Consider the following 71,318-nt stretch of genomic DNA (forward strand, 5'->3'; position numbering starts at 1 on the left):
CTCATCTTGTTTTATTTTTCCAGTCTCCTCCACCTATCTGTGACTTTATTGAATAGCTCGACATTGAGCAAAATGAAGACCAGAAGCGATGGGTTGATATGACCATGCGGTGGAGGAGGGAAGCTTATGCACGCCGGGAGTATGAGCAACAGCAAGAAGAACTACGCCTGAAGCGACAGGAAGAAGAGCGCATGAGAAAGGCAACGCATGACCATACTGCGACTCAGGCCTGCAAAGCTGAAAGGGCAAGGAAGCGGGAGAGGGCCCGTCGCGCTAAGGCGGCAGGTCCCCATGCCCTGCGAAAAGGCAAATATTCTAGGTGCACTCAATAAAAAGCATATAATATAACCCAGTATGTTTGCACTCCCTAAGACATGTTATGATTAGAAGCGACGCACTGTTAAGTAGGTCTTTATACGAACCGTACATGCCATATTTTTTTCGTCGTGTCTTCGTGGTTACAGTCCCATGTAATATTTTTCACCGTATGTATAATCTTATATTTGTCGTCGTTTGTAATCTCATTGCCGTGTAATATGCTGCGAGTGCTTCACATCTATAATTTGTTCAAAAAATTGATTTTGTATCCTCTCAACAATACGTAAACTAATCCAAAATATCAACATATGTACAACTATCCATATTTTCCAAAATATCGCTTCCCCATTATGCCGTATTGGCCACTTTTTACCATTTTAATTTCAAATTTTACAACATATCAATTTCAAATATTGAGCAATACAAATGTACAATTAAAAAAAAAACAAAGCTGAGCCTACCCGCCCGGTGGGAGGACGGTTGGCACCTACCCGCCCTCTGAGAGGGCGGTTAGCCCCACCCGCCCTTTTAGAGGGCGGCAGGCTGTTATTTTTGTAAATGTTGTCTCGAGGAGTCTATTTATTTAAATTTTTAATCGAAAAAGTATAAAAATAAAAAACTTCTCAATTCATCATACAAGCCCACAGTTGCTCAGCAGCTCACGTAAGAATTGGGTAACAACCAACAGAAAGAAGTTCATTTTATTTTCTTTGCTCATGGTGAACTCACCAGGAAAAAAAAGATTTTTTTGCTTACTCCCGCAACAAAACTAGATTTGAAAATACATATTAGAGTATGAAATGAAAGGAAGATTTTTTTTTTAAAAAAAAGTCCTAAAATTGTTTAGTTAAACACGAAAATGTAGGGCCAGCAATACTACAAATCCTTGTTTGTATTGCATTGTAGCGGGTCTGCAAGTGTGTGTATATGAAATTCATATGTACGCGTTCCCGTACACTTGAAACGAACAATAGCTAACACGTTAGTATTACGGGTAACCGGAACACATTTAGAAAACCCCGAATAACAGCACCTTAGTTTACAAGAGGGCGGGAGAGCTAACTAGACACCTTTGCACCTAGAAAATACACAGGTTCATACTTGAGCACTTGAGATCAAAGTTCAAATGATCAAGCATCAGTTTCCTGCTTCTTAGAATGTAAATTGAAGCACATGCACTTATCGATGAGAGCCTCAGACTCGTTACCGTATTCTTTGAACCTGTACTCCTCCAATTTGAAAGCTGATGGCACCTTCCCTTCACTATAGCACCGGTTACACAAGCTGAATGAGTGTTTTGTCTCCTTGAACCGAGATCCGATGATAGGATACCGGCAGATAGAGCAGGTGTGGCGGCCGTGGCGAATGTGATCACTCTCTTCAAGCTTCATCAATGTGCTCAGGATCCCAAATCCCCAATCTGGATCATTGAACATTTCAAGGAACTCCGTGTATGATACCATGGTAGGGTCAGACTCCCCATGCATTTCCAGCATGTCACTAGCCCCAGGGGTGGGTATATAAACAGCACGAAGAAGCTTGATATAAGTTAGCGCATCACTCCTCCGAATCTGGCCATTGCTGCCTTCGCTAGCAGGACGCCAAAGAAGAGCATCAAAGGCGACAAGCTTGCGCCTATCCATAGGACCAGAGCAGATGGGAGCAATGATAGCAAAAAACATTCCAAGATCAACGCGACCAGAGCCAGGGGCATCAAGGACCGAGAGAATTCTTTCGTTGATTGCCTTGATAGCACCCTGGAAAGTATCTGGCTTGAGAAAAGATAGGAGCCTACGGAGAATAACCTCAAGAGCCGCTTTCCGTATTGACTTCTCGGGAATGCCAGTGCCCGAGTAAGATACAGGGACATCAGTCTCATTCATCTCTTTCCTAAGAAGTTCCACATCACAGCGGCCTAGCTTTGTCATTCTCTCAAAGGCCCTTATATCAAGGGCATTGGCCAAATCCTGCCGCAAAGTGGTCTTCCTGCCAACCCTCTTGAACTTGGATGCCTCCACAACAACATATGCCTGCTCCCCTTGGTCATCATTTTTTCCTTTAGAAGGCTTTGGCTTCTTCTTTTGCAGTGCCTTCAGATGTGAGATGGCATCATACACTTCCACCCTTTGTGTCATCTTAAAAGCCTCCTTGAGCGCCTTCTTGGCCTCCTCAGACTCCCCCTGCCCAAGCAAAGCCACCGCCTTATTCAGCTGTGCCCGCCAATGGTTTGGCCGGATGCTCAGCACACGAGTGTACATCTCCGCAGCCCGTACGAAGCGGCCTGCATCCATGTTCAATCCACCAAGATTGTATAAGGCATCAACATGCCCAGGTTTGAGATCAATTGCCTTCTGGAACTCCTGAATCGCTTGGTCATCATCCCCTACTGCATGCAGGGCTGACCCAAGGTCACAGTGAGCATCAGCATAGTCTGGCTTCAAGAAGATGGCCTCCTCCAGTGCCTTCTCAGCTGCACGGTACTCCCCAACGCCAAAGAGAGCGCTCCCCAGGAGCTTGAGCGCCCGGGCATGGGATGGCCACAGTATAGCAGCCTCTCGGTAGTGCTCACAGGCACCAAGTACCATCCCCTCGGCCTCCATGGCAATACCAAGGTTGACATGGATCTGTGGGAGGATGTCCGCGGACTGGGAACCGCCCGCCTCTGCGGCCTCAAGGGCCAGTAGGTACTCCTCCTTGGCCTCTGCGTGGCGGCCGAGGGCGTACAGGCAGTTCCCCGCGCGGAAATGGGGACGAACGTCAGTGGGCTGCAGCTCACAGGCGCGGCGGAAGCTGGCCAGCGCGTCCCGAAAGAGGCGGTGCTCGGAGAGTGCCCGGCCGATGACCATGTGGTTGTCGAAGGCCTCCTCGCGCGTGCGGGAGGCGTCCGCTCGCGTGCGGAGCACGGCGAGCTCCTTGATGAAAGTAAGGTAGTCGCGGCTCGTCTCGTCCCACGGCGCCGCACCCGAGGATGCAGAATCCGCCGCGCCCGAGATCTCCCTGGACCACCCGGCCTCAGATAAGGAGTCGATGTTGCTGTTGCCGACGCTGCCGTCGACGGAGCCCTTCCGCAGCTGCTTGGAGCGGAGGCGCTTGACGAGTATCTCCAGGTCGTCGAGGCGCGCCCACGAGGAGTCGAAGGCGATGCCGTGGTTGGGCGAGGTCGCCCACGCCGGCGCGGACACCGCGGCGCGGGAGCTGACCGACGGCGGGGCACCTCCGGCGCCAAGCGGCTTGAGATGGTCGTCGAGCAGCGACGCGGCGCCGGTGGGCGGGGAGGACCCGGAGTCGGCAGCCGGGGCGTCCCCCGGGGCGATCTCCGGCGAGGACGCATCGGAGTCGACGGCGGGCATGGAGAGCGCGAGGAAGTCGCGGTCGACGTCCCCGGCGCCGTCGTCGTAGGTGCGGAGCAGGCCGGGCAGGGAGAGGCCCCTGCCCCCCGGGAGTATGAACTCGGCGTAGGTGCGGAACACCTCGTCGAGGATGGCGGAGATCTGGTCCTCGCTGAATTTGACCCGCGGGTTGACGGCCACGACGAGCGCGGCCATCTCGTCCCGGTCCAGCCCCCCGTCCCCGTTGGCGTCGAAGCGCTCGAAGATCCTGCGCACCTTCTCCGCCCGCGAGCCCCGCCCGGCCGACGCCGCCGACGCTGACAGCGCCATTTCGCCCCCCAGCGCACGGGAAAAATCAGCCGGATTTCGGCGAAATTGGGCACGCGGGGCAGGCGCAGGCACGGCGCGAGTTGGGGATTTGATGGGGCGAGTTCAGGAAAGCCGGGTGGACCCAGCCAGGATGGAGGGGAGGGAGGGAGGGCGGAGCGGAGGGGGCGGCAGTTCTGGGCTGGCTAGTGGCTAACGAGGAGGAGACGATGGCGATGATGACGGTGGCACGAGGGGTGGGGCCGTGGGGGAGGTGGCTGGCTGGCGTGGGGATCGATCGAATCGACCCGGGGTGCCAAGGCTGGCTTGCAACGGTCGCTCTCTCGCTCGCTCTCACACGGATAGGCCGCTCCGCCCCCGTGCGCCGCTCGCCTCACCCCGTTCGCCACTAGTCAACATCGCGCGGCTTGGGTTGGAGCCACACCACATGAGATACGCAGATTGCCGCCGGGCAGGACGTCTCGCTCGCGTCGCTGTGGACTGGTGGCACAGCTGCGGCGACAGCGGCGAGCTAGCTGGTTGGTAAATCTGGCGTGGTCCGGCTCCGGCTCCGGCAGCTTTGTTGGGACCGTTAGATTTGGATTCTGGAGGCGTCAAAACATAACTGAAGTACTGGACAATGTGGGGGAAGTATAACTGTACGATTATGGTGCACAGAGAAGATTGTTGATTTGTTTCTAGGCTTTTTGAAACATCGATTTCTCTGGAACTACCTTTTTCTTAGGACTGGACTAGGAATTGAACTCTTCATTTCTCCTGAATAAAGCAAAGCGACATTCGCTTTTTTAATTACTCATTTGTTACCTGTTCTACATGCATAAGGACGATCCATAATTATCACTTTATTAAAGTAGCAACTGAGCAATTATCCCACCGGCAACGACAACATCTGAAGAATAGTACTAATTGATTTGCTGGGCTTCAAAGACAAGGTTATTGGCGCTTTGTGCTAACTAACGGATCATAATTGCCCTAATCCGCCGGAAGATAGGTTATCAAGTGGCGTAGCCAATGCGTGTACGGCAACCAAATTTGATATAAATATATGATTGCTCCAAACAATGGCTTGTACTTCCATGCTCATTCTATCGAAAAGAAAACGCAAACAACCTGAAAGAAGTCGCAGCTACAAGGGACTTCATTTTAAAAGAGATCGATCAATTCAATATCCAAATTACTAGCAATTCAATCGAAGCTGCTTTGCATTTCACGCAGTATTTTTATTCCTTATTTTACAGATATTTAGAGATCGTTAAATCCTTAAGGCAGTATACACCTTCGGTTAGAAATTAGTACAACTCTTGAGTGATAATTAATACTTTTGAATTGTATTTTACGAATAAAAAATGAAGGACATCTGCCCTTTGAAAAGGTGAAAAGGACAACGCATTGATGCATTTGTTCTTTGACCGATATACAGATGTAGCGATGGAAATGCATAGGTGCCAACAATCTGTCGCACAAAATAAACTCTACCAAGTCTACTCCAAACTTAAACTTCTAATAGAAATTTGCTGCAGTGAATCTACCATGACCGGTAGTCTTTTCGATACAGTGGCATGTCATAGTGGAACATAGGTTCTACAGGTTGGAAATAGATTGATGTATTAACATAGCGGTATCTCGAAAGATACTCAAGCAGAACATAAATTATATTCTACATATATATCTCCATGCCAAGTATCTTCGAGGACTGGCATAGGGGGCAGAAGCTCAGCTTGCTCTCGCACTCTTTGCACAGGCAAAGATGCCGACAAGGCAGCAAGAGCATGCATGCCTCACTTGATTTACAGACCCTGCAGGCCGTCAAATCCTTCGGTTGTCTGTTCTCCTTCGGCATCAGTTGCAAATTGACGGCCCCACCGTTGCAACAGGATGCCGTGTCATCTACCTCGCTATCACCACAACCTTCCTTGAAATCCTTGCTCTGATGGGCACATACCTGTTCCAGGTTGTACTTGAGTGCATTGATCATGCTTTCATTGTACTTGGCCCTTTGCTGCCAAGCACCAACTTCCACTGCCAACTGCTTAATCTGGTCCTCAAGTTCAGAGTTCCTTTTGTTAATGGTCTCCACTTCTGCCTCTTTATCCCTTATTTTTCGGAGTATCTTGTCCTCAACTGAGGCCAGTGCCTCAAATTGCTTTGCCTGAACTTTCTCCAATATAGACTGCCTCAGCCGTTCACTCTGTGAATTGAAGAAAGATAGTTAGAGCTCTAAAGATAGTTAGAACTCTAAAACAAGTGTCAAATATTGAACAAGCTTTTTTTAACAGTAATAATCGAGACCCAGTAAGATTTGGCATACGATTGAGACATCTAAATAAGTGTTCAACCCAGACCAACTGATACATACTACTGGGGAACAAACCTCAGTGCTAGGACCTAACGTAATAATATTGGGGAACGAACTGCAGTGCTAGGGCCGAACATATTGACACATATAGCAGTGCATAACTGATTCATCAAGGCTAGAAAATCTTATATAGTTTCATAAAAACAAGATAGTTCATGCATACAGTACTCCAGCAATTGATAGTAAAGTTCAGACAAAAGAATGAATCAAATACTGTATCGATAAAGGTATAACTAAATAATGAAACTGGAATGGCAGGTACTGTAAATGAGAAAAAAATGTGGTCGGTGAATGTTTATTAGCATTTGCAATACTTGCTCCTCTGCCAAGTGTTTGTTTTCTTTCAGTGTTTCGCAAACTCCCTTCCATCTTTCTATAATTTATTTAAAGGATTTGGAGCACTTTCATATTGGCAATATCATTCTCATGACACAGACAAGCATTGTTTAATTCACTAGGCTCGTTTTGACTTGTGTGCCTACTGGCCTGAGAAACTCTCTTGCCAGTTGTCACGTAGACACAAGCTCTGACTGTGTTGCTGCCAGATAGAAAGTTAACACCTCAACTTAAGCACATGCAACAAAGCTTCTCACTTTTCCTGGTTTACATACAATATTGCCCCTACTCTCCTTTTCTTTCTCCCCTCCACTTTGATTATTAAACTCTGAGCTGTGGTTAACTGGTTATAAAATAAAAGCAAGCCTCATATTTCCGTCACCAAACAATATTTCCATTGCTAGACTAATTCTGCAAACTGGGGGGAGGTATAGTGTTTCAGCTATAGAAAAAAAAAACACGCAAAAGTAAGGTCCACCGGCCAATGTACAAGCCCATACACACACCTGCATCCGCAGATCTGCTAAAAGATTCAGTATTCTGCCATTAACAAGAATTGACTGGATTCATGTCGCATACACCAGTTCATACGCCCAACCAGGCCCAATGCAATTCAGCAGTGGAATTACAGGCAAAGGCCAGCAACATGAGAAAATAAATATGGAAATGTTTTTTAATCATCCTTTAGTCAACATTATTAGGATTAAGGAGGCTATAAAATAATCCATAATATTAAACAAAGACTACTAGATCATCAATCACAAGCATTCATGATATAATGTTGGCTTGCTTGTTCTAAGGGTGAGGACCAAATCAACATGACCTACTGCCCATAAGCTATCATCTGAAAAGTGAAGCCCAGACACCACCACTGTGGTAAAAACAACGATTTTTTTCCCAAAAAAAAAACAACAATTTTTTTCCCACCGAGCAGCATTCAAAAGATATAACTGCTAAGTCAGGAAAAGCATGTCTCCCCAGGAGCATGTGCAGCCCTAATCTACACCATTGAGGATGCATCAGGATGTGTGCTCGCACATATTTCAACGCGTCCTCAATGGTGCAGATTAGGGGTGTGTGCACCCCTAGAAGCAAATAATCTGTACTCAAGAGAGACATACAAAGGAGTTTGTTTGGTGGTTGCTTAGCTGGATATAATTGCTACTAAGCTACAAGGAGTTTATACAGTGGCTGCTTACCTGGAATAAAAATTTCAGGAGGTAATCCGGGAATGTGGCAAGGAACAATTGGTAGCAGACTAGAACAAATTGTCAACCAGGTACAGTAATAATATGCAATAACCAATATGCAGACATTTTATAAGAAAACTGCAGTTCCTCAATCATAAAAAGGGTGACAGGGTCGCAGTTACAGTGAACCACAGTAAAATGAGCTACAACTACAGGTCACAACAGATGTCATTCTTTTTAAACTAACAAGAACTTTCGATATGAAGATGTTAAATACTATCCGGGAGAATTACAATATGGAACAAGGATGATGACCATTTCACAACAATATGACTTATTTTGAACACTAGGAAGTCACACACCAAAATGAACGACTCAGGTACCAAACCATAGTTGAAGAGCATTAACAAAATTGATGAAGATACGCTACAATGGCCTCATCTAACTATGTCAGCCCAAAAAAATAGTCATATCCCATTAATTGCATCAATTAGCTTAATAATAATGTGATTAGATATGAGCTAAGAAATCCAAAGCACATGAAAGAATGTTGTCATACATTAATAAAATATCAGTTAACAATATAACCAAGATCATCGGACCATATCTTTGTTTGAAGGCTAATCCATAACTTGAAAATCCAAATTATCGGAGCAAATCAAGAATAATCAAATAGAAGTTGACCTGTCAACTGGGGGGAAAAGGCATAAGGTCCAAAAATATAGCATGGCACTAAGACTTTTGTTCTATATTTATTTGGTCAGTGCAAATATTTTGACTTTTGCGCTTTGATCAGGGAGGGGTCCTGGACTTATGTAGCATACATGTCAGCTAAACTACGGGGAGAGCAATGTTCAGTTTCATTTCTACTGGAAATTCTCTTTTTGAGCTTCATTATGCTTGATGTGTTACTGTCTATAATTGAGACCCGAAGTGTACATCCAAGTACTTCATTCATAGATATTAGTCTTATCAAATTATGTGTCTACTCTAGTGGCATCAACTTCAACCTGATAGTAGTTATGATGGTCAACAAAGACTAAACCTAAGCTCCAAAACACGCAAGTTAGCAATTAGGGGAAGTGGAGGCTAGATCAGACATAAAATTGAGGAAAGTGTGTCAATACTCCACCCAAAGAAAAGTGGAAGAGATCTAGAGACTATATATGTGCACCATTGGCAACATTACTAGAGGACTATCGATGTGCACCCTTCACCTGCACAAACTAGTAAACTACATGGCCTGCAAACACTAGCACTTTGATAATTTCCCCAACATGCTCAGGCCTACATCAATTGATAGAGCAGACCCACATAAAGCACTGTATTCCTAATGTTACAGTATTAGCAAATCTCAGAAAGGTGAGTGGATGACCTGGGCTTTGATGAACCGGTCCATATCAGCGTCAAGCCGCTGGACTTCGCGAGAGATGTCATCGTCCAGCATCGGCAGCAGGAGCAGCGGCGAATCTCCCGAGGAGTTCCCAGCCCCGCCACCGCCGCCGTGGCGCCGGTCCTCCAGAGACAGCGCCAGCCCCGTCGACACAGCCGAGCCCGTCTGCAAGAAATCGATGGACGACATCTGGGAGTTCTCCCCCGGCAGCTCCTGCTCCCTCGGCTGCCTCCACCCGAGCCCCGCGGCCGCCGTCAGCCCCACCGCGTCCACCACTAACCAGAACAGAGCGAAACACCTCCCAAATCAGCGTCAATTTAAGCGGAATTCCAAGAGGGGGATAGAGGATTCGCGGAAAAAGCTTACGCGGTGCCTGCGCGGGCTGCTCCGGGAAGGCGGGCGGAGGGTTGAAGAAGGCGAGCGGCACCGGGATCTGGCCATCTACCGGCACCGGCAGCGCGCTCCTGCCCAAAATTGCGGCATCCAAAAACGAATTTCAGCGCGATTCTCACCTTACAGGAGTTTTAGAGAGAAGGGGTGAAAACGGAATTGAGGTCGAGAACGCACCTGAAGGAAGGAGGCACCGGCTGCTGCTGCTGCGGCGGCGGCTGGGGGTGCGTCTGCTGGAGATGGTGGTGGGAGAAGAACGCCATGGGGAGGTGAGGAGGGAGGGAGGAGAGGGGAAAGGGGGCTTCGGTCGGAGAAAGGTGAGAGAAGGCGAAATGGGGCTTCTGCTGTACTGTAGAGGTGGCAAATGGCAAAATGGAGAACTAGAGATACAGAGATTGGGCTTACTGGAGTGTGGATGTGTCATTGACACATGGGGTCATATATTTGGACCCCACAAGTCATTAGCGCAATGTTTATTTCTCGTAATCACTAGGTTCTTCGAGGGAGATTTTTGCTAACACCCCTATACTTCGTCAAAATCTGCTAAATTACTATATACTCGCTCGGTTCAACGATGTGAGGCGTATTTTATTTTGAAACTGTCAACTATGTAAGTTTTGATTAATAATCAGTTAAATTATATATATGCTTACAAAATTTGTTTTAATAAATTTGTATTTCAAAGTATTTTTAATATGATATTAATTGATTTTATAGCAATTGATAATATATTTTAAGAGAAAATAACAGTCAAAAATTATTTTAAATGGCTTTTTAAAAATAAAATATGTCTTGCATTCTTGAATGGATGGAGTACTGTATCAGAAATTTAACATGAACAGTCCATTAGTCCATCTATTCCTTTAGTGCCTATTCACATGAATTATTCAGAAATTCCATTAGAATCAGTTCAATTCCTGTATAAATCAGTCCCGCCAACACAGGGCTTTAAAACTAAGTGAAGGAATGACCACCGATATTATATTAAACGATATATGCAACAACCCCTTAGCATTTTTCACAAGTTACAAGTGGTAATAGAGGCTGGTTGTAATATATGGCAGTAATCATACTCTCGTTTTCATCAATGTATACTGTTTTCAAATAGTGTTTTTGCGATATCTGAGAGAAATGGCAAGTACTGTGAAATGGAGAAGGTAATACAGAAAATTCCCATGAATTTTGATAGAAGGTTTAGCTTCTACGTTATAGTAGAGAGGCTTCTACATTCAAACGGGCCATCAGGATGTAATGTCGCAAATGGCTTGCAATGGGGGGGGGGGGGGGGGCGTGCTTTCTGCTGTTCGAAAATCACGAGCCATTGTTCACTCTATCATTCACGAGAAGTTCGTTTCAAACGAACTAGTAAACACATTCCACTTCATGCTATCAGTTCACATATATATATCGACTGCCAGACTGGGATCAACTGCAAGTCTGCAACCGATGAACCAAATACAGCAATCCTGATTCATCACTCCAATACTCCATGCATCTTCATGGAAGAACGCATCAGGCAAATCATTAAGCTCGGTACAATTTGCATCAGACATCATTACACGGTAAACCACGAATGCACTAAATCATGCCAGAGTCAGGCTACAGAGTATAGACGGTTTACAACGTCACAATGATTTTATTCGGATGACAGTGAAATAAGTAACGAGAATTATGATGTCCTTCAGGACATATAGGAGCATTTGTATTCATCTGTTAAGCGGTCATCACACAGAATTGCAGTGCGCTTATTACCCGCAGCAGGATCCACAAGCAGGGAGAGAACCTGAAATTAGAACTGCTGGTTAGAAAACTTAGGCCCATCGTGCTGAACTAGGTCACTGCAATTTGGATTTTGAGTACATACTGTGGTCATTTGATCGGATGTCAGATAGTGTGCGAGGACCACGGGAACCACCTCCCCCACCGCCGCCTCCATATGGACCCCGCCCAAAACCACCACCAGGACCTCCACCACCGGGTCCACCATCCCATTTCTTACCGGCACCATATCCTTTCTTGTAGCTGTCTGTTTTTTCCACCTAAAAGGTCAAAGTACAAGAATTAGATCATGTCTTCTCCTATTTTGGAAGAACATCCAACAGAAGTCAAAGTTAGCTGTCACAAAAAAATGGGTAATTTAATTCTGATTACTTACTGAGAACATTGTAAGAAAGAACACTCTGATGAAGTTCACAACAGCCCGAAAGAAATCGGAGATTATGCTCAGTCGCCATATTGTCCGCTTGTCTTTCACAACACCTGCAAAGTACGTCCAGATTAAAATGAGCTATGCTTCAATTGTTGAACAATATATACACCCTAAGCGAACGAAAAGGCAATCCATAACTGCACCAAAAAGGAAAACTAAAATGGAATCCTAACAATTACAAGAACCCTTGAATTCTTCAAAAGTGAATGCAATAACTTCATGCTACATCCTCCAAGTTGAAGTACCTCTCTGCCAACCTTGCCAAAAGTTTTTCAAGTGTGAATCGACCACTATACAAACTTAGAACGATCATTTAAATTTGATGCAACTATCCGATGTGGTTTATCCAAATAACTGCATGTTGCAAAAAAATTACATGCAGCCTTCTTGTACTTTGATGCTTACACTACCTGAGTACCAACATGTCTAATATATCAGGGAACCATGGACGATTATGAGCACAAAGTGATCAGATCAGTGCAAGAGAAATCTAATTTAATACACTACTAAGCACCAACATCAAATGGGTACTGAATAGTAAACTACTATATTATAAACCCATGTACGGAATATGCCTCCATCCTTATGCAGGGAGAAACATTTCAGTTCTTTAAAAAAACGAACCCATCAAGATTTCAAAACAGGGAAAATTCCAGAAGATCTTGTCCATTATTTAATTCAAATTTGAATTCTTCTGAAGGAAGAAAATTGAACCCAGTACCATCTACCATTCCCACCAAAGGCAGCAGCTTTACGACCAGCATGCATGCAATATCTTATTCTATTTTAGATATGAACGCAAATTCCTTTTATACTTGCATGAAAAATATGTGAACCTGATATCGTTTGCTGTGTTCCACTTTCTACAAGCCCTGCTCGTAAGGCCAGTATGGCGGTGGTATGTCAGATAACATCCTAACAGCTTCAGACCTCAAAACTCAAACTTATCAAATTTGCAAGGCACTTCGACCTATATTCATTGTCAAACTATTTAGCAAGCAAAAACAATGCAGTTTCATAAAAAAAAGGAACATATACAGAAATCTCGATAACATATTACTTGGCTCAACACTTCATTGGACGATATTGGAATCTTTTGCGCTCATCTCCAATATATAAAAGAAAGAACTCACTCAGCATGGTACTGGTAGCCAATAAACCAAACAAACAATTGGATTTTTGCTCAAAATATCAAGTATATTATAAGATTCCTGCAACCCTAATAGCTAAATTTCTCTTCATTCCAAAAACATCAGTGATACCGGTACCTACATACGACCAAAAAGATACGAGTAGAGAGGACTCAACGTCTCTCTCCAAGAAGGGTCCCGTCTCCAGCGAGTTCAGCTGTAAAATTGGGGAATTTTGCGGCCACTCTTGTCTACATGAAGAGGTTCATGAAATTAAGTATGAATGATTACTGTCAGTGTTACCTGGACACGGACATAGGTGTCGGAATCCGACTCGGATTCCAGTGTCCGATTCGGCAAAAAAATTTGGACACTGATGACTGCACAAACATTGAGTCACACACTTCTGTCCCAGTCATTCATCATGTTTTTGCTTATCAGCATCTCCTTCACACAACTATTATCCATGATGCCTCAACTAAATATATGGTGACAGCACCAAACTATGCTATCCAGTCAATTCTAAAGTTGTGCTCAATGATGCAATCGGTGATGTCTACCAGTCTAAGGCTAAGATACTTTATTGGCTACAGTTCAACACTAAGGGCCTGGTTGGAAAGGGGAATTCGGATTCCCCCTCATCCAAACACACACTAACTGGAATTTCTGACACAAATTTCATTTGATTTCCAGAGATTGAAGGGAATAGTCACTAGTTAAAAATCTCCTCTTGCTGAGCAGGAAAGCATGAACAATCATTCATTCTATATCGAGGACTTTGCCCTTGCATCGTGAAATCTGATGTACAAGAGGAAGATATTAGCAAGATCAGCGATGACAGCTCGCTATATTCGCTCCTCTAGCACCTGAACCTACAGGATCACATGCTCACCCCACACGACAACTAACTGCGATAAGACCATAAGAACCATCAGGATTGGATAAATCGACAGATCGTACAGACAAGCGAACCCAGCAATACAAATCGTAGATTAGGAATTCCACGAACATATACTAGGGATTGGACTATTCCTTCGGAAATCGGAGTACCTCTTTCGACGTAAGCCATGGTCGCCTGGATCGCCCTCCGCGATGGAAATTAAGGCTGATATGTTTTGGTTCGGCGAGGAAGTAAAAGGAGGAGAGACCGAAGGGAGAAGGGGAATTCGCGAACCTTCGTCGTAGGTCTTACGTCACTTTTAATCAAATACTCACAATTAACAAAGTTATTATGTGTTTCTACCTATGCTCATATATGCCTATGCTTATATATAATTCACCGGTATACTTAGATTTGGACGATCTCAATTGTTCATTCAAATTAATTAAATAATTATTATGCAAAGTTATACCATATTTTTATTTTCAAAAATATATTTAACCTTCTATTATTTGACTTTCATACCTATACATTCAATATTTGTTTTTTATATATTTAAAAATGCATTCAATCTTATATTATTCATCTTTCATTTTTTTTCAAATTACTATATATTAGATTAAGTCCACGTGTGTAACACATATACGAATACTGGTTAAATTAGTTTGCCTCTCTAACCACCCATGATGACCAATCCACGAAGAGTTGACTCTTATAAATATAGCAAATACTAGACGAGAGTAGGGTTTATAGCAATGCCTTTTTCTTAGGATACTATAATGTCAAACAAAAAAATATGTTGCAACTTTTAAAAGTACAAATGAAAAAGAACAGAGGTAGTAAAGAAGAAAAAGGAAACGTAAAAGAAAAGAAAAAAGAAACTATGAAATCTCACGCACTCTCTGAAACGATGAAGGTTAAGTGTCGAAATTATGAAATATTTAATTATTTTCATGAGAGTTTTTTTTTAATGGGGCTGGAATTATAATTAAATTGGAAGAGATATACAACTATATTACATCTAGGTCTTGGAGAAATAAAGAAATTACATAGATAATACAACCTTGTCCTCTTCTTCATCTTTAGTAACCTTCGACGTTCTTCACCTCTCCCTGTAGTAGCTGAGCGAGGTAGAACACCGAAATCAAAGTTGAAACATTGTATCAACATCGATCAGGAATACGCACACCTCTACTGTAGTGTTTCATAGGTAAGTGGTAACCATCCAAAAGTTTGGAACTAGAATAGTAAGTTTAGATTTTTTCTAGTTATTTACTTATATATCTCCATAGCAAAATATCAATCTCTTTTATTCTTAAGAATACTCTAGAACAATTAAGTATGCATTGCAATCATAAAAGCATGCTATGTTACTATATTGGTTTTAAAAAAATTGAGACTTCCCACTAGATTTCAACTTGTCAGAAAAGTCTAGGTTCATAGTTTTCCTGGCTAAGTTTGTAGTTTCAGCAAAAGTGTAGTTGATCAAGAGAAATTCTTGGAACTTTTTAGTGAATGCATTGTTTTGCTTATTTTGGGAATTAACAAATTATTAATGTGTTTTCTATTGATTCTTCCAAATTTGTATAATATGAAATGTCTTTTGAGTAACTTCTCCTACGCAAGCACTATCAAAATTATGACTGTTAAGTCCTATATCATCGTTCATAAAATATTTTATCCTCATGATCTCTAGAGACGTAATTAACCATGACAAACTAGAATAATGTAAATCTAGTACATTTTAACATATTTAACCTCGGTTATTAAAAAAATAGAGAGAATCAAGTGCATTGATTGAACAAACATACAATAAACAAATGTTATTTAATATGATAGCAATCAAATATATCGATTCAACCCGCTGGATCAAGTGCAATGAATCATGCTATGATACTTACATTACTAGGTACGGAGGCGCACTTTGCCTCGCCTGTTGTGGGTGAACATTTTTCTTTTGGTTTCCTTAAACCCTAATAGAGTTGTAGAAAAGAAATTATAGGAGCAATGTAAGCTACATCCTGACCATTTATTTATTATTGCTATTGATCTCAGATGAGACTATAGACAAACACTGCACATTCTGCAGGATGAAAAGAAAAATAACTTTGGTGTTCCTTTGTTAGAGCCTGACATGTTTTAAAATTGTTTCCTTTGTTTACCATTTCTAAAAATTATGGATATATTAATTATTTATAAATAAAATTAACTTGTTTTGGACTTTTTTATAATAATTAATATAGCCTAACATGTAGAATTTGGCTTCCAATTTGAGTTGTTATATGCTTTTATTGGACTATTACACAATCAAACATTAGCAAAGCAAGGTCATGACCAACATTTATTCAACCGACAATATCTTTAAAGCACGAAACAGAGTTGCTCTCAAGTTTTTCAGAATTGCTAGGGTATTTTTAGAATAGCAGCAAAGGTGTTTATGTTTCTAATTTTCAAACTTGGAAAAGAGCTTGTGAGCTAAATCTTTAGATTAATCAAGGTAAAACATGTCATATGACTATTATCCTAAGGGAGATTTTAATCTGTCACTCGCATCAGTGCCTGAGCGGGTAGGTAAATAAACTAATATTGTTCACACTTTTTGACCAATTCACTCGCATCATGGAGGGTTGTAGGCCAAAAGGAAACCTTGCCTAAAGGCCTTTCCGATCAAAGTTCATAAGGAAGTACGAGCTCCATAAATCCGTTCATAGATTTTATCGAGTAATCTCATACTCTGTGTCTAAGAGATACTCTTCATCAAGACTTTGCTATCTCTTTTCCTGTAGAGGGTACCAATGAATAGAGTATACATTCTAGAGTTTTGGGTAATTCTTTCTAAATTAGCATCATCATCAATTATGACTCGATCCTGAAGGTATCCATAGATGGTATTCATCCACGTTTCTTCGTACTTGAGCGGTGCAACCACGCTTTGCGTTACCCCGAGTGAGATGATGGCTCTTTGCAATATTTCAGGTGAAGTATTGACTCTTTGAGGTACCTCGAGCATTATGTCCTTATTAGGGACAACCACTCCCTCCTCTGTTTTGACTCTTTACGATACATATGGTGTCAACGATTGGTAAAGTCAATTATATAAGTACTTGTACAAAGTAGGGATATTTGGTCCAGATCTCATCTTAAGGATCTCGATGAGTTCTCTCATGTTCTAAATCTTGAAGCCCTAGTCAGATGAATCTTGTCGTGGTATGACTTTGTTGTGGATCTCAATAGATTATCTCTACTCCAATCCAACTAGGCTTGCTCTATATTACTTATCCGACTCCTTTTGGAATTTCGATCCGGCTCGAGATTTCTAGCTTGGGATCTCTTGCATATTTGATCTCTCCCCTTGTACTCTAGGTCTAGATCTCTCCTGACATATCCCCTCCCCCACCTTATATAGTGGGGGTAGAGGAGACGTAGCATACTCAGAAACTCTGAGTGTAACATTTCTAAATTATACTATTTCTGAATATATGGATGACTTCTTCCTAATCTAAGGATGATTTTTTAATAGAACATAATGAACTGCATAGAATATCGGTATATGCCTTACTTACCCCATGACAGTTATGAAACCTATCGTCGGGTTAAGAACATATGTACGGTAGATACCCATTCTTAGGATATACCGTATTTCTGTTATATATATACTATTTATTTCTCGTGAGAGGCCCATTAGGAATTTAATCCTCATGGATCGTTATTTGTGTAGGCCATGTACAGATCCAATCCTAATTAGCATTCTAACCCGTTTAAGTGTGTGTCCCGTTAGGTTCATGTGTAAACAGCCGTGACTCGAAAGCTCTTTATGTTCCACAAGTTAAAAGCGGTATCTAGTAGGACATATTGACTTTTAAATACATACAAAGATCATATTGGTTGAATCTTATACATATACAATAATCCATTTACCTCACGATATCAGTCAAGCTTAAGGCAAGATGTGTGTTATCCTTGTGATAGCTCAAACATTAACTTCGATCTTGTAGTAGATTACTAACTCATGAATAATTGTTTAATCATATTTGCATAACCATGCATGTAACATACTGAGTTTTAGCATATTAATTAATTATAAATTTTGCTCCAAATTAAAGCTTTTTGTGATTAATTAGCCTAACTAAAATCAAAGAATTATGTATATGAATATATATATATATATATATATATAATTGTATGTATATATTCATTTTATGTTAGTTTGTCTAAGTATTCCAAAATGCACTACAATAATTTCTAAACTTCTCCGTATATTAAATTGATTCATGTGAATTGGTTTATTATTTTTATAGTTATTTGTGTGGAGATTCAAAATTGAATGTCTCTAAATTTCAAATCTATTATTAGATTCTATTAAGCTCAAATGCAATTCGAATCATTCGAAACATATTCAATTCAAGTACAAATGAATTATCCTAATCCGATCCAGTTCAATTCATTCATTGAATCATCAATACAAGTTCAATTTTGAATCTCATAACTCAAATGCCTTTATTCAAATTGAATCTTTACACACCCAATTTACAATTCAAATACATCAATTCAATTATCGCACAAATATCTCTTTCAAGATCTTTCACTCTTTCTCTCACATCTCTTCACTGATCTCTCTCTCACTCATCCCTAATCTTTTGCTCAGACTGCAAAACTCCTCTCTCAGCTCTCACCGGCCATCACTGCTCTCCCTCTCTTTCTGTTCATCTGCACCGGCCAAATTGCCCCTTGCCTCTCCATGATCTTTCCACGAGCAGGCAACTTGCCCTTCTCCTCCTCCATAGCTTCACCTGCAAGCCATCCGGCCATATACATATACACAAGCACATGGCACCAGCCCCTCACAAACAAGGCAGCAGCACTCCCCTCTACTCCACTCTCCTCTCCCAACACCGGGCAACCACAACCATACACATACATGCATACTGTTGGAGGGTGAACTCCTATCGCAGGGATCCCGAGAGACCCCTTTTTAGAGATTCGGCCGGGGGATGATCCTAAATGAGTTCGTCGGAGAAATAAATGGAAGTAGAAATAAATGCAACGGCCGGTGGTGGGGGATGATCGACCTAGTGCAGGGATAAATAAATGCACCGGAGTTTAGACAGGTTCGGGCCGCACGGGGGCATAATACCCTACTCCTGTGTGGATGCAATATCCTTCCCTGAGGGGGATCCCTCAGGGATATGTCTGGTTACAAGAATATATCGTCTAACTAAGAGCTCGAGGCTCCCTTGTTCTAGCTCTGCTCAAGCTTGCTTGCGGTGTTCTTTGTCTAAGTGTGGCATGGTCGATTGCTCCGAGTCAATCCAGTGTCTTCATCTTTCTCTGTGATGTTTTCCGATCGATCTCTTCTTTCTGTATGCCCATCCTTTTATGCACTCGCCGGCCACGACATACCCCAAACGGGAAAGAAGAGGCACATGTTCCAAGGCGCCACGACTGAGAAAGGCGTCATCATTTCCTCTGGGCGAAGTGACAGGGGCGGTGGAAAAACGCGGCGCGCGTCCGACCACCCGTCACTGTGGACGCCCTGGCGCCGAGCGCCGTTGGGAGGGCCCACCGGGCAGCCACAGAGGCACCCGACGCGCCCACCCTGTCTTATTCCTCTACCAGGGCAAGGTGGCAGGCGGAACGTATTGATCCTGGAAACGTTATCCTGAGATACACCGGAGGATACGGGACGGGACCCGTGCAATTAATGGCCCCACGCCCATCTGCCAAAGCTTGGCAGGGACTGACACTGCGGCGGGAGCAGTTGGGGGATGTCAGGACGTCAGGATGTCAGGCCGCGCATGCCCATTAAATGTGGCCTTGGACCTCTGGCTGGTTGACACCTCGCCGGCGGGCCCCTTGGGGGCCCTTCTGGGTCGTCGGGGTATCGGGTGCTCTCGCGCGAACCTTCGGGGAACTGAGTGCTCGGGGGCCGCCACGTGCAGCCCTGAGCACTTTCTCTCGAGCACTTTTGCACGAACCTTCGGGGAACCGAGTGCTCGGGGGCTGCCACGTGCAGTCCTGAGCACCCTCTCCCGAGCACTTTTGTAGAACCTTCGGGGAACCGAGTGCTCAGGGGCTGCCACGTGCAGCCCCGAGCACTTAGCTCTTCTGACCATCGGGGGACTAGTGTACTCGGGGGCGAGCGGGCACCTCCCCGAGCACTTTCTTCCCGGTGCTTGGACTCTGCGGGTCATCGGGGAACTGGGGTGCTCGGGGACCAGAGACTGTGGCCCCGGGCACCTTCTCCCGGAACTTAGATTTTCCTCATCCTGCAGGAGGGACCTCGTAGGATGGTGACACGTGGTGAACGGCTGGCCTGGCCTCGGGACTCAGGGACCCCCGATTCCTGATACACCGACACATACACACATGCATACAACACACAGAGCACACACACGGCACAAGCAGTAGCAACACCGTCCCCGTCTTCCACTCCTCTCCGCTCCGGCCCTTCCCCATGGAGCTACTGCACGCGTCGTCACCGTGCATGGCAGTGCATGCTGTCGTCGTGTTGCCGTTGACCTCCAAGCGTTGCCACGCTGCTGCTAACCCGCACCGCATTGCCACCTATCACGCGCGCGGTGTCGCTGTGCCGCCTCGGTGAGCCTCCCTCTTCTTCCTTTGCCCTTCTCTGCTCCTTCGCACGCGTTGTCGCGCCACACCTCTGTCCTCCCGCTTCCAAGGCCCGAAACCAAGCCATGGCCACCGAGCTCCGAGCCCCGGCCCGTCTTCCTCCTTTGCTAGACCGAATCGCTGTCGTCCTGAGCGCGCTGCTGTTCCACTGTGCTGTCGCATCCACGCACTCCTTTGCATCGCGCTGCCCACGCATGTGTTGTTCCACATGAGCCGTCCCTAGCCAGCTTGCGCTGCCGCCCGTCCGCCCCTTCGCGCCAACGCCGTGCATGTCGCTGCTCGTCAGCGCACAGCCGTTGCACGTGTCGTCGCCGCCCAGCCATCTCTCCACGCCACACCTCCGTTGCCCAGCCTCGAGCCAAACCTCCACCATTACCCCATGCCCTCCTCCTCTCGCGCCGTGTCGTCCCTCGCCGTCCTGCACATGCACGAAGAAATCCGCCACCGATGAGGTAGCCCCCCTCTAGCCTTCTCTCTCTCCTCCCATCACCACCTTCTCCTTCTACTCCGATCGACCACCCATCCCCTCTGGACACCTCCCTTCCTACTCCGGTGCCACCCCCTTTTTCCTGGCGTCGCCTTCTCTCCGGCCTCCTGCTCCCCGGCTGACCACCTCTCCTCTTCCCCATCGGCGCCTCTCTCCTTTGCTCCTCTCCGAGCCGCTCAGGAAAAGCACCTAGCCAACCTTATCCCTTGGCCCTCCTCACCGCCATGTGGGCCCATGGTCGGGCTGGCCCTTGAGCTAGCCGATCCACGGTGGACTGCTCCCTACTCCCATCCTCGGTCCACCAAACTCCAGACAAAGTTCACCAAATCTGGTGCACCGTGAACCCCACCTCACAGCTCCCTCAGTTCATAAAATCCCATAGACGAAGTCTACGGAATAGTAACCTTTTTCTTTTTCTAGGATTTCTTTTCTGGCAAATATTCCGAGTGCCATATCTTCTCTGTTTCAACTCCGATTTCGAGGATTCTTTTGTCAAAATTCATCTAAATTCAAGATCTACCTGTCTATTGCAGTGTGATATCCTTTAGGGCTCACTTGGTTTTTATTTGGTGTTAATTTCTTCTTCTCTAGTAGTCCGTTATTGATTGTAGTCGCGTTTGCAAAACCAAAATACTTCCCGGAGAACCCGAAAGATCCAGACTTCGACCAAGGCTTAAAGGAAGATTTCGAAGAAGGCAAATCCTATTTTCTTTGATCATATTGAATCTATGTTTTCAAATAATCTACATGATCAACTAAAACTGTACTTATTATCGCATGTGCTATGTATTGTGTTTTCTTTCAAACTACTTGTAGTAGTTAATCCTATCAACACTGCCATACCTTACATGTCATAATCTAGAATATATATCACCCTAGGAGTACTTGTTGTTAAATATATTAATGATGGACGACGACTTGATATCTAGCATACTTACGATGGAATACACCTCATTAGAGATGTCGCTTTTAAAATACGTCTCTTCGAAGATATCAATTTATTGTTATCAATGATAACCCATATATCATGAATCTTTGATGGTTGTGAATTCTGTGATGGTTGTGAAATCCTTGATGTCGTGTGGGATATGACGGGAGATGTGTAAAAATAAGTGAAAACTGTTTTGGCGGGGGCAAGCGGAATAGTCCTTAGAGTTGGAGGCTATCTCATACGTTGGGGGCTTGGGGTGATACTTATTGCTAACGCTGAAGATGCATGCCCCAGTCGCTTAAGCACCGAGTTTTGAGCCGTCATGCTAAGCCACCCTAGTACAAGCATGCGTCCTGAACGATCAAGACTTGACTCTTCTTTCACCGGACTGGGTTGGGCATAATACAAGGAGGCCTCGGAGGCAACGTTGAGCCAAGTGTCTTTAGGTTTTGTGTGAAGGAGTTTCCGCCCCAGTCAAATCGGGGGTCTGCCCTCTATACGAGACCTGAAGCACTGGATAGATCACGTAGAAAAGCCCGTTAGAAAAAGTGATTATAGTGTCTCGGTATGATTCGCTCCTCCGCCTGCAATGGATGGATGCAGAGCATACCATATGAGTACAGTGTATAACCTCTGTAGAGTGTAAACATATTTGAATAGCTGTGTCCACGATCATGGACTCACGAAGCATTGACCTCACTTGATTAGTCTAAGAGATACGTGTGTCTTGATGAGTGAATGTGTGGACTAGATGTTCGTGTGACGAGGTTCCTGGCTCGATCCACTAGAATTTGTGTGGTACTAGAGGTACACTAGATGTGATAATAGGGATTACAGAGTGAGGTGCAGCCCCAGGACCAAAAAAACCTTAGACATACTTGCTGCTTAGTTTTGAATGATTTAAACTGTTTTAAAGGTTGACAATAGAGAATACAATGGAATGCTTACATAAAACTAATTTATGCTTAAAACTAAACCGTAAAGCCTCGTCATTGTTTCATCCCTTATGCATCTATTAAACACTTTGAAGTAGTATAGGACTTTCTGAGTAGCTTCCGTACTCACTCTTGCTGTTTTTCAGATGAAGAAACTGATGCCGACTTCACCGTAAAGGCGGTGATGAAGAGTAGAGTTAGAAATCACATGCACACCATACCTACTTGTGGCTTTGGGTAGTCACTGTTTTCTGATGTGTTTTGTTGACAGTCCGACCAGGTTTGTAATTTATAGTATAGTTTGTAAATCTTTTGTACTCTGAACAATAATACTTCTGTACAAAATTTTGACTATGATACTACTACTGTTATACTATACGTACCAGCTACTTAATCCAGGGACTGACACAGGAGGTACAAGAGATTCCGGGTTCGAGGTCTTACAATGCACTTTCTTAATTCAACCACATTGGGGACTAGATACATTCTTCCTGTTATCTAGGAATGACAAATTCTATCTTGATCATTTACATCCTATAGCATGTTTTATAGTATACCCAAAAACTAATTTTATAACTACCCATTTATAGAGTAGAGTAGTGTTTAGCGACCCTTTAAGTGTGCTACTACACATTATATGCATCAATGACAATCTTGAGTTTAATGATCCTGCATGTATACCATCTGAGAGTACAATTAATGTCACATTACATAACAATCCAACAATGTCTCGAAGTGGGTTAATCCAACACTTTGTTCCTTGGCATGTGTCTGTATTATTGATTTGATATCTCCATAGCTATGATTTGTGAAACGTGCCCATTATCATCACTATGATATGAGATCAAGAATTATTTAGAATAACATCGTAATATAAATAAAGAGTTTAATGAACAAGCCATGTACTTGCTTATCAATGTAAATAATAATTATCCGTGAAATATAATAGCACATTTTTCAAAAACACATAAATATAAATGTGGTACAATCATGATTACTTCTAAGACATATCACCAACATATTCATCGTTCATAAATAATCATATTTAAAACTATAAATTACATAAGTTTTCAAACACATGCTAAACAACAAAGAAACCAAACTAGTTCCTCATAGCAGACACATGTATGACCAGAAAATCCCTAAGTAGAACCAATCACCACCACCACAAACTTATTTTTTAAGTAGTAATAATCATGATTATGTTCAGAGCCGGTGAAAATATGGCTCTCTTCTTCCACTAACACATGTCACCCCACCATAGACACCACAGTAAGAAATGAACTTAATAAAATGGATAAAGCATTTGTTTTAGTTCTCCACCAAAGTTTTCCATACGTTTTTGTGATGTTGCATCTGCATCGTTTGTTGATTGCTGAAACAACTTATATGCTAAAACGAGTTATATTTTTAACCTCATCAAAATTCTTGCATGTTTTTGAATAGCGGTATAATTAGGAACTATGTCATGAACTTATGAAAGAACAGAAGAACTAAATTGTTACAAAAAATTGAGAACTTCTAGATAGAGTTAGAAATTCTAATGAATATAGACTCCTTGGGACATGAGAACGTATCCAGTGCGCTACCTTGCTATGAACTACCAAAAGTTAATTCAAGTGAACATATTAATTTTGAAAAATCTAGTTAGATATTGCATTATATAATAGAAAAAGAGGCGTTTAGTGAAGAGTAGTTTTTATCTTTTTCTCCCGGTTATTTTCATATTTCCTTTTCGGTAGATTGTCTTTTTTCTCTTTCAATGTGTAGTACAAGTTGAGACTTGAAATTTTGTGGCATACCAGATTGATTTTGCTCCAATGTTTTCAGTTTGTTTGGAAAAAAAATATGACAATTGAAATTGATTTTTTTGCCAAACAGTACATCTCTAGTCCCAAAAACTTGTCGTTTTGAACAAGGTTCTGGTCAAACTTTTGAAAATTTGACAATCAATATCTTTTAAATATTTAATTTGAAAACATAAAAATCATATTTGTAGATGTGTCTTGAATTTTTTTTTTATCTCATAGAAAGTATTAGTCAAAACTATAAATTAAAGACTATATTAATTTATGTGTGGATAGAGTAGCGCGGTGACCAGAGGGGCGGAGACAAGGGGAGGCACACAGGGGCCTGGTTCCTCTTAACCAATAAGAGAGCCCCTATTAATTTCCATGCTAATTAAATACTTAATTGAGTATGCCTCATGTGTTGTATTTCCAAGTCCAATAAGAAAATTAGTCCAATCAACCAAGGTTTTTGTCCATTTTTAGCAATTTATATTCATACCGCACCGCATGCTCGACTTCCTCCATTTCTTTGCGTCGCTACTACCCGTAGATCGCTCGCGTATGTGCTCCGCTCACTACTGGTCACTGCTTCAGTATTAGGGTTGTGAAGCCACCAACTCGAGAAAGGTACACCTTGTGCTCCCTCACAACCATCCTAATCTCCAATTGGTGTATGGAACTTTGTTTTAGGATTATATTAATCAGATATGTGCAGAGTTAATTATAGTATGTATTCTTTAGTTGTGATGATGAACTGACAATGATAGAAAAAATTAATTCCCTATTTTTTCTTCCAAATTTAATATGCTTTGATAGCTTTTACATGTTGACTTGTTTAGCTATAATGAAGAGCCTAAGAACTATTGTTTCAAGTTTTGGTTGTGCTAAAAATCCTAATACGATCATTAATCAAACTATTGAACCAGTTAATATACAAAATAATTTTGCACCATCATAAGATCAATAAGCAAGAATTATAACTATAACATTTGAGAGGGACTTAGGTAAACGCCTTCAAATTTGAGATACTTGTTAACTAATTAGTAATTGACTTTCTTTTGTATCACAAACTATATGTTGCTATACTTGTTATTAATGTTCCAATTGAATCAGTAAACTATCATATCATATTTATTATTAGATGATTATTATCAACATTTGCAACTTGACCCCTCAATTGTTCAATCCTGACTCCACCCCTGGTGACCTGGGTGCCTTTGGTTGGGTACTGTTGTTAGGATTAATTTGTTCTCCTCGTGACACGATACAGTTTCTTTGTGTGTGCGGCGCCCGGGGTTCTAACTTGGCGGGTGTACGTGTCGCTGAGATTGGCAACGATAGGTTCGGTACCCTGTTGTGGCATCTCGCATGGCAGACACGCTTGTTGAACCGTTCGTCTTGCACCATCGTGCAAGCAACGAAATCATGTAACTGTGAGAATGATAAAGTGCTACATTCCTTTGCTATTCTGAACCAAAAGGACACCTACTCCCAAACAATCCATCTTACTCATGCAACTTCCATGCAAGTTGAAGTACATATACACGTTTCCTGAACAAATCCATTAAGATCACAGCCTCCCCTCTGCATGCAAACGGAAACCTGGTCCCGTTCTCCATGGAAGGGAAGAAGCTGCAGAGACGGCGAGGGCGCGATGGCATCGTGCAGTACCCGCACCTCTTCTTCGCGGCGTTGGCGTTGGCCCTGGTCGTCACGGACCCGTTCCGCCTGAGCCCGCTGGCCGGGATCGACTACCGGCCGGTGAAGCACGAGCTCGCGCCGTACAGGGAGGTCATGGGCAGCTGGCCCAGGGACAACGCCAGCCGGCTCGGGCGCGGCAGGCTGGAGTTCGTCGGCGAAGTGTTCGGGCCGGAGTCCATCGAGTTCGACGGCGAGGGACGCGGGCCGTACGCCGGCCTCGCTGACGGCCGCGTCGTGCGGTGGATGGGCGAGAAGGCCGGGTGGGAGACGTTTGCCGTCATGAATCCTGATTGGTAAGTACACTCTTTATTTTTTCTAGAAATCCGAAGAGATTTGATTTTGATCCAATGCCATAGTTCACCTCGGCATGTATTGATGCAATGTACAATTGTTCTTTCTTGGCAAAGGTCAGAGAAAGTTTGTGCAAATGGAGTGAACTCAACAACGAGAAAGCAGCACGACAAGGAGCACTTCTGCGGCCGCCCGCTCGGGCTGAGGTTCCACAGGGAGACCGGCGAGCTCTACGTCGCCGACGCGTACTACGGGCTCATGGTCATCGGCCAGAGCGGCGGCGTGGCGACCTCCCTCGCGAGGGACGAAGCCTTCGGGGACCCGATCCGATTCGCGAACGACCTCGACATCCACAGGAACGGCTCCGTGTTCTTCACCGACACGAGCATGAGATACAGCAGAAAGTGAGCAAATCAGAAAGTGTCTCCGTATTAGGGTGAAGAGTAGTTAACTCGAGCTGATTTTGCAGGGATCATTTGAACATCCTGCTAGAAGGAGAAGGCACCGGGAGGCTGCTCCGATATGACCCAGAAACAAGTGATGCTCATGTCGTGCTCAGGGGGCTCGTCTTCCCAAACGGCGTGCAGATCTCAGAGGACCAACAGTTTCTTCTCTTCTCCGAGACAACAAACTGCAGGTAAAAATAAAAATGTAAATTTATGTGATGCTCATGATCCTACTAGAGGATTATAACCAGCTAATGACTCACATTGACATGATCAAATCACACATTTCTCATGGTTAGGATAATGAGGTACTGGCTGGAAGGCCCAAGAACAGGGGAGCTAGAGGTCTTCGCGGACCTACCGGGCTTCCCGGACAACGTGCGCTCGAACGGCAAGGGGCAGTTCTGGGTGGCGATCGACTGCTGCCGGACGCCGGCGCAGGAGGTGTTCGCCAAGCGGCCGTGGCTCCGGACCGTGTACTTCAAGCTCCCGATGACGCTGACGATGCTCACGAAGCGGGCCGTCACGAGGATGCACACCGTCCTCGCGCTCCTCGACGGCGAGGGCAACGTCGTGGAGGTGCTCGAGGACCGGGGCCGCGAGGTGATGAAGCTGGTGAGCGAGGTGCGGGAGGTGGGGCGGAAGCTGTGGATCGGGACCGTGGCGCACAACCACATCGCCACGATCCCCTACCCCTTGGACTAGCCAGAGCGTGCGATGTGATGTCTCTTGGTTTCACTGGCTTCGTTCCGTCGGAGCTCCGTGTGTTCATCGTCACGTTTATTGGAGAGTGGCCTGTACGGGTTGTAGTCATGTTTGTGTTTGGCATAATGGACAAATTCAGATGCAATAAGATTAAATCATTAGTCGTGTACTAGCAGCATACATAGCTCAAGTCTTGAACTGAATTGATCCATGCAAATGTCACAACAATTTGACGCGCTTAAATTTGGCTCTTATCCAATTCTCCACTTGCTACGATTTTCTGCAATTTGGTGACAAATCTCTGTCAAATCCAGAATACAAATTTAAAGAGCAAAATCGCAAATCATATGTATGCACACAATATATGTTTGGTCCGAGTTACTCAAGGACCTGTAACTATCGAGAAGGCTTGTATAATTAGTAGAGGTGGTGTTATCCCTATCTATCATGGATCAAACGTTATAGTTGTGGAATTTTTTTATAGTAGGCGATACTCATCAACAACGAGGTGCTTATGATAACTTCGTAAATATTTAAGTTTAGTATATTTGATCTTCAGTAGATATTAGGTGAATAGGTACGTATGATGATGTGAGTATGTATATCTACTAGTTGTATTGATGTTTCTCTTATACTCTATCGGTTCAGAAATAATATGCGTATTTATTTTAGACTCGGTTTTTGAAGTTAGATTTTGACTATAATTTTCTTACAAAATATATCATTTATAGCTACAAAATCTATACATTATGAAATCATTTTGAATTGTGAATCTAGGTGTATAATTTTTATACGCTAAATATTCTTATAATTTGATTAAATATTAGTCAAAGTATATAAAATTTGATTTTTTTTTAAAAAAATGTTGTTATTTCTAGACGGAGGGAATAGAGTTGTAGCTACCGGGCCGGTGAGTTGGACTCGGCCTAATAAGCGATAAAAGCCGGTATATCTAGTCTTCAATAAAAATTATATAAGAACGTACGTATAAAATTATATAAGTACATCTATAAATTATATTGATGTCCCTAAATAGAATTTTAGCTACCGGACCGGTGGGGTCCGCTCGGCCTGACGCCACATGGATCGCGAGGACGAGGCTCGAAGCTCGGCAGCAGCGGCGCCGCCTCCGCCCAGAACGAGGCCATCGACCGGCGGGAGCGCCACCGCCGCCTGGCCCTCGAGACCATCGACCTCGCAAAGGATCCCTACTTTATGCGCAACCACCTCGGCAGGTACCCGCCTAAAACCCTAGCTCCTTCTCCGAACTCGCGCCCCTTTCGATTTGCTTCGATCTATACGCTGATTCCGCTGGGTTTCGTGCCTGCGTAGGTACGAGTGTAAGCTGTGCCTGACACTGCACAACAACGAGGGGAACTACCTTGCGCACACGCAGGGGAAGCGGCACCAGACCAACCTCGCCAAGCGCGCCGCCCGCGAGGCCAAGGACGCGCCCGCTCAGCCCAACAAGCGCAAGCTCGCGCCCCGCAAGTCTGGTACATGAAAAAAACAACCTCCACTCTCCTTTTCCCCCAATTCAGCTTATCTGGATTTGAGCTGAAAATAATATGCAGTTGTTGTGGCTCTGTTTAGTTCTACCAACCAGGACTCGCTATTTACGTTCTTCAGCTGCTTGGACTACATTTGGTTTTGCTGTTGCGCTAGGCTTGTTTGGAGTGTTTAGAGAGTGAAGCAACAACCTGGGGTCTTTCTTTTGGTTATTATGGATTTTCACGCTTCAAACAGATAATTAATATGTGTGAGGATTCCATGATGTTTAAAGTTTCCTCTTGGTGTAAACCCAAAATCCATGATTCCCTTTGGATATTCAATGATATGGTTGGGGGTATATACTGCACCTAATATGGATGCATAGCATAGTGGTTCTGGAGGCTAGTTCAACTTCAAATTTTCCCTGCCAACTATTATGCCGTACTTTCTGTGTTTCTCCTGATAATTTCACAAGAACAAAATAAAAAGGAACGTTTTTTGTTTGAACGACGAGAAAATATACAAAATAGTTGGTGAACATTATCTCCATATCATTCGCCGTCTGTTGTTTAGATATGCCGTAACTACTTTTTTATCCTTAGGAAATAAGACAATTGGCAATCACATGCTACTTTATTTACCTTATTAACACAGAACTAGTTAAGGTATTTGGTGCTAATGACATTCACTGACCTAGATCATGCTGCATCTTTTTCTGAAGTTTCTTGCTGAAGTTTTACTGCCTTTCCTGGATAAGCTGTGGACACTGACAACATGGTGTTCAGTGTCCACTGTTAGGGGTAATGCTGGCACATTAATTAAATAATTAGGCAACAAAGAAAGGCAGATATCCATTCAAATAACCGAAGGCCTCCTAAATGAGCTGAAGGGAGCCGAAACCCTTTCTAAAATGAAAATCCATCTTAGATGATATTGCCTGGGCTATGGCCAAACATGGATAAGAAGAGAATGCACTTATAACAGCCTTGAAAGCTCATTTGGAGCTTGGACAATTTGGATATAAGCTTATGCTGTTCAGGCTTACATTTACTGTACCAATTTTGGAGCCTAATCATGCATGTTTGGGTTACTTCTGAAAACTCTCTGTATTGTAGAAGTTTTCTGATCCCAAATGCATGTTCCTTAAGACAGAAAATTTATAGGAGTTGATGGTTGTTAAGGCTTACTTATGAAAACTCCCTGTATTGTAGAAGTTTTCTGATCCCAAATCCATGTTCCTTAAGACAGAAAATTTATAGGAGTTGAGGATTGTTAAGGCTTACTCTTCTGTGAAGATTTCTTGGAATGCTGTTTGATAAACTATTTAGGGCCTTCTATTTTGTTGTTACCTTTTGGTAGTACAGTACGCTTATTTTAACATAAGTTCTCTCATTCTCTGCACCCAATTGTATTTTCTTGGCAGCTGTTCTCATAACTATCTTTCCTCCCTTTGCAGTTAAGATTGGCAGACCAGGATATACAGTGACCAAACAATATGATCCCATCACGAAGCAAACACTCATTTCTTTTTGAGGTTAGTATTAATTGTGTTCGCATTATTTGGCACATGGATTATGTCCACACAGGACTCTGCATGTGAATTGTAACCCAGATAAATTTAGTTTTATTTCCAATCTGCCCATATCTACAGTCCCCCCCCCCCCCCCCCCGGCCCGCGGGTGTTTCTCTTTTCCTGTCATGTAATGTAGGGTACCTAAGTTACATTTTCAAGGATCTTATAGTGATACCGGTTAAGTTAGTTCCCATTTCCATCTTTATGTTTATTGCATATACTAGTCCATTGTTTATAAGGATTGCTTATGGGCTGTTTGGTTGCTTGCATCAGGGCTGTCCTAGCCCCACGCGTGCAGGGAACCGTTGTTTGGTCGCCTGGGCGCTCAAATGGGCCTGTCTTGAGCGATGCAAAATCGACGCGCGAGCCTAGCCCCGCGGAAACGGATTTCGACTTCATTTCCCCCGGGCCAGGCTCGCTCAGTGCAGCGCGTGCTCAGCTAATGATTTTAGCGCATGATTAGTGAGTATTAACTCATATAAGTACATTTGAAATTGGATTAAGGCTTAACATGATAAATTAAATACTATAGATTGTATTTATGCAAAATAAACATCATGTTAACACTTGCTTTTTTATTTCAATCTAATGCAACATGTATTCATGCGGGCAATCAAACATAATCTTTTCTTAGCCAGGCTGAGCACATGCACATGCAACCAACCAAACAAGTGGCACTGCATGTACACAACCTGGCTCACTAATACCAGCCAGGCTAGGACCATGCGAGCAACCAAATGGACCACTAAGCTGAAATTTGTGAGCTAATGCTTATTTGAAAATTTCATCTTTTGATAAAGGAGACTTATTGAAAAACTAGCATATTCGAAATACTGATTCTCCAGATTAGCATATCCAAAGTAGTGGTTTATATTTTATCAACTCTGTTTTTCAATTTTTCTTGACTGTTCTTCCTGTCCTGAAACTATTCAGTTTTTTCTATTAAAAGTAATTTATTTCATTCATTTGACTGAAATAATAGAATACAATACACAATCTTTGTGGATACTTCATACCATACTAGTCATCGACAGATTTCAGAAGATGCAAATTTTCCCTTACCCATTATTATTTTATTTTGGTTTGAACAATTTAAATAATGCTGTACACTGGAGCAATAACTTTTGACATTTTCTTTTTAGATTGGTTACCCTGAAATCGAAGAAAATAGCAAGCCAAGACACCGTTTCATGTCATCATATGAACAGGTAAAGCTAATTTCTGAGCATGATGAGGGCTGACACGGTTGTTTGAATTATAGTATGCTGCTTTGATGTAGTTTCTACTGTCCCATGTACTAACATATACTCTTCTTCTTTTTTTTTTTGGTACAGAAAGTCCAAACTTGGGATAAGCGATATCAATGCTTACTTTTGCAGCGGAGCCCTACGAAACCATTGGCTTCAAGGTGACCCCTTGCAAAACTTTGCTCTTAGGATATCAGACCCACTGTTCGATGGATATTATTAATGCTATTCGTTGTTGCAGATACCAAGCACAGAGATTGACAAATCAGTAGATAAATTCTTCTCTTACTGGGATCCTGACAAGGAGTACATGGCGAGTTTTCTTTTAAACAAAGTTTTTACCTTGAATTTAGCTGGCTTTCAAGCAATCTTGGTTTCACAGCTATACTTGGTGCTTTTGATAACAGCTTCAGCTCTACCTCAAGCCAAGACCGTCGGAAGCTAATAAACCACAAGGTCCATCATCAGCTCCTGGGCCTTTGCCTAAGACCAACTCCAGCATACAGTACTCCGCAAAGTACTGTATCACTGAAAAATGCACTCCAGTGTTGCTGGGAGAGAGCTGGGGCCTGTATTTTTTCGGACTACTGTAAAAGCGCGTATCACTGTAGCAATACTGTAGCAACACTGCTCACAGGGACTGTCAGTGGGACCGGCGACAGAAAAACGCGTCGGGTACTGTAGCAGTACTGTTAGGACACTGTTCACAGAGGCTGACAGACGGGTCCAGAGAGAGAGAAAAAGAGGAGTAGAAGATAGGAAATGGAGTAGCTGCTTGAGATGAAAAAATAAGGGACGCTGTAATAGTGATAGAGGATGCTGTAATAGTATTTTTGAAGATTAAAATTTGAGGTAGCTGTTGGAGATGGTCTAATAGGACTGGAGGTCCGGTGTTCCGCTAAGGCCATCGGACAAGTTCGATGACCCCGCCACAAGCTCCGCCCCCAGCATAGGCACCTCCTGCACCTATGGGTAGGGCTGGATAACGAGTCAATTCGGCTCGTTATGATTTTTGTACTGTAATATCTTTTGTGAACTTCTCTAATCAATGAATTGCAGCATATAAACAGTATTGTGTTGCAATGGGTGTGTGTTTATGTAAGTTTGCTGTGGATATACCAGTAAGATGAAACTCTAATTTCTTAATGCTCAAAAATATTATACCATATAAGAGTATATTTGGTGTGTTTATTTATACACGTTATCATTAACATGGTGTTAAATTTTACTCACGAAAGCGTATTAGTATGTTGCTGAAAGGATACTAGAGTTTTTTGAATTTTTTTATGATTCAACTGTGAGTTTATCATGAGTTTATTATTTAATATCTTGTTTAGTAGTGTATAATATTATTGAAATTGCTACTTATTTAAATAACTATAAAAATAATAATCTTCTAAGATATTGTGGATTTCCTATGAAATCTAAAATTTTGAAGTATTGAAAAGAAATTTCTTTGTTGTATTATTTTGCCTTTATTTTAGATCTTAGAGCTAAAATTATAGTTTTATGTAGAGTTCTCGTAATTCTAGGTGATGCTCCTGGTCACGATTATTCTAATTATTATACTAATGTTCGTTCTAAGTTATTCGAAGCTTATAGTAAATATGAAATAAAGTATGGTGGAGTCCGTATGCACCGATCTTCACTAACACTCACAATAAGTAAGAAGACGATAACGTGGTAGAAAATATTTGGTGCAGGTTTTTCATCAAGAAGTTTACACTCTTCGTCACGATCGTCTACAAGTGTCGAAATTTCATTATCTGGAGGAGAGCTAACTATCTTCATCGATAGTGACGATGTTAGCTATGAACAAGAAAATTTCAACATACTGCAATGATGGTATGAGCACAAGATGATTTTTTTTTTATTTTTTTTGAAAACGATCCCTACGGTTTCACCCACTTTTTGTTTTGGTCTATAAATACCATCTCAAACTTCCTGTGATCTCATCGTCCACCTATCTTTCTTTTCCTAGTTGCTAGCCAGTAGCCTCTTGCCCACATCAAGAAATTAATTTCATATTTCAATTCATGGATCAAGACGTCGAGAACTCGCGTACATGGTCACGAGTGTGGCAATATTTTGAAAAAATCTTTAGAAAAATTAACGCGAAACATGTAAGATTTGCTAAGTGTAATATATGCCGCAATGAATTATGTACCAGATCTCTAAGTGGAACTTGATACTTTTGGAAGCATATTAAATATTGCAAGCAAAATTCTAGTGAAATCATGTAATTTTTGAAGTATAGTCATAGGTTGTACTTTTTTTTCTTTCTAGTGGAAAGGTTTTTAACGAGGCAACCAATCAATATAGTTCTTTTTATTTATTTTCTATAATTATTTTGGAATTTTGTAGCTATTATTTTTTTATTTATTTTTTCTATTTTTGGAGTGCTGCCGGGCCGAGAGTGCCTCCACCGTGAGGGCCGGGTCTGTCGTGCCGATTGTGCCATGGGCTGAGGACGCGGCACGCGGGCTGGCATGGCACGGCCTGTTATAGTAGTCAGGCCTATCAGGTCGTGTCGTAGCTGAGTCATATCGAGCTGGACCCCTGTCGGGCTGATCTGAGTGACCCATTTGATCATCTGTGCCTACACCTAGCTGCAGATTTTAAAAACTAAGAACCAAGAAATAGAGTACACATGTGTTTGCTATTGCTAGACAACAAGTACTTTTTTTGCTAGTGTATCAAAATTTTCAACAAACTGACATATCAGAGATGACCAAATGAGTCACTCGGGCTGGCCCGGCACGGGTCCAGCTTGGCATGGCCCGACTACGACACGACCCGACTATTATAACGGGCCGTGCCGGCTCGTGTGCCACATCCTCGGCCCATGGCACGGCCTATCTTCCATCGTGCCGTGCCGGGTCGGCCTACGGCACGATTGGCACGACGGGCCCGGTCGGCATGACAGGCCTGATCGGCATGACGGGCCCGGTCGGCACGGTGGAGTCACACTTGGTCCGGTAGCACTCCGATAATATAAAAAAATCAAAAATAATATCTATAAAATTGAAAAAAAATCAAAAAATTATAGAAAATAAATAAAAAAGAGTTTTATTGATTGGTTGTCTCGTTAAAAACCTTTCACTAAAAGTAAAAAAGAGTACATATTATGACTATGCTTCTAAAATTACATGGTTTCATTAGAAATTCTAGAATTTTGCTTGCAATATTTAATATGCTTCCTTAAGTGTCACGTTCTATTTGGAGATCTGGCATATAATTCATTGTTGCATATATTACACTTAACAAATCTTATTTATTTCCTGTTAATTTCTCTAAAAATCTTTTCAAAATGTTGCCACACCCATGACCAATTGAAATATAAAATTGATTTCTTGATGTGGGCAAGTGGCTATTGGCTAGCAACTAGTAAAAGAGAGATATGTGGACGATGGGATCACAGGGAGTTTGAGATGGTATTTATAGGCGAAGACGAGAGGTGGGTGGGGCCGTGGGGGTTATTTTTGAAAATAAATAAAGAAAAATCATTGATAAAATAAAAACTTAAAAATAATAGAGACATATAATTAATTCTAAAAATGAGCTTTATTGATAGTTTGTCTCATTAAAAACCTTTGTAGCAAAGTAAAAAAAGAGTACAACCTAGCTTAGAAAATCCAAAATTACATGTTCTCATCAACATCTAGGTGCAAATTTTGTAATGATTTTTAAAGCTCAGTGTTCTTTGCAGTGTGTTGCATTCGTGATTCAGCTTGTTCTTAATCTTGTACTATGTTGAGTTTTTCAGCCATATCACTTGATATATTTGTTCTTCTCTCTTGGATTATCTTTCCAGTAAGACTGAAGGCAGCCTCAGAAGAAACTGTAGATACATGAACTGTTAACAAATCTTGCGTTAACAGTGAAAGCACATGATAATTCGTCTTGTGCTTATGCCACTATTGCAGTATGTTGAAGTTTTCTCGTTCATGGCTGACAATGTCATTGTCGATGAAGGTCGTTAGCTCCCCTCCGGATGTTAGAATTCTGGCGCTCGTAGACGATCTTGACGAAGAGTGTGAACTTCTTGATGAACAACCTGCATCAAATATTTTCTCCACGTTATCGTCTTCTTACTTATTGTGGGTGCTAGTGGAGTTTGTTGCAGGCGGACTCTGTCATACTTTATTTTATATTTACTATAAACTTCGAATAACTTAGAACGAATATTAGTATAATAATTAGAATAATCGTAGCTAAGAGCATCACCTAGAATTGCGAGAACTCTACAGAAAGATGTAATTTTAGCTCTAGGATATAAAATAAAGGCAAAGATGTATAATAAAGGAATTTCTTTCCAATACTTTAAAAATTTAGATTTCATAGAAATTACACAATCTTTTAAAAGATTGTCATTTTCATAGTTGTTTAAATGAGTAGCAATTTCAACAATATTATGCACTACTAAACAAGATGTTGGATAATAAACTTCTGATAAACTCACAGTTGAATCATAAAAAATTTCAAGAAACTCTAGTATCCTTTCGGCAACATACCAATGCGTTTTCGTGAGTAAAGTTTGAGTCCATGCTGATGATAACGTATATGAATAAACACATCAAATATGCTCTTATATGGTATAATATTTTTGAGCATTAAGAAAGTAGAGTTTCATCTTACCGGCATGTCCACAGCAAACTTACGTGAACGCACACCCATTGCAACATAGTACTGTTTATATGCTGCAATTTGTTGGTTAGAGGAGTTCAAAAAAAATTGGAGTACGAAAATCGTATAGGTATTGCGACAACCTTTTCAAACCGAATTTTACTATAAGATTGACAATATGACAAATACAACATTGATGTATCAAGAAAAATTTAACATAAATACTAAACAACGGAGTTAGAATATTTATTGCTTTAGAATTTGCACCGGTTATCTAAAGTGATAGAAAATATTTATTCATGAGACCAAAGTATTCAACTATTTGAGATTTTTTTCAGTAATATTTTCACGGGTACGCGCGTTGTCAATCAACCAAAAATCTATTATTCTCTTTTCTAATTTTCAGTCATTATTAACAAAATAAACAACCACACTAAGATAATTCTCTCTAACCCTACCTGCTCATATGTCTGAGGTCAAAGCAACTGAAAATGTATATGTTTGCAACAGTTTTTTAAGTTTTCTACGACACGCATTGTAGTAGTTTACCTTATCCCTACTAGTTGTCTGTCTAGAAACATGTATGAACCTAGGATTATGAGCTTGTTTAATGTAATCTTCAAATGCAGCAGACTCATCGATATTGAGTGGTAGATTCGCTCTTGCAATGAAGCGATATAACTTTTTTTAAAAATTGACGGAGTCGTACTCCCAATAACGAACAAAGCCGTTGGGGCTGCTTCATGGCTGCTCCACTCTTTCGTTTGCAACTTGTGACATGCTTCTTCAAGTGTCCCGTTCCACTTGAGGGCTTTGTAGATAATTCATATTTGCAAATATAACACCTAGCATATCTGACACTTACCTCATCTTCCTTTTTGTAGTACTTTTTGAAGTCTTGCTAAACTTCGGAAGTACCGACCCTTGATCTTTTACAGCCGGTGCTTGCTAATGTGTGCGCACTTGTAAAGCCTGACGATGGAGGTGTTGTTGCATCACCTGCATGTGAATCAACCAGAGGTTCACCGTTGGGTCAATCATCACCTGCAGCATTGGTATCAAATGGGTCGTAGTTCCCTGTGAGTCCTTGGAGAAAAAATTCATAATCAATGGATGTATCATGATCACCGGCATTCATGATCAATGTTGAATGACAATTAAACAAAATACAAATATTTAAAGTTAGAAATAATCAAATAATAAAACTAATAATAAAATAAGCCTGAACAACGATGAAAAAAATCATTAAGATTTCTTCAACTTTAAGACACCAGGTCAGCAGGATGACGGTTTTGGAATTGCTCGAATTTTTTGTAATAATTCAAATTAATTTTGTCAAATTATCATTAATTCTCAAGAACTTTGAGACAAGAATGAGAGGAGGAAACAAGAGAGAAAATTATGTTGTTGGTGTGGAATAGGTAAAAAATGATGATTTTTGCATTTTTTTTTTAATTTTTTTGAAGCTCAAACTGTCACAAAACGGCTATAAAATTCAAAAATATCGGGTTAACCCGTGTGCCGGCCGTGCCCGCAACGGCTAATGCCGGCCCAGGTGTGCCTATCGCTGGGCTGTGCCGTCGCGCGTCGGTCACGTCGTGCCGTGCCGGGTCGTGTCGTGCCCATGCTGGCCCGAAAGATCCAAACCGGACCGTGCCAACCCGGCCCATCTAGGCTCGGATCGGGCTGTGTTTGAGCTGTACCAACAGTATCGTGCCTCGGATTGGCTCATGTAGCACAAGCTATTTGGACATCTTTAGGCGTTGGCTAGGCTGCTCGCATAAAAAATGCTCTTGCTCACGTACCTGTAAATAGTAAGCCTCAAACTAGTCTGTCCGGTATTTTCTTCTTTCATCAGTAAATGTAAACAAGTAGAATTGAACACCAAAATCCTCGAACTGAGCCTAACTAAAATCAACAATAATCACGAATTATCATGGGCACAAGATAAATAATTACATGATCCATGCTTTGAATTCTTCTTTCTTCAAACCATGTAGATCGCCAGGTTGCACGAGCAGAAGTTTTGACCCTGACAAATTGAGAGAGGACACTAGATTGTAGGACAGGCTAATAGTGTCGAAAAATGAAGCGTCATTCGAACAACAGACCAGTGTCATCCATTACAGTATTCTGTTATTCAAGGGGTAACAACAAAAGCCCATTGCTAGTGTAATGCTCTACCGGCTAAAACTTAAACATAGCATTAACACTTCATCCTCCTATATTCAAGCTCTTGCGAAAATCAGAGCAATAGCAATACATCTACTTCGGCTATGGATAGTTCAGTACAAGACCACCTCGGTGCGGTCAGCTCTGCTTTTCGTGATCCACCTGGTGCAAAGCAGCAGCAGCAGCACCACTAGGGTTCACTCCACCGGATGTTGGCCTGCACAATTAATCAATAAGATAATTTGATATCACAGCACAAACTGTCAGCGATGACCACATGCATGAAATATGCAACAGGGTAGACTTACAATCCAACGAAGACTTTAAATGCATCGTACGTTGCCCATTGCGCTCCTGTGAGAGTACCGACCATAATAATACGAAGAGGAAGGCCCCGTGTGAATAAACCCCACATTCCAAGGGTTCTTACAGCCTGAAGTATGATGCATTGGTCAGAAGCCAAAGGTTAAGAAATTGTTCAACGGAATTATTAACATTGAACCTTGTTTTTCTTAGATAGGACTAGCAGCTTACATCCGCCACAGTGGCTCCCTGTGCATTGTTTAGGAAAGACACCAGGTTGTCTGCAGGATGAGATATAGCAGCACAGAAGACTCCAGCAATATATCCCCCTGCAAAGCTCACTGCTAGCTGGAGTTGCTTACTGCATTGATCTTTCGGCTTTGGTACTGCATGCTTGTAGACCATCTCAACAATGGTCTCAAAGCAAGCAAATTTCATCATAGTGTCTGCAAGGTAATAAATGAAGTAATTAAGGTGCACAAGCAAGCATATGTCATTAAAAGAAAAGTAACAGGAAGGCTGTGCGAACTATGCCTACATGACTATGTTTTCTGTAAAGTACCTTATAGGTGAGTGGGCATTACATAGTCATGTTGCACAATCAAGTTATTCAAGTTATCCATGAACACCGTACTCAAAGATTATTTCACACATAGGTTTAAGCTCTAGTCATCATTGAGTGTTTTGACAACTGTGGCTAGCCTAGATTTCGACTGCAGAGTGCAATGAATTACATGGATCATACAAAATTGTTACTGAGATAATTCATCTACTTAAAAATTATGTTTCAGCACCAGCCACAGGGATCAAGCAGGCTCATTCGTACCCGAGCAAGTGCTGCAAAGAGGAAATTACTTTAGTATGGTATTGATCAAAATTCTAAACTACTTGATCTATAAAAAAATCAGGAGTGAAGAAACCTTAACATGCAACTACAGCAGCAAAAGATAACTGTTAACAAGACATTTGACTTACAGGGAACTTGGCGGCCCCAAAGAGGAAGCAGTCCTTTGTAAAGCCTGAAATTTGCACACAGCGTTAAAGAGTGTTCTCCAAAACCTTGAACAAGACTAGTTATCACACAAAGTATACAAGACATGCAGTATCTATACCCAATGGCACCTTCAGATTGGACAATCTTCGGAAGCCCATCGGTCAGGCACCGAGCAAATCCCGGCTGTGTCTGGACTCGAACCTTGACAGCCTCCATGGGGCATAGAGCTACATCTGCAATCACCTCAGCCGACGCCGACGCTGCAAGGTAAATCAAAGTCTTCAACTTTTCAGCATGCTCGGGGCCAGCAATGTCCGAGTAGCACTTCTTGAAGAACTCGTAGAACCCAAACTTGCAGGCCCCCTGGCAGCTGTATCCAACCAGCGTGGGCATCCAGCCTTTGAAGAATCCACCAAGGCCTTGTTCTTGGAGAAGGACACCAAAGCCAGATGAAATGTCCCTGTACTTGCTAGGATCCACCTGAGAGAAGGAACATTGAAGCGAGCAACACCTCCGTTAGCCATTGAGCCATCAGGGAAATGAAGCAAGGAACCTCTCGCTCACGGACCTGCATGTTGCACTTGACGAGGTCGAGAGGCGTGACCGCGAGGTGGGTGAGGCCGGTGCTGAGCATCCCGCCGAGGGCGCAGGTGGCGTAGAACAGCGGCGTGTGCATTGCTATAAACTCCCATTTCCACTCCGTCTTCCCGCCACCCGCTCGGGCTCCCTTCCCGCACCGGTCGCGGACGGCGGCCTCCCACTGCCTCCCGAGCCACTCGGCGTTGCCGGCGAGCGCGGCCAGGACGCAGTCGAGGGGCAGCGCGGCCGGGGAGCACCCGACCTTGTCGCGACTCGCCATATAGGAGGCACGGGAGATGGGGGTCCGACGGGAGAGCGTAGGCGAGGGCGTCGCGCATGGTAGGGGGGAAGAAGGGGAGGGGTTTCGGCGAAGGCCGCGGCCTCCCTTAGCTTAGCTCGGGAGCAATTGGGATTCCGGCTCCCCTCCACGCCCTCCACGCCGCGCGCGCCGGTGGATGTTCGTGAAAGTGGCGTGCCGCCCGCCCGGTGTGCTCCGCCCACGCTCGGCGGCTGCGCTCTTATGGGCCGCCGACCCGAGATTTGTGGAGTTTTATATTTTTTATATTTTTTATCATTAATATTTAAATAAATAGTTTCTATGTTAATATTTATATAAATAAACATCTATCACCCTTTAAAAATACTACAATCCTTCAGAGGATGGTAAGGATATTATGGTGGCAATATCACCTTTTACTACCCTCTCAGAGGATAGGTAGGACCCACTCCCAAGCACCGCCGTGCAGCATCCCTTGCCGCCCTTCTAGCGGCGGTTAGCCCTATCATTTGAAAAATTGATTTTTTTAATTTAACTTTTGTATATGTCAATTTGAAAAATAGTGCACATTCATTCGATGAAAAATGATAGTTATATAAAAAGTGGTCAAAACGACATTATAGAGTAGTTACTTTTTGAAAATTTTGGATCATGTAAATTTGTCAATATTTATTTATTTATTTGGTGTAAAATTGTATGAGTAACTTTTTTTAGTGACGTAATGTTGGGAAGATTAAAAAATTAATTTTTCGAACAATTATAGTTATGAAGCATTATTAGCATAATACCCGGTATGGAGGTTATATACGCTAACAAATATTACATAGGACATGAGATTTGTCGTTGCTGCGCGAATGGATCCTAACTATAAAGACATAACGACACCAAACGTTGATATGTATAATACGCCTAAAGACTAATCTAATAGCATGCCGCTGCTAATCCTAACATGCCTTAATGAGTAAAAGTATGTCGGGTTATAGTAGATGCTCTCTATTAAGTGTACCTAAGATATTTGCCCTTTCTCAGGGTATCGGGGCCACCCATCTTAGCGCGATGGGCCCTCTCTCGCTTCCTTGCCTTCTCCGCTTCGTGTGCTTGAGCCGTGGCGAGCTCCTCCACTGCCTTCCTCATGTGCTCTTCCTGCTGCTTCAGCCGTAGTTCCTTCTATTGATGCTCGTACTCCAACGTTCGTATGCTTCCCTCCTCCATTGCATGCCCATATCGACTCACCGCTTTTGGTCTTCATTTTGCTCTATATCGAGCTATTTCATAAAGTCACATATAGGTGGAGGAGACTGGACAAATAAAACAAGATGTGAGATTAGTAAAATAGTGCATGAAATCGTATGGAAAGTGTCACATGAGTGATCTACGTTGCTATACCGGTGGTACTCATACGGTTGAAGGATCAGTGACGTCCTAAGGGGGGTTGAATTAGGACACTTAAAATATATTCGACTCCAAAAACTACATAAGATGAACCTATATCAATTTCTATCTAAATATGCTCTATGTTTATCTAGTGTGTCTACTCTGCTGATCAAAGCACTTGCAACCTATCTCAGAAGGTAAATTGCAAAAATATAAATATAGAAACGTAAATAAGGTAGAAAGAGCAAAATCAACACAAGAGATTTTTATCTCGTGGTATCGATGGCATGAATGGCATATCTAGTCCACATTGGTGCTCCACAAAGGATATACTCCTGGTCGACACCCAATCACGACTCTTGAGCCACCAAGTCACAAAGACAAGACCTCCACCCGAATGTGCCACCAAGCCACCAAGGCAAGGTCTCACCACTAGCCTTTCTTCTAGTTTCTTACCGTCGTGATCACTTCAGAGCTTGAGCCACCAAGGCAAGGGTATCCGCTTCCCCGTACACGCTTCTCATCGCAGCTCCACACCAAGTTAGAGGGTCAACAACATTTTCGACGAGTTACCAAGACTCCAAGGTACCAGCGTAACACTTGTTACAAGGTTGGATCACTCTTTGATCCACTCTCTAGGCAGCAATCACCTACAACACTCTCTCTAGGCCTATAAGCACTAATCGCTCATTAATCTTGTGCTTAATCACCTTGGATAATCACTTTAAGTACTTTGATGGCTTGTATATTTTCTCAAGTGTGTATGAGCTTCCTCTAGACTTCAGCAGCATACCACACCTTCAAATGACTGAGTGGAGGGATATTTATAGCCTCAAACTCGTGCACTAGCTGTTAACCCAACGGCTCAGAAAAGTTGTTAATACCAGATAATTCGGTGAGAACAATAGTACTAACACCGGATCATTCGGTGAGTACACTCTCACAAACTAGCCGTTAGAACCCACTCAAGCTTCTGTGAACACCAGACACTCTGGTGTATACTTCATCTCCATCACCGAACTATTCAGTGAGTTATCCTGACCTATCAAAGTCTTTCCTTCTTTTCTGTATAAATTGCTCCGGGCCCATTGAATAGAATAATAAAGATTAAGCGAGGTGAGCCTTTCAGGCCTTTCAACCATCAATACGACCTCGTATGGCAGCTTATCTTTGGGCTTCTATTGAATCGAGAAATTGGATTGTACATCTTTTTGATTTTGATATTGATTTTGCTCCCGTCTCCACTAGATCTCTTCCTGAGGGTACCCCCAAAAGGAACCTTCTTCTCCTCAGCCATTTCATTTCAGGTTAAGAAGATGGGAAAGCGCCTTTCTCTCTATAAGAACAGTGCATTCTGAGGTGTGAAGTGGGAGAGAGGGTGAAAGCATCCGATGCACATCACTTCATCATCGGACTATCCGATGCCTTGAACTTCGCTCTGCCTCTTTACATTATTCATTGTTCGGTAGCACCGGACCTTCCAGTGAGATCTTCAGGCCTCTCTCCCACTTTGTCAAATACGTTGTGATGAGTTCAACACATCGAGCACCGGATCATCCGGTGAGACAAATCTTCCTGGGACTTCTTCAATTCGATCAAACTTTGTCCCAGCTGCGGTGACTTCTTCATGTATTGCATCCATGAGACCTACTAACATATATTTTTGACAAACATGTTAGTCCCATTGAGTATATTGTCATTAATTACCAAAATCACAATAATAGCCTAATAGGGCTATTTTCGCTACAACGGTCCATGTTGAGGTTTATCGTATTGGTAGTTGGCATATATGAAGAAGTATAGGTCATAAGTGTAGGAGATGTCCTGGGACTCGCGAAGCCTATAAAGATTGCCATAGAAGCATATCGGCGATTCGACCCCCTGAGGGATGAAAATCCCCCAATGTTTCTTGAATGGGCTTGGTGGAGGTAAGGAAGACATTGCAGTTAAAGGTGTTGAGAAATGAGTGATCTATCCATGGTTGAGGGTGGGGTTATTTATGATGTCTGGCGGCTGGTATTTGGATTGAGTGCATGGGCTTGGCTGGGGCTGGAGCATATGATTCCCTGCGAAAGATGAAAAAGTAATGGCACTGTTGCTAGCCAGAGATTCCCTGTGTCAAGATAGAGGTGTTGTCATTTAATTTATGATTAAATCTCTGTTGTGTGGTCACTTCATGTCTATAGCCTGCGTCAGGATAGAGGTGGTCATTTCATGGTTAAAGCTGAGTCGTGTAGTCACTTTGTGTCTAAAGTCAGACTCACGACAGAGGTGTTGTCATTTCATGCTTGAAGCTCTGTCGTGTGGTCACTTCATGTATAAGTATTCTTTTCATATATTGGATAGAATTGTGCTTGGATAGTATGTTAATATAATAAACATATTATCATATTGATTAGATATAAAGTTTACAAATAGTTCATAACATAGTACGTTAATATAAGATAATAACCATATACCCATCGAACTGAACTAATAAAATGGAAATTTAAACAAAAAAATAGTCGTAGCTGGCATTTGCATAGTTCTTAGTGGATAGATGTTGAATACCTAGATCATCTCAAGATGGCAAAGGAAAGTGGCGATGCAAATTAGCGGAAGAATGTTAGCTGTGCCAGTCATTGCTATCAGGGTAAGATATTTGTCGTGTCCGAGGTATTGATGCGAAGTTGTAAGGATAGGTACCAGCAAATACACCATCATTTTCAGGATCATCAATGTCCTCCAGAGATGGAGGTCTCGGCCTGTTGAAACAAACATAAAATGGGAATTTCAGTTTATAGTGGTTCTTATGAGATTATATGATAAATAAACAAGACGTTAATTAAACATACTGCTAATGCAGCGTCATCATCCCAATGGCCCAGGTAGGCCTCCGTAGTCGAAGTGACGTGCTGCCAAACAGTATCTGGGGTGTAGGTGACCTGTGTACGTGTACGCGAGACGTACCACCGCAGGTACTCCTCGAAGCTCGGGTCGGTGAAAGAGGACGCTCCTCAATGACATCCTCAAGGGCATGAGCCCATGCTAAGACGTATGGCGCCAAGCGATCTGCTCAGAGGTTACCACCCGGTTGGCCCTTACGTGTATACCTACAAGTCAATCACGTTAGATAGACTATAAATGAGATGAATGCTATGATTATATATTTGATTTTAGTTACCTATGAACGTGGCTCGGAACCGTACAAACGTTGATGAGGGGGAACGCCTGGAAGCGTCCGAACTGCCTCATCACGTGGTGGGGTGAGTACTCCTCGACGTAGATGTCGAAGATGAGTGGCTTCTTCGTAAGCCAGTAGTCCTCGTCACGGCTGCACAAGGGACGCAAATCGAAAGGCGCATGGTCTTGTATCATCAAGTGGCTGTAGGGGGTCCAGACCACGTCCTCTGGACGCAGACGGTCAAACTTTGACCTAAAAAGCTTGTACACGTTGTGGGCATGCTCGTGCGCCTAGTGCAGCTATGGAGAAAAGTAGTAAGAATCCGGAATTAAAATATGTGGCAAATGAAGCGGAGCTATATTTCCTACGTACCCGGTGTCGACACCACAACAAGCCTATGATGGGCCCATCTTCCTCGGGTTCCCCGTACCATTCCTCAGGGTATAGAGACTGGTCCACAACGGGTCAACCAATCGCAAACCACTCGTACGACCATAACTGCAGCAAGAGTGGACACCCAACAAATGTGGGCACCTAACAGATAGGCCACATCCTGCAATGTCGGAGCTATCTCGCCGCAGGGGAGGTGCAAAGTGTGGGTCTCATGCCTCCACCGGTCGACAAGTAAAGCGATCAACGAGAGGTAGAAATAGAATCACCTCGGCATTGCCTTAGGGTTCTCTGTCGCTTAGGCCTCTACCAAACGACACAACGGTTGGAGTTCAAATGCTGCGAACCTGAACCGTTTGAAATGACTTGGTGAAACAATAGCATGCTTGACCACGCTTAAGGAACCAATATCAGCTCTCCCCGTTCTCACTCTCCATGAAGGCAAACCCCAGTAGCAGATAATATCTTTCCTTTATACTTCCCAGTGAGGAACATCTCGTCCAAGCAAATGATGGGTCTACAGTACATAAATGCCTTGATGGTTGCCGCAAATGCAAAAAAAGCACGCTACAATACTCGCTTCCCTCTATACTTCACATCAGTCGAGGGGTAATGCTTGATGTCAAAGTAACTTCTAGAGTTTCTCGCACATATTGTGGCTAGTTGACGTGGTAAGTTGCCATATGAATCTTCGTATGCCCCAAACCTCATCTCAATAGCATTATGTTTTGCCCTCCATAGCTTGGCGTAGTTTATTGTATACTAAAACCTTTCCTCAATAGCACATATTATTGATTGTGGCTCATACTTTAGGTTGTCCACAATCTCTCCGTACATAATATTGGCAACAAAAGCAGATGACAGGTTTCGGCGGGAGAACTCTATTTCCTCAATGTGATAGTTATGCTCCATAACTATTGAGCACTCCCAGTAGTCAACCCACTTTTTCCTGAATGTGTGCATCCGCCACGGACCATCAGACACCAAACACTTGACACCGCACTCCCTTTTGCTCAACTTCACAACCTTGAACTACTTTCGAAGAGACAACGACTAGAATTTCACTGCATCAATAACAACCTCCTTATTAGTGTACATATCACCCTGGGACACCTCGTTCTCATGATATTTCCTAGGTCTCTGATGACCCTCACTCACCACTACCTTTGAAAATTCTTGATTCCTCCACTCTGTAGGAACAAGAGCATTTCCTTCCTCGTCGAATGAATCCTCATCGACAATGGCTTCCTCCAGCTCTTGATCCCCGCTCTCCATCTCTTCAATTATGCTAGGGATGTGCTCTCCTCATCGTCTACACCCCTCGGTTGCATCTCTTGCACATCCCCAACGTCTTGCTCGTCCCCTACAGTTACCAGGTCTGCTTCATCCTCCACTATCTGACTTGTTTCTGCTACTGCTTCCGCAACATTTATCTCTGTTGGATCCTTCTAGTATGCCTCATCTAGTAGCACAAGAGGGAGATCACGTTCACACGATATATCTATGTACCGCATCCAAGTAGATGTCGCATTAATCGGGACAAGCTCTCCAAAGTACCCCTAAGTAGCACGGCTTAGTATAACTCTCAGCTTAAGCTTGTGTTGTTGAGGATCCAGTTAAAAAGGCGCATCAGCCACTTTCACACGCCCACTATAGTCCTCTCATTGGCTCTACTAAGTCCCTTGACGACATGTTGAAATCCAGAGAGATCTACACCGCTAAGACTATAACCAATTTGACCTTTACCATAATATATCTGAAAATATAATTTATCGGACATATCTGAAAACATCCGAAAATATGTCAAAGTTAATACCGGAAACTATACTTCTGATTATCCAAACTCTAACAAAATTACTAACACCAATGATCACCTAACAATACATTTAGTTCACTACAATCAATATTGCGCCTAAGCAAACTAACCAATTTAAACTAATTAACCATCCGTCTATTTAATAAAGTTTCTAATTATCTATGATTATTACTTACATTATTATTTCATAAAATCTAGATAATCGAAACTACAATACTCTAAATACAACTATACATGTGATGACTATCCTACCATATTGAAATTGATCTTTACAATATACTACAAAAGACAGCATATCCTACCTTTCTAAACTCTAGGTCTCATATAATATAACTATTATTATGTCTCTAAATCCTAGATTTAATGGTACTTTAATTACTAATAAAAACATAAGTATAGAAAAATTATAAAAAACGAGATCCAAAATTCACAGATAAAAACAAAAGGGCTTCACCACGCTGCCTCTCTCTCCTCTTATCCCTCTTTCTTTTTTTAGATTTAAATAGCTATTTTGGCTGATTTTTTGCCTTTTATACTGTGAGGGTGGTGGAGGGGGCATGAGCGAGGGGCTAACCGCTCCTTGAGAGGGTAGGTGCGGGGGCTAACTGCCCCTGAGAGGGCGGCAAGTGGGTTACCCGCCCTCTCAGTGGGTGGTACGGCTAGCGGGCTTAAGGGTGGGTCCTACTTGTCCTCTGAGAGGGTGATAAGGGGTGACATTACTACCGTGACATTCTTACTGTTTTTTGAAAGTGATACAACTCTTTCAGAAAGTGGTAGACTCCTATTTATATAAATATTATTATCGGATGTCTATTTATTTAAATATTAATGATAAAAAATATAAAAATAAAAAAGTCAGATTTGTGTGTGCGGATGGATGGCGTGGGGCGGTGTCGCTGGCCACGGCACGGTAAAAGAGCCCACCGCTGGGGGCTGGGGCTGGGCGTGGCGGTAGGCCCGAGCACGCCGGGGATTTTTGGCATATGCGGGCTGCGTTTTTCCGCGGTCCGCGCGGAGAAAAAGATGCGAGCGCACGGTGGAAACAAGGAGGAAAATTGTGAATTTCTGAGACCGGCAAAATTGTCCACGGCGCGTCGGGTCTAGATGCATCGTACATGAATGAGCATTTGGGTGTAACAGAATCACATGGTTTGAACTTCGAACCATGTGATGTCTCACGTGTTTTTACCTACTTGACCAACGGGCTTCTGAGCTTTGATAGTGCAGCTTGATCTGGGTTCTTCTATATGGACTAGCTTATGCAATTGATCTGCTGCTTCGATTTTTGACTATGGATACGGTGACAGCTTGAAGTCGCATAAATGGCCGGTCAAAGTGATGCGGTGCAACGGTCGTTTCTCCTTTATGAGTCGGGCCATGTGCTCGGGAACTTTTTTCTGAGCATGGTGATTGCAGCGAGAATTTCTTCTCGCTTCTTTTCCCAAGCAATGTAGGTCTGGTGTTTTCGCGATGCCTACTTGGGTGAGCATGGTCCCCATCTCCAAACGGAACTGGAAATCTAGCAAAGGCCGAATGCAAGGTACGGTCCAAATCGCTAGTCAGGCGTCATATGCAGGATTGCAAAAGATGACACGGGCTGGATCTCGAGTAGTAATCAGCACAAATGCCATTGCGACTTGGTAGATTGAAACTCCAAAATCACTCGCTACTTGACTTCAAAACCACTCATACAAAGACCGCAAACATGTAGTTAAACATGAAAATTTCGGATAATGCCTATTCGAAAATTGTCGTACCAGCAAGATAGGCTAGCAGAAAATTAAAGAATCCTGCCAAATGGAGCTCCAGCCATCATTGCTCCTCGATAGGATTGGAGCAAGCACCAAGCACCTCAGTCAGTGATGAATCTGTTGGCAAGCTGTCGCCTTTCGGTTCAAAGGACCCCACAGGTTTCTGCGACAACACTATTTCAATCGATGTATTCGTAATGGTATCACTAGTGTTTAAGCTCGAGCCTTAAGATTATGCCAAATGTGCTGGTTTGGTTTAAGGCTTGCTTGTGTTACGTTTTAGACCTAGATCAGACTCTGGTAGGTTACGCTCAAAAATAAAAAGATATCTTCATGAGAACTCGGTTTCATGGTAGTCGACGGATGATAAGGAGAGAGAGGAGAATTAATATAGAAATAATATTTTATTGCTGTAGCTTAACCTCAAGGTTAAAGATCGTCATAGCAATATGACCTTAAGATTTCCTCTAATAACGTATAAGACCGGATCTTAAGACCATATTTTTAGCTTATCATCCTCTTTTACACAAACTATGTGTGTCCTAAGCACTAATAGCCAAATTAGCCACCGTTTAGCCTACAAGTAGAAGTACCCAATTTGCTAACTAAGTTGCATTCTAGTAATATTGGTAATGGCTATATTCTATTCTCAGCAGATAAAAGAACGTGGCAGATATAGATTTTTTTTTGTCCATACAGGCACATCTAGCATTATCTCCGTATATGTCTTCTGTCATTTCAACTGGTTTAGTAATCTTGGGTCGGAGCCGGCGGGCGGGGCTCGGGCCAGTGTGCAGCGCGCCGAGGAGAATTTAGGGTTAAAAACTGAGTGGTTATTTTATGTTTTGTGTTTGAAAAAATGGATATGGATAGTCTTACTTGGATACATATACTAATATTTCTAAATTAGATACAGATATAGATATTTTTATCTAAATACGGAAACAAAAACGGAAATAATTTTTAGGTCAAAAGAAAATAGATATATTGTCAGATTCAAAACGGATAATATCCGTTTTCACCTGACCCATTGAAGAACAACCTACAAACCCATCAGTCCACCACCACCCACAGCCCACCATGGCCCATACAACCCTGACTACTTAGATCTTAACCCTAATATTATCTAGACTACAACACAGTTTGTATATACACATTGTTATTTTTTGTTGTTTTTATATGCATAGTTTAAAAGGTCTTTATCATTTGATAAATATCTATATCTATATCTATATTTGTATTCGATTCATATTCGTATCGTATTTGTTTCTGATGCTATCCATATTTGTTTCCGTTTTCGATTAAAAATACGGACACTAAATGATAATTATTCATCCATATTTGATCTGTTTTCATACCTAGAGGAGATGGATGGGTGGAAAGTGGGACCGGCAGAGAACATTTTTTAAAAAAATTATAGAGTTGGGAAGAGACAAGTAAAAATCAACTATTGTACGGGCTAGCTGTTATCGTGCTGACATGGTTGGTCTTATAGTTATAGATCAGGGGTTGACTCAATTATAGAACTTGCTCTTACAGAGTTGATTTGAGGTAATAAGGATGGTACTTAAGAAATAAATTCAGTTGTTCCATTGTGCAGTGGGACTATCGGAGGGTGAACTCCTCAAGCGGGGATCCGGAGGGACCCCTTTGAGATTCGGCTAGGCGATGATTCTAAATCCGTTTCGCAGGTAAAATAAATAGGCGTAAATGAGATGCAGGTGGAATAGAACGATCGGATGCAAGAAGTAGTAAATGCTCAAGGGATTTTTAGACAGGTTCGGGCCGTATTGAGCGTAACACCCTACTCCTGTGTGTATGCTATAAATGATCTGAAAATGTCTCTCTAAGTATCTGCTGGGTTACAAGAATATTTGTCTAGTCTAGAGCTTCGTGCTCTTTGTTCTTCGGTGCTCGTCATTTGTTGTCTTGATCTCAACTGAACTCCGACTTGAACTTAGCTCGTCCTGAACTTAGACCTGTCTTTCTCCGGGGAGTCCGCCCAGCTTATATACCCACCGGGGCGGTAGCGTGCCCAGAAAGGATGGCGCGAGTTCCAAGGCGTCATAAATGGAAAGCAACCATCATGGGCTGCTGCGCGAGGTGACGAGGAGGGTTGAAAACGCGCCCCCGTCCGGTCTTGTTCGTCATCATACCGCTTTTCAACGGGCGCCGCGGGGAGGGCCCACCGGGCAGCCACCGAGCAGCTCGGCGTGCCCGCTCGGTCAGAGCAAGCCTGACACAGTAGGGCGGCAAGCGGGGCACCTCGAGCTCTGCGACGTTATCCCGAGACGCGCTGGATGACGCGCGATGGGACCTGTGCATTGAATGTCCCCACGCCTCCCTGCTAGGCCGTGGCAGGGACTGACAGCAAGCGTGGGGGGAGCAGTTGGAAGTGACAGGCCACGCGCCCTTTTAAATGCAGCACCGGGCCTCTCACTAGTTGACACCTCACCGTTGGGCCTCTGTGGGGGCCACCGGTGAAGGACTTCTCAGGCCCTCGGGGAACCGAGTGCTCGGGGGCCACTGTTCACAGCCCCGAGCACTCTCTCCCGTTACTGGCTGATCGGATTCTCGGGAAACCGAGTGCTGGGGGGCCACTGTTTATAATCCTGAGCACTCTCTTCCGGAACTGACTGTTTGGGTCCTCGGGGAACCGAGTGCTCGGGGGCCACCGTTCGCGGCCCCGGGCACTCTCTCCCGGAACTTGGCTTTTCTTATCATTGGAGAACTTGGGTGCTCGGGGGCCACTGTTCGCAGCCCCGAGCACTCTCTTCACGGCACTTGATCTTCTCGGGTCATCGGGGAACCCGGGCACTCGGGGACCACTGTTCATGGCCTCGAGCACCCTCTCCCGGAACTTGGTCTTCTCGGATCACGGGGAGATAACCACCGAGGGAGGGTACCACGTGGCACTTTGCTGTTCTGGCCTCGGGACTCGGGGACCCCCGGTTCCTGTGTCATAGACAGGGACCCATAATCAATTAGAAACTTTCTCCCTCTATCTCTCTTCCTTCTCGAACCTAGGATGAACCTATCCATCTCTTTCTCTTGTATCCCCACCTTCAATTCTCATCTTCCTCTAAAATTTCCATATCTTAAACAAATATGATGTCTCTATTTAATTGGCTAATATACAAAATTATTTGATTGTGATATTGGACAGCTGCCTTTTCGATACCTCGGTATTCCAATGATACATAGGAAACTGAGGAATACGAATTGGAGACATATCAAAGAGAGGTTCAAAAAGAAATTAAGCAGTTGAAAGGGGAAAGTTATGCTTGTAGGAGGCAGATTAGTGCTCATCAACTCTGTCCTAAGTTATCTTCCTATATTCATGATGTCATTCTTTGAGATTCTCCGGGATGTGCTTAAAAGATTAGACTATTTTCGATCCAGATTCTTTTGGCAAGGAGATAACCATAGGAAGAAATATAGATTTGCTAGATGGAACATTCTATACCATCCAAAAGACCAGGGAGGACTTGGTATTGTCAACCTCTGAGTTATGAATATAAGCCTCCTTAGCAAGTAGCTTTATAGGCTACTTAATGAGGATGGTGTTTGGCAAAGAATACTTAGAAATAAATATCTCTACAGTAAAACACTTACCCAAGTGGAAGGGAAACTAGGTGATTCTCATTTTTGGTCTGAGCTTATGAAAGTTAAAAATGACTTCTTCAAATGGGGTTCCTTTCATGTTCAAAATGACGGCCAAACTAGGTTTTGTAATGATAGATTGTTAGGCGATAATCCCCTCAGTATGCAATATCTGACATTGTATAAGGTGGTTCGAAAGAGACAAGCCACAACGGCAGTGGTTATGCAATCGTTACCGCTTAATCTCTCCTTTTGCAGATCGATTGTAAGGGATAAATTAATCGCTTGGCAACATATGATGTCAAAAATTGCTTCTATTCAATTATGTAATGAACAAGACATTTTTAAGTGGGATTTGCATGCACATGGAATATTCTCAATCCAATCCATGCACATGCAAATGATATTAGAACCTACCATTAGCAATGCCAAAGGTCTGTGGAAACTCAAGATTCCACTTAAGATTAAGGTTTTTTTAGGGTACTTAGGTACATGTGTTCTTTTGATAAAGGATAATTTCCTCAAAAGAAACTAGAATAGAAACCAAAAGTGTTGTTTTTGTAATCAGAATGAAACCATTAATCACCTTTTCTTTCAATGCCACCTTGCTAGAACCTATTGGCACATAATCTCTATTTCTTTAGGTATTAGAAAACCTAGCACTATGGGTCACATCATGGGTAGTTGGGTGAGATTATGTAATAAACTTTAAGGGACTGTATGCATCGGAAGATGCAAAAAACCAAAATTATTTTTCTTTATCTAAAATTTAATTGGCTTATGGAGAAGAGACCGAAGAAACTGATTCGTCACATCACTAATAACACTAGCAACTCCGAAAAAATAGAGTTGAACCAACGGGTGATGATGGGCCGTCAATCATACCAATTCAAAGAACTCCTTGTGGCATGACATCAGATCAACAAACATGGCACAACTAGTTATCAGGATCCATTTCTGTAAACAACTCAGGAGCAGAAGAGAACAATATAGACTAGAATGGAGATTTGCAGATAAAATATGGCCAGATTAGTCCCCTTCAAATCAAAGAGCTATGAGAGCAATTTAGATAATATGTAAAGCACTATGGAAAACTCTCAACACCATGCGGCTTAGAGTGCAACCGCGCAGCCCGCCAACTTGAAGACCTGGCCGTCTCTCTCCCCCCTCCTCCCCTTTCCCCTCTACCTCTACCTCCGCATAACCTGATATTAAACACAGAACCCCTCCCTCTACCTCTCTGGGTATTGAACTATGTTGCCATAGAAAGGAACATCATGATGGCTTAAGAAAGGGATTGTTGATAACTTTCTTTAGATAGAAATTGTTGGTAACTTGTTTGAGCTCCAAAAGAGTTGAAATTTTGTAGGTGATGATGCTAAAAATTGGGGCTAAATTAGTAGGGAGGAGAAATCCTGGGAAATAGGGTGAATGCGAACTAGGTTATTGATGGTTACTTTAGGTTCCATATATCTGAACTTGTGTTTGAGGAGTCTAAGTAAATTTGTGAAAGTGGGTGAGCAGTGGTTGTCCATTTTGGTTATTAGTGCGTGTGTGATGAATGAACTTGAGCTTAATGCATAGGGAAGAGCTGGGCCAAGGTCATGGCCCAGCCAGTAAGGGTAAAACCCATGTATCTTAGCAAGCTAGTCGACATTGCCATAGGCAACACCATGCTCTGAGCCAACAAAGAAGCGGCAAGCCAGCCCACCATTCCAGCATGTAGGTGCAGCAATTGGGATATGGGCAGAGCACAACAACCATCGTGCACGAGCAGTAGTGTAAGGTGGCACACATGTTGTTGACAATTGGTAAAAAGTCTTGTTCTACCTTGATGCATGAGCAGTGGATTATGCTAATACTTGTAAAAAGTAAGAATATGTAATGGTCTCAATGTGTGTATCAAAGATAGTGATACAAGTTTTTACAAAGGCTCAGCCATATCTTAGGATAATAGCCTAACAACATATTCTACCTTGAATAATCTTAGAAAAATACAATTATAATTGAGGTTTGTCTAGATATAATCCTAAGGCTCAGGTGAGTTTTCTAGTGTTCTAAGTCCTGAAGCCCTTATCAGATAAATTTGTCATAGTATCACTCTATCGTGGATCTCAATAGGTGTTTCTGATCCTATCTGACTAGGGTTATTCTATATTATTGGTCCGACTTTGGCTTTCAGCTCTCCTGGGGAGAAATTGGATGCCCTTGACATACTGACAATGATATATAATTACTATTATATATTCTAAAAATACCCTATATCTATAAAGGTATATGATGATCCTACTCGATCCGGCATATATGGTGACCACCAGGGAGAAAGGTATGAAGATAAAATACAAGGAAGGTAATCGTGACGAATAGAGAAGCTATCCCCTATTCGGGAAGGGTTTCCCAGATAACCGAGAGATCACCGGTATGAAAATATTACGTCTAAAAGAGTCTGGGTATGGTACGTCCGAGTTCACCCAACTACAAAAGGAGGGGAGAGGTACATTCAAGATACGCTAATTCATAGGAGCATAAACCTCATAGGAACTCGTGTCTTCAAATATACGAAGTCGCGAACCCCCAAGAGCAAGTCTAGTCAGGTAGATCATCAACACCCATCGAAGATCCATGGCAGAAGCAATCCTCATCCAACTTAGCCCTTAGTAGTAGGAATACGGAGAAATCCACCTAGTTTCTTAGCATTAGATCCATACACACCCCTCTTTGTACTTTGTGATCCTGATATTAATCAAGGCAAGGCATGACGTAGGGCCATTATCCATTCAGAGGCCCGAACCTGTATAAATATGTGTCCCTCTCTGCGGTACTCTTTGATGACAAGCAAGTCATGTACAAATCCCTTTATTTCCATCACAAATATTAGTAGTCGTGTACAAATCCTCGACACGTCTCCCCCTCCTTATATAGTCAGGGCAGAATAGTCGTATCCTACTTGAAAACTCTCAGTGTATCCTTTCCAAATTGCACTTCTTCCTGATTTCTAGAATAATACTTCCTAATATGGGGATGATTTTCATATAGAATATGATGAACTGCATAGAATATCGCCACATGTCTTATTTACCCCATTACGGTTATAAAAACCTCCAACACTGGGTTAAGGATGCGTGAATGATGGATATATGTCATAAGGATATACTGTATTACCCTAGCCTCCACTTATTTGCCTCTTATTGATGTCGCTGCTCCACGCCTCCACCTCATCGCCTCGCTGGTGTGGTGCACCGCCCGTACACGCGACGCCTTGCCCCCATGCGCATTTAGCTAGTGGAGCTTCCTTTGCTTTAGAGAATTACTATATTTTGTTTCTTTGGCGCTCACAAATGGTAGTGTAGGTTGGTGCACTTATAATTTCTTTCCCTTCGATGAAGTTAGTTTGCTGATGGTGATTATCCTATTGGTTTCTTGGGTTGTGCAACGATTGGAGTCATAGGAGGAATTGTTGTTAGGCAGTGTGATGAGGATATATAATTATTTATTATATATAATTATAAATACGATATATCCAATACCTCTATCTATTGTACGCATGTCTTTTACTCGTTTCAATATGGTTCGTAACCATCATTGAGTAAAGAAGGCATGTGACAGATATTTGATACATAATTGTATCCAACATGAAAACTATCCCCATATATGGCAAGTTTTCCTAGGTATCCAAGAGACTACAATTTGGGAAGGATATGATCGGAGGAGTTCAAATATGATAGGATTGTCTCGCCCTGACTATAAAAGGAAGGGGAGGGGGCATATCCAAGACACACGCCTTCCACGTGAACCAACATGCAAGAGATTTTAAGCCAACTCGTGCCTTCTGGAACTATGAAGTCATGAAACCCCAAAGCAAACGTAGTTTGGTAGGAATTAGAGACACCTAGCGAAGATCAATGGCATATCTTAGAATCATCTGACTAAGGCTTCTAGAACCTAGAACACGAAGAATTCCTCCTAAAGCTTAGGACTAGATCTACATACACCCAGTTATACTCATATGTTCCTTAGATTAATCAAGGCAAGACATGACGTATGACTGTTATCCTAACGGAGGCATGCACCTATATAAAAATCTATGGTTCTCTCTTTGATACTACTCTATGGCAAGCAGGTGTCCCTACTTAACATATAAGTATTTGCTATTGATTTACTAATCATTGACATAGTTGAGTAGCAACTGCTTCTAACCTTATGCTAGCGATGAGAATTCACTTAATCTTTTGTTGTTCTTTTAAAACAACATTCTTTATTTTTTGTGCTTATTCATATTTTAGATTATTAGATACAGAATTGGATAAGATTTCATCTTTCAAAAGTTTGTGGTTATTGTGATGGCTGCATTGTACAACTATACATTTATTAATAGTAGTACAACTTAAGAGATGATTAAACATTGACAATTGGCTTATTTATCGATTGGTACGCAAATATGGAGGCAAATAGATGTTAGCTAATTAATCATGTGGGATGTCTACGGTAGGCATCATAATACTTTGAAATTTACCTAGAATTAGTTAATATGTAGTTGAAATATTATATCAATTGTGCATTTCTGGTTTATTTTTTTGCTCTTTTGGTATATATAGGTCTTTGTACCTATAGTTTTGACATATTAATTTTTGGTCCTAGGTTTGGTGCAATCCCATCTCCGCCACTTGTGGAACATACGGAGTGATCTATGGGCATGAGTGCAAACGGTTAGCCAATAGCCGCATTAGTAATTAACTTTTTATTCGATATGTATTGAAACCAATAAGTTAGGGCCCTCTAATTAAAAAAAAGTTGGTCTCCTCTTAAGATTTGACACCATAATTCGGTTCCGGCAATATTTATGGTTCGTTTTAGCAAGCCTTTGGTTTTGCGTTATTCATACACTTGAGATGACTTAAATGGTGTATGCCCTGAAGACAACACATTTCCTTTTCGCCGTCTAAAGGGAAGTCTTTTTCCACCGTTCGGGGAGAAGTGGCTTGAATTCTAGTTTGCCAAATATTATGTAATAATCAAGCTGAATTGCACATAGGTCTTATTTGGCAGAGCTCCAGCTCTAAGAATTTTTAAAGTTAGTCATCCCTAGCTCCTAAATTCAAGGAGCTGGAGCTATGGGCAGATTAAGGATATTTGTTCTAGACATCTTATTCTTATTTAAGACTAAAAGCATATATCTAAACCACTTTATTTTATCATATAAACTCTAAATACTGCATGGATCTCGGAGCTGGAGCTCTATCAAACTAGGTTGTCGATGATTTGTGAACCACTGATCTAACGAACTTGTTGAAGAAATATGAGAATACAACGGATTTTTATACAAGTTTGGGCCTCCAAGAGGATAATAACCCTACATCATGTTTATCTAAGCATGTTAAAGGGGATGTATAGCTAGCCTACATGGATTTAAACCTAGTTGGTGACTTTCTTACTCAGCTTCTGTTGGCTTGTATTTTCATTTGGTCATCTAATCCCTTGTCTTGTTTGGTGTCTCATGACTTATCTCGACTTTTCATCCGTAGGGACCTCTGACTCCTTATATATTGGGGTGTTGTATGCCCTCTGGACCCCCCCCCCCTTTATGTTCTTGGAGATAAATCTTCCCGGTTACGGGACGCTTTAGGTGCTTACAGGTAGTTTCTTTTCATCCAGAGATCCTCTTCCTAGAGATAAATATATACATCGAGAATTACAGAAAATCCTAGGGTGTCCAGATATGGTAATTATCCATTATTTATCATCAAACCCTCCATCAGTATGTAAAATGAGGCTTCGACGGATTAAGTATATGGCCAACAAAGGTAAGCATTTTGTCTGACCACATCATCGAGTAGGACTCGGGTCCCCAATTAGGGTGAAGCATCTAACCGAGTTTTCTTATTTTCTACTCGGGATCTTGAATGCCTCTGAGTCTCCAAGAGAGTTCTCGAGAAGGTGTGACATCTGAGTAGATTTTTCTAGTCAGTCTGTAAAAAATCGTCCCGTCCTTGCAAAGGTACGAGAGAGATAAGACTCATCGCTGGCCTAGATCGAAAGTTGAACTATTGCAGCGAAAATTTTACGTAGTGGTGAAAAGATTCCCTGTCACGAGCACAGAAGGGTTGCTACTCCATCTTTTCATTTGTACCCCATGCACTAAAAAACACATCGGATAAATGGGTGCACTGTCGACTACCTTTTTGTCTGTGCTATCCAGCAGAAAGGACATAGCCTTGATGACCACGCGTCGCTTGGGCGTCCGTGGCACATAATACGGCTGCACCCAGAATTAATGTTTTGGGAGATGAAGCGATGCATCTCTTATCCTGGTGGCCTATATAAAACCCCGAGTGCTGGAGTCTTGGCTGCATCAAACCTGAACTCGATCATGGAACCTCCTCCTTCACCTGAATACACTCCTTCATCATCTGACTATTCTCCATCCTCCTCTAAGTACTCACCCCTTACCTTGTCGCTGTCTCCAACCAAATCTGGTTCGATGGTGTAGGTTAACGATATCTCCTTCGAGGAAGAGATCGAAAAGAGGGTGGTAACTCATGGCGTTCCTATTAAAGACGACAAGCCCTTGGAACCTCCAGTCCAAGATGAACTGGACTAGGACCTTATGGAGGCAGAAATAGAGGAGGAAGAAGCGGCGGCTGAGGCAGAGAAGAAGGGGGTGTCCTGCAGCAGCTCCGTTAAATATCGGAATACGCCGACCGCTTCATTCTCTCCGTCCTCATATTATTCTAGTGAGGACAGCCGGAGGGAGTAGCCGAAACCGTGACATCGACGGTGAGGGTGGAGAGCCAATGCCTATACCCAACCTTATGTCACCAGAGATGTGAATGATCGGGCAGTGACACCAGCGAGTTTAGCATGAGGCCAGAGCATTGGCAACCCTATCCTCTCTGTTGGAACCAGTGGTTGGAGAGAGACAAGGGAGTCTATCATTCCTCTTCATCGAGTAGATCTTTTAGGACTCCTTGTGATCCTCTTTCCTTTAGCTTATATATAAAAGAGCTCAAAATCTTGTTAAATATTTCTACTGCAATGCCTGTGTATGATTATGAATCTTCTCAACATAAGAAAATTTTCAAACAAGTGTCTGGCCATTTTTTCTTCCAAGTAAGTTAGGGAGCTTTTGGAATATTCATCACGATCGCCTTAGGTCAGATTCCAAGTGGAGAACGTCTTAGTCATCAGGCACTTCAGGACACGGTAAGGTTTTATAAGGTTCCTAAAGACACATTTTTTTCCCTTTTTGTAAGAAATATGGCACACACAAAAAGATTTGTAATTCTAGTGTACGTGAAGCCCCTGACTGGTTATCGGGGAAGAATCTCCGAATTGACAATCTTAGAAATTTGAGTGCCTGAATAGCAGCTTATCTCAGTTTCTCTTTCTTTTTAGGCATTTTCTCGAAATAGGTAAAAGACATATATTGATAATATGACAACTAATATTTACAAAATATATCCTAAATACTTACACATAAAACTTGCATAGGAGGATAAGCAGTTCAAGACGGGGGTTTTGATTCCTTGAAGTACTAGGTCATTGGCTCGCTCGACCTGTACATTGCTTTATGGATGTGCCATGAACGCGAAGCAAACTGTAGTGCCTACTTCCTCATGGTAATCGATGAACATTGCATTGGAGAATTGAGTGTCGTTGTCAGTGATGATCCTACACGAGGCGCAATCTTTCCATGACCCTTTTCATGATAAACTTCTTGGTGGCCGCTAACGTGATTTTTCTGACTGGTTCAACTTCACTCCACTTCATGAAGATATCAATTGCGATGAATCAGAACTTGAAGTCCTCGGACACTATCGGGAAGGGCCCTAGAAAATCCATCCCTCAAGTCACAAATAGCCATGACAAAGGGATCTGTAAGGTTTGAGTAGGTTGATGTATTCTTCTGCTATGAAATTGACATATTGTGCACTGTTTTACTAACTTGCTCGCATCATGGAGAGCCATATGCCAATAGAAACCTTGTTTAAATACCTTTCTGACCAGAGTTCGGAAGGAAGCGTGAGCTTCACACACCCCTCCATGGATCTCTTCGAGTAGTTCTTTACCCTATTTCTGAGATATTCATTTCATGAGTACTTCGTGAACTCCTAAAGAACGTCGTCCACCAAGGTATACATCTTGGATTAATGGTAAATTTGCTCGGTGCATCATCCACCAAGGTATACATCTTGGATTAATGGTAAATTGCGGTCATCCACAAAAATTCACTTTCGAGCTGAGCCATGAGTTCCTTATGACTCCTTTTGGGGTGTTTTCCCTGGCGAGCCCCCGAGCTGGTTATAGGTCTCGTAGACCACCACTCCTTCGACTGCGTCCTTTGATGATTTCACAGATGGCTTTGAGAGTTTCTCTATGAAAATCCTGGATTGTCATGGAGATCGTGAGGATGCCATGCGGACAAAGCTATTGGTGAGACAATTATCCTTCCTTGGGATACTTGACCTCAAGTTTGATGAATTTCTTTTCCAGCTTAATCACCTTTGCTAGGTAGTCCATCATGGTCTTATCCGAGGTTTGATACTCCTTACTAAGTTGCTTCACCACCAACCATGAATCCCTTTTCACAAGTAGGCGATGAATACCAAGAGCAGAAGCTACTTAGAGTCAAGTGAGCAGACCCTCATATTTGGCTACGTTATTTGTGACCATAAAATCGATCTGCAAAGTGTATTGCAGGTTTTCTCCCATTGGAGAGATCAATATAATCCCAACCCCTATAGATAATATAAATAGTAAAACCATAATAATGTAAAGAGAACTCATATTACCCTTGGGTCGAGACAAGCTTTCACTGTCCTAGTGCGCGTTTGGGATAAAGGATCCGAGAAGCGACTTACCCGTTTGTCAGGCATGAGGATGCGCAGAAAGACAAGTAAAACAGAAAAAGAAGATCAATCAACTACTTAGGCAACACTATCTTTATTATTGAGAGAAGGTACTCTTAGGACTTACGCTTTGAACTTACAGATTTTATTGATGACCAACGAGCTATGTAAGCCTATTATCTTAAACCTAAATGACACATACTAGATTAAGCGAATAAGCAGTGACCATTAATATTTCAGGGGTAGCGTAGGCGCAGTTTGATAGGCTTAGGACTAGTCATAGAGCCAAGCCTCCAAGTTTTTTGGTTTTCATCTTGAGGCGTTGTGATCGCGGTTACGACTAAGCCTTCTTATCCACCTTGATCCTTAAGCTCTTGGGTTTCTTGCTTGGTTAGTGTCAAACTGCTAAGTCGAGACTCCGCTTGTTGCAACGTAGACCTGTGTTGGGACAACCTCGAACGGTGATGATTCCCTCAGGACCCTGGATCTTCATGCACTGATAGGTGTAATGTGTGGCTATTGTGAATTTGACGAGAGTAGGTCTTCCTAAGATAGCGTTGTATTCCATCTCAAAGTTGACCACGTCGAACATAATTTTTTCCTCGGGACCCGGGATCTTCATGCATTGATATGTTTAATGTGTGGTTGTCATGAATTTGATGAGAGTAGGTCTTCCTAAGATGGTGTTGTATGCCATCTCGAAGTCAACCACATCGAACATAATTTTTTCTATTCAGAAGTTGGCATGCTTCTCAAAAGTAATAGGTAGCGATATCTAGCTGATGGGAGTGGTCAAAGATCCGGGTACTATATCATGGAAGGATTGAGTAACCGGCTTTAGAGCAAATCGGGAAATCTACATCCCTTCAAGTGCATTTGCGAAGAGGATGTTCAGACAACTCCCTTCATCGATAAGAGCTCGGGTAGCCCTGCAATTATTTATCATAGGTCTGACCTCTATTAGGAAGCAGTCTGGTCATACGAAATTATCAAGGCAATCTTCTTGGCCGAAGGAGATTTAGGTGTTTGACCACTTAATGGCTTGACGACCCTTAGGGATAGCTGCTAGGACTTCATGGGCCACCGTCTTGTACTGCTACTTGGACTTGTAGGATGCGGAACCACCGAGCATATGGTCGATCGTCCTCTCGTTCGGCTAAAAAGACATCGGTCCATATCATCCTCACGCCATATGAGTTAGAGTCTCTGCTTTGGGCTACAACCTGGGTCCTCTTTCCTTTGGTCGCTTTCTCGGCCTCCACTTTGACCATCTTCTTCCATAGGCGGCATTCGTGGAGGTTATGGTTATCGGTCTGGTGGAGGTCGCACCTGGGCTTACCATCACGTTTGCCGGAGCCCAGCATATAGTTATTTCCTCGGGAGGAACTGGGATGCTTGTCGGGATGGGTATCACGAAGATCTGCAAAAACTTTCTCAGAATTGTTTTTCTTGCCCTTACCTCACTTGGTGTTTTTCTTTCACTTGGCCTTAGCCTTGTCGCCCTCAAGCCCGGGTTGAGAGCGTTTGATGCCCTGAGTCTTCTCCTTAATGAAGAGAAGTGTGTCTTCATCCTTAGTGGATTCATCGACAATCTTCATTAACTCCTTAACCATCTTGGGCTCCTAGATGGCGATATCTTCAACACATCTCCAGCTATTGACCCCCCCAAGCGAATGCTTGTATGACATCGTATTCGCTGACCTTAGTGATGTTGTTCCGGATATTGTTGAAACAGTATACGAACTCACGCAAGGTTTCACTCCCCATCTGTTTGCAGCGGTAGAGATCATTTTTCTTGCCAAGACGAACGTATGTCCCTTGGAAGTTAGCTCGGAATACATTTCAAAGCTGCTTCTAAGAGTAGATTGTTCCCGGTGGTAAATTGATCAACCATGTCCTAGCTACCCCTTCAAGGGCAGTAGGGAGTTAATTAGACATTACCTTCTTGTTCCCATCAGCCGCTTGGATGGCCGTGGTATAGATATGGAGAAACTCAATGGGATTTATACTTCCATTGTATTTCTCGATCATCCTAGGGTGGAACCTTACCGGCCAACTTACGTTTTGTAGATCTTGAGAGAAGGCCAGGCATCTGTTGATGGCACATTGCTTGGTTCTAGCATCCCCGGGAGTCTTTCCCATAGAGACCGGAGATAGGTCCTAATTCGATCGATGTCCAGACGTTCTTCGATTATATTGATGAGGAGTGGATGAAGCCTCTTGAGAAGCCCCCGGACGCCTCCGCCGGTTGTCGATGACCTCACACAAGTCATTGATCGGATGACCTTTGACTGGTAAGGTCCGACGGTGGTTGTTTGCCCAATTGTCATCCCGAGAAGCTATGTTCCTGGGGTTGCACCTTTGTGAGTCTGATGCGTCTCATGACGGGGGATTGCCTGGCCTACCACGATTCGCGCTATTTCTAGTTAGGTCCTGATGAGAGTTCTCGGTATGAATGACGATCTCCTTCATCCAATCCTTACGGCTGGAGTAGCCAGATCTATGGTCAAAGGGCTCATGAGGGTCTCTTGTAGATGGAGGATCCTCTTAGCAGTTATCGATTTAAAGTGGTCAGCCCCCTGCTGATGTTCGGGAGACAGTAAGACCAGGGCTCCGTTAAGGACCGAAAGTAGTGTGCTTGCCTGGAGCTGAACATTGCCTGCACTTGGAGCTGCAAGATCCTGTTTATTCATAGGATTGTCATCGTGATGACCCAGATCATCGGCCTGTCTCTGATAGCGAAAACTTCTCGATGGTAACCTCCGATGAAGGTGTCTAGATCTATCATAGATGCTTCAACGGATGCTCCGGGTTGATATCTTGACAATCCAGGTTGTCAGAAGATGCGGGTATTAATCTTGACTTGCTGTAAATCGAACATTCATAGTTGTCTTAGCACCCGAGTGGTTCAAACTCGATACCGTTATCCTTAGCATATTGACCCATAAATTGACTTATATCATCGCTTGAATCGTCGCTAGAAAATTCATCATCGAAATTCATCAATCGATCATCGGTTCACCAGGGAGAGGGGTAAAGTTGTCATAGAACCTCTCATCCGAAAAACCGGTTCTCGACGAAGCTTTGGGCTATGTCGATGGCATCTTCTGTGTATTTTTTCCAACGTCTTTTGTCATGATCCCCATAGACGACGCTAGGTATGGACGGTTTGTGAACCGCCGATCTATCAAATTTGTTGAAGAAATAAGGGATGCTTTGAGTAGATGGATCGTAGGAGAATACAAAGGGGGTTTTTATATGGGTTTGGGTATCTAAGAGGATAATAACTTTACATCATGTTAGTATTGTATTGATCTATGCATGTTATAAAGGGGTGTGCAATTAGCCTAAATGGATCTAAATCTAGTCGGCGACTTTCTTGCTCGAATTCTATTGATTTGTATCTTCATTTGGACGTCTAATCCCTTGTCTGATTTGGTGTCTCACGACTCATCTCGACTTTTCCATTGCAGATCCTTTGGTTTCGTATATATATAGGGTGTCGTATGTCCTCTGAACTTCTTATTTCTGTTTTTAGAGATAAAACTTCCCGGTTACGAAACGCCTTGAATGCATACGGGTAATTTCTTTTCATATAAGGATCTACTTTATGGAGATAAAGATATATCCTGAGAATTACTAAAAACTCTACGGTATCCAGATATGATAACTATGTATTATTCGTCACGAGTCATAATCAGAATCTAACCACTTCAAGTTGAAGGAGATTGGGCACAAGAGTTGGCAACTCTCACCCTCTTGCAATCGACTCACCAACGAATCTGGCGAAGCAACTACTAAACTTTTTACACCTGAACAAGTCTAAAACAGCCGAGCTAAAGCTGCTGACTGGACCCAACCACGATTAAACTAGCGCATAGGCAGGCTCGACGAGGAACGAATCAATATAGTCAAACTCCATCCGGCCTAGACCACCGCTGCCCGGCACCATCTCCACGGTCTGGAACACTCCCTCCGGCAGCGGCGACGGCACCGACAGTGGCGGCGGCGCCCACACGGACGCCGACAGCAGCCGCCGGGCCTTCCAGCCGAGCACGATCTTGTTTGGCGACGTCTCCGCCATCGTGTACCCGTCGTTGAAGAGGCCGAGCAGCAACCTGGCCTGGCTGTGGTTGAAGCAGCTGAGCGGCACGGCCCTGAACCCGTTCCCGCGCATCCACTCCCCCCACCCGCCTCTCACCTCGCCGTCGCCGTCCACGGCCCGGTACGCGCGGCTCACGGCACCGGCGATGTTCGGGGCGAGGATAGCCCGCTCCACCAGGCCGCGCACCCGGCTCTGCGTCGGGAACCCGGCCTCCAGCGAGTCCCACACCGCAGAGTACCGGTGCAGCTCCTCCATGAACCGCGCCACGAAGCCGCCCGGCGCGGCGTCGCCCGATTCGTCATCGTCCTTCTCCGCTTCCCCTTGATCCTCCTCCACCACCGTCACCACCTTGGCCCCGAGCGTGGCTATGCCGGTCAGGAATGACGCCACCGAGCCGGTGGGCCGCCTGATGGTGGCGGTCGCTGCGGCTTGGTTGAGAACGCAGTTGGCGACGAGGGTCTCCCCCTTGACCATCCGGACCGTCGCCGGACGGAACCTCTCGTCGGAGTCGAGGCGGCACTGCCCGAACGAGAAGGGCTGCCCGATGGACGCCGCGAAAGCGGCCAGTCGCCGGCCTGCTTCCTGCACCGCCCGGGCGCCTCCCCCGCCGCCTCGGGAGACGGCGGTTATGCGCAGGTGCGGCGGCGGCACGCCGTCGGGGGGCGAGGCCATTGCCTGCATCAGTGACGCCCACTGGACGCCCTCGGCGATGTCGTAGTCGACCACGTGCACGCGCCGGTCGCCAGCCACGGCCTCGAGGATCGCCTGGTTCGCGGTGAAGTGGCCGAACTTCATGTACGGCGACATGTCCTGCAGCAGCTGGAATGCTGTCAGCACGTCGCCGGTGTGCTGGTGGTGGTTGTGGGACGCGGCCGCGGCCGCGGCGGCCTGCCTGCCGGCTCCCCGGACGGGATGGGACCCGTCTAGCAGCCCCTGCAGCGCGTCGGTGAAGTGCGCGGCGAGGCGCTCCATGTTGGAGGAGGCGGCGCTGGCGCCGGTGTTGGAAACCATCTCCTTGAGCCGAACCAATATCACCCGGGCCAGCTCCCGGTTCTTGTGCGGGCCGGAGAGCGCCTCGGCGGCTGCCATGAGCAGGTGCAGCAGGCGGAGGCCCTTCTCGGGGCAGTCGCCCTGCTGCTGCGCGTCGACGTCGTACACGGGCGTGCCCGGGTTCGTCGTGGTGGTGCTGCTCGGGCCGGAGCCGTTGGAGTAGCAGTACGCATCTTCGTGGAACATGGCCGGGTGGAGGTCGGCCGCGCCGATGAGCGTGTCGTCGCAGAGCATGGAGTCGATGAGGCCGTGCAGGTCCTGGTCGCCACCGTCCGAGCAGAACGTGCCCCAGCCGGTGGCCGGGGACAGCCCATTCCACGCGTAGTACAGCTCGTTGCCGTCGTCGAGAGACAACGATGAGGGGGAAGAGGTGATCGTCGAGCTGTAGCCGGAGATATCGAGCTCCCCGGCCACATCAAACCATGGTCACGTCCATGGCGCGTCCCATCCCCGTAGGTTCGACTTGTGTCAAGCTACGCTTGGGTTTGGTGTTCAGAGATGTTTTGGCGCGTGGGAACAGGGGAGGTCGATCGGTGGGGAGGGAGCAGACATTTGCCGAGTTCCGGAGGACACGGGGAGCGGCTTGTTTATAGACGGAGGGCCGTGCCATTCTGGGTACCAGGCCCCGAACGGACCGGCACGGGCGCACTCAATTGGGAACTTACAGCGTCACTGCATTATAGTAGTACCAGACACTGGCATCGCAATTGGGACTAGTATATTGGATAAGATGGGCGGGTTTTGTTTTTCTCCTTAGACCGTACAAACAGGTCATTTGTGTCTATCACAAAGCTTTCTCTCGTTTACTGTTATCGTAGTCTCTTAGCAATTCACAAATAAACCCGTTTACCTTGTCTTTTTGGGACACAAGTGATTTATCATTTGAGCAGACCGTTACTGGCAACATCCTACTTTCCCCAAGTGAATCGAATAACGTATTTAGCTATAACCCCGTTCCATGGCTTTCACGACCTATATGGATGGCAAAGGGCACAAAACCCACAGGTAGGGACTATATAAGTCCATACCTGTGAGTTAATTCTAAAACTCACGCACGCATATATTATTCACCACGGGTAAAAAATATCACCCGCACTCATCGCATATTGGTATCACATACCCGTGGGCATGCTCGTATATTACCAATGGTCAGGGCCAAACGACGAGGTGGGCAGACAGGGGCAGATGGGGGTGTTGGGGTGGACGGGTAGCTAGGGTTTGTGGTGGCTAGGCTAGGTGAGTGTTGGAATGAGATTAGAGAACGAGGAACCTTAATGAGTAAGGAATGGTAGTTTATAATTTGGGGTCATATGTCAGATGCATGGAACGGGTACACGGGTGAAGCGGGCACATGTAAGACAATTTCACACCCGTGTATCTCTACCCATTGGGTTTAAATCAAACCCGTAACCAGATCCATGGGCAAAGAATGCGTCCTAAATCCGTATCCATTAGGATTTTTACCTGTGGGCACACGAATAAAATGTGTCCATTGTCATCCCTAGTACACACAAACTTACAATGTGCGTGAGTGTGTAAATAGTTGTGCACGATGGTTTGACCCTTGGTGAGTACTCCCTTCATTCAAGAATACAAGACATATTTTATTTTGAAAAGGTCAAATTTTATATATTTTGACCAATAAATTGACAAATTATAAGTATATTTAGTGTATAAAAAATATACAACTAGATTTGTCGATAATTTGTGAACCGCCGATCTTATGAACTTGTGAATGAAGTAGGGGATACTCCTTGTAGCCGAATCACACGTCACACAAAGAGATTTATACAGGTTTAAACCTCCCTTAGGATAATAACCCTACGCTCTGTTTGTCTTGTATCAACATTCGAAACTGTTTACAAGGAGGGGGTCTTGACCAGGATGGATCTAAACCTAGTCAAGAGGCTCCTTGCGTGTAGTCTCAACGAATTACAGATGTAGATTGAAAGTAGAAGGATCAAGAGCTTGATGCTTCTGTAGGCTTGGGGCTAGTTTGTTGGGTTTCTATCGGCTTGTTGTGTCTTCTTCCTCAGTAGAGCCCTCTGACTTTGTATATATGGGGGCTATCGTGTAGCATAGACTCTTTTTCGAGTAGGATTATGTCATCCTTAAACTTAGGGATAAACTTACTTGTTTAAGAAATATTTAGGAACCTGCGAGCATTTTTCATACGTCAAGGGACTTCTTTCCTGGAGACAGAGATATACTTCGAGAATATAGAGAAACCCTAGGGTGTTCAGATATGGTAGTTTTATACTACTCATCGTTAAGCCCTCTTTCAGCGTGTGAAATGAGGTTGTGAAATATAAAAACTTAGCCTAGCCGAGGGAAACATCCTGACAGGCTGTTTCTTCAAGTGATAACTTGGGTCCTTAGATAGGATATACACCTAACAGAACATCCAGATGTTCTCATGTCATCTAGTCGGGATTTTAGGCTTCTCTGGGTTGCTCCGTGAGCTTCCAAGAAGGTACTTCATCCGAGTAGGGATTCCGAGTTATCTGAGGGATATCGTTCCAACTCTTCATAGTCCCGAAAAGGATGGGGATAAGTGGCTCTTCGCCTAGCAGTTTTTGAAATTTGAACCACTGTGGCGGAAATTCCATGTGGTGGTGAAAAAAAATCTTTTTCTGGCAAAAGATTATGATGACGTTTGAAAGCTAAGCGCACTTATCGGTGAAGTATGCTGGTTCTTTTGGGATTTCATACTAACATCCCCCGCATATGTTGGAAGAGATCCCGAACATAAAATTCAATGTGAGCTTATCACAGAAGATCATAGCTCAGAATCAGCGTGTTAGCTAGTCGGAGAATCGACGAGTCTGCTTAAGTTTTCCTTTGTATCTTGTGTTTGGGAATAGAAAATTATTCTTTTATTAGCAAAATGCAAAAAAAGAATGTAAATGAAAATGATGTGACTTCCTGGGAACTCGATACCGAGGACATATCGACAAGCTAACTTTCCTAGTGTTACTCGCTTCCTCCTCCGATTAGGGTAGGATGACTTTGTTACTAATCAGGGATCTTAATCGGGTCAGCCATAGGTCCTACGTGAGGGTAAGGCATCATAGACCCTGGGCACTCGAGGATGCGATAAGGAACATTTGTCACATCCCACGGGTTCATAACTTAGAACATCGTCTCCACACAAAAGAAGTCACTTTGGCACAAACATAATATGTTGTTGTTAGCTCTTGGTATATTGTATTCATCCAGCTCTGACTAGTTATCTGGGAAGAAAACTTAGATAGGTAGTCAAAGATAATAAGATAAAAATTATCGACCGTCCATTATGAATTAGCCGACCGGGGTAAGAGAAAATAATTGAACACTCATACTTTCACTCTGGTCATAGAAACTCTTGTTTTCTCAAGTCGATTCTCGTGACATTGTCCGGCCTTATCTGGGTGCGTACGATAGGTAAAGGTACCCGGATTGCAAATTATCACCGGTGTACCTATCTTACTGGTGCCAGACTCTTTGTTTAGGTTAGACAAAAAAAGAACACAAAGAGATTCAAGTGACTTTATGGGAAATATGAACCTTTACTGGTGTAAACTTACTCTTAGTACTTACACATAAAGCTTTTAGAGTTAGTCGATGTTCCAAGAATTATTAAAGCCTAGACTCCATGACGAGTAGACTCGACCACCGTGTAGAGACCCTCCCACTTTGGGGATAGCTTGTTGCTATTACGTTGACTCTTAATAGGTTGTAGAACCAGGTTTTCGTCTTAGGGGTATGTTGTCGGACGTCTTGGTTGTAGAAGATTCAAAGGGATTTGAAATTCACCTGATCATATCAACACTTGAGTCCTTTCTTGGTAAAGATACCGAAGGAGATGAAAAGGAACTTGAAGCCCCCGGACGCTGTCGGGAAGGGAACCCAAAATATCTAGACCCCAAGTCGAGAAAGGCCACAACAAGGGGATCGTCTATAGAGCTTGAGCGGGTTGATAGACATGTCTTTTATGAAACTGATACTTGATGAATATTTTTACCATCTTGCTCGCATCATGGAGAACGGTAGGTCAGTAGAAACCTTGTCTAAAAGCCTTTCCGACCAGGGTTCGGAAGGAAGCGTGAGTTTTGCACATCCCTCCATGGATTTCTTTGAGTAGTTCACTACTCTTCTTAGATATGGACCTCATGAGCACTCCGTGGACGCCTCTGCAATAGTGG

The 71,318-nt window shown here is 43.3% G+C and overlaps 5 protein-coding genes and 2 pseudogenes across 7 annotated transcripts; 2 read left to right on the forward strand and 5 right to left on the reverse strand.

The window, feature by feature from the left end:
• Positions 1-1,218: 1,218 nt before the first annotated feature.
• On the reverse strand, positions 1,219-4,390 carry LOC133916468 (uncharacterized TPR repeat-containing protein At1g05150-like). The gene has a single exon (XM_062360144.1). The coding sequence runs from the start codon at positions 3,975-3,977 to the stop codon at positions 1,449-1,451; it is 2,529 nt and encodes an 842-aa protein (XP_062216128.1). The 5' UTR covers positions 3,978-4,390; the 3' UTR covers positions 1,219-1,448.
• Positions 4,391-5,456: 1,066 nt separating this feature from the next.
• On the reverse strand, positions 5,457-10,001 carry LOC133916469 (probable BOI-related E3 ubiquitin-protein ligase 2). Its single transcript, XM_062360145.1, has 4 exons — positions 9,817-10,001; positions 9,616-9,713; positions 9,232-9,524; positions 5,457-6,162 (listed from the first exon to the last, which is right to left on the reverse strand). The coding sequence occupies exons 1-4, from the start codon at positions 9,900-9,902 to the stop codon at positions 5,632-5,634; spliced, it is 1,008 nt and encodes a 335-aa protein (XP_062216129.1). The 5' UTR covers positions 9,903-10,001; the 3' UTR covers positions 5,457-5,631.
• A 1,193-nt stretch (positions 10,002-11,194) lies between these two features.
• LOC133916470 (ATP-dependent RNA helicase dbp2) lies at positions 11,195-14,190 on the reverse strand. Of its 3 annotated transcripts, XM_062360147.1 has the most exons (6): positions 14,029-14,180; positions 12,909-13,886; positions 12,685-12,818; positions 11,795-11,898; positions 11,504-11,678; positions 11,195-11,422 (listed from the first exon to the last, which is right to left on the reverse strand). In XM_062360147.1, the coding sequence occupies exons 4-6, from the start codon at positions 11,801-11,803 to the stop codon at positions 11,388-11,390; spliced, it is 219 nt and encodes a 72-aa protein (XP_062216131.1). In that variant the 5' UTR covers positions 11,804-11,898; positions 12,685-12,818; positions 12,909-13,886; positions 14,029-14,180; the 3' UTR covers positions 11,195-11,387. The 3 variants fall into 3 exon arrangements, with proteins under 3 accessions (XP_062216131.1, XP_062216132.1, XP_062216130.1); XM_062360148.1 differs by lacking the exon at positions 12,909-13,886; XM_062360146.1 differs by lacking the exons at positions 12,685-12,818; positions 12,909-13,886 and having other exon boundaries at positions 14,029-14,190.
• Positions 14,191-26,248: 12,058 nt separating this feature from the next.
• Positions 26,249-27,774, forward strand: LOC133914391 (protein STRICTOSIDINE SYNTHASE-LIKE 13-like). The gene is made up of 4 exons (XM_062357504.1): positions 26,249-26,625; positions 26,740-27,027; positions 27,093-27,260; positions 27,369-27,774. Exons 1-4 carry the CDS (start codon positions 26,249-26,251, stop codon positions 27,772-27,774), a joined length of 1,239 nt encoding a protein of 412 aa, XP_062213488.1.
• A 17-nt stretch (positions 27,775-27,791) lies between these two features.
• LOC133914788 (uncharacterized) lies at positions 27,792-32,720 on the forward strand (annotated as a pseudogene).
• A 6,088-nt stretch (positions 32,721-38,808) lies between these two features.
• On the reverse strand, positions 38,809-41,266 carry LOC133916471 (mitochondrial phosphate carrier protein 3, mitochondrial-like). Its single transcript, XM_062360149.1, has 6 exons — positions 40,749-41,266; positions 40,299-40,660; positions 40,162-40,205; positions 39,418-39,632; positions 39,192-39,316; positions 38,809-39,100 (listed from the first exon to the last, which is right to left on the reverse strand). The coding sequence occupies exons 1-6, from the start codon at positions 41,037-41,039 to the stop codon at positions 39,022-39,024; spliced, it is 1,116 nt and encodes a 371-aa protein (XP_062216133.1). The 5' UTR covers positions 41,040-41,266; the 3' UTR covers positions 38,809-39,021.
• A 24,423-nt stretch (positions 41,267-65,689) lies between these two features.
• Positions 65,690-67,830, reverse strand: LOC133914392 (protein NODULATION SIGNALING PATHWAY 2-like; annotated as a pseudogene).
• Between the last annotated feature and the right edge of the window lie 3,488 nt (positions 67,831-71,318).

Source organism: Phragmites australis, chromosome 4, assembly GCF_958298935.1.
Source record: "Phragmites australis chromosome 4, lpPhrAust1.1, whole genome shotgun sequence".
Classification (NCBI taxonomy): Eukaryota; Viridiplantae; Streptophyta; class Magnoliopsida; order Poales; family Poaceae; genus Phragmites; species Phragmites australis.

Coding starts and splice junctions, on each gene's coding strand:
- LOC133916468 (XM_062360144.1), bottom strand. CDS start 3,977: ATGGCGCTGTCAGCGTCGGCGGCGTCGGCCGGGCGGGGCTCGCGGGCG.
- LOC133914391 (XM_062357504.1), top strand. CDS start 26,249: ATGGAAGGGAAGAAGCTGCAGAGACGGCGAGGGCGCGATGGCATCGTG. Junction 26,626..26,739: donor GCCGTCATGAATCCTGATTG/GTAAGTACACTC, acceptor TTCTTGGCAAAG/GTCAGAGAAAGTTTGTGCAA. Junction 27,028..27,092: donor AGCATGAGATACAGCAGAAA/GTGAGCAAATCA, acceptor CTGATTTTGCAG/GGATCATTTGAACATCCTGC.
- LOC133916471 (XM_062360149.1), bottom strand. CDS start 41,039: ATGGCGAGTCGCGACAAGGTCGGGTGCTCCCCGGCCGCGCTGCCCCTC. Junction 39,633..40,161: donor TTGGGGCCGCCAAGTTCCCT/GTAAGTCAAATG, acceptor ATTACCTTGCAG/ACACTATGATGAAATTTGCT. Junction 39,317..39,417: donor AGGGAGCCACTGTGGCGGAT/GTAAGCTGCTAG, acceptor ATCATACTTCAG/GCTGTAAGAACCCTTGGAAT.
- LOC133916469 (XM_062360145.1), bottom strand. CDS start 9,902: ATGGCGTTCTTCTCCCACCACCATCTCCAGCAGACGCACCCCCAGCCG. Junction 9,714..9,816: donor CCGGTGCCTCCTTCCTTCAG/GTGCGTTCTCGA, acceptor AATTTTGGGCAG/GAGCGCGCTGCCGGTGCCGG. Junction 9,525..9,615: donor GCAGCCCGCGCAGGCACCGC/GTAAGCTTTTTC, acceptor TGTTCTGGTTAG/TGGTGGACGCGGTGGGGCTG.
- LOC133916470 (XM_062360146.1), bottom strand. Junction 11,679..11,794: donor TCTTTCTTACAATGTTCTCA/GTAAGTAATCAG, acceptor TTGACCTTTTAG/GTGGAAAAAACAGACAGCTA. Junction 11,423..11,503: donor CATCCGATCAAATGACCACA/GTATGTACTCAA, acceptor TTCTAATTTCAG/GTTCTCTCCCTGCTTGTGGA.